The 60,948-nt window shown below is 44.5% G+C and overlaps 2 protein-coding genes across 3 annotated transcripts; both read left to right on the forward strand.

Annotated features, from left to right (window-relative positions):
- Positions 1-16,990: 16,990 nt before the first annotated feature.
- OCM2 (oncomodulin 2) lies at positions 16,991-20,179 on the forward strand. The gene is made up of 4 exons (XM_028088410.1): positions 16,991-17,051; positions 17,834-17,966; positions 18,642-18,751; positions 20,154-20,179. The coding sequence occupies exons 1-4, from the start codon at positions 16,991-16,993 to the stop codon at positions 20,177-20,179; spliced, it is 330 nt and encodes a 109-aa protein (XP_027944211.1).
- Positions 20,180-29,859: 9,680 nt separating this feature from the next.
- CCZ1 (CCZ1 vacuolar protein trafficking and biogenesis associated) lies at positions 29,860-60,638 on the forward strand. Of its 2 annotated transcripts, none has more exons than XM_028088444.2 (15): positions 29,860-30,054; positions 31,006-31,103; positions 31,203-31,296; positions 31,579-31,656; positions 32,017-32,064; positions 32,994-33,077; positions 34,182-34,357; positions 42,425-42,506; positions 44,306-44,367; positions 44,665-44,776; positions 51,021-51,054; positions 51,698-51,815; positions 58,639-58,797; positions 59,069-59,196; positions 60,290-60,638. In XM_028088444.2, exons 1-15 carry the CDS (start codon positions 29,941-29,943, stop codon positions 60,343-60,345), a joined length of 1,443 nt encoding a protein of 480 aa, XP_027944245.1. In that variant the 5' UTR covers positions 29,860-29,940; the 3' UTR covers positions 60,346-60,638. The 2 variants fall into 2 exon arrangements, with proteins under 2 accessions (XP_027944245.1, XP_087872840.1); XM_088016714.1 differs by lacking the exon at positions 60,290-60,638 and adding an exon at positions 59,600-60,278 and having other exon boundaries at positions 59,069-59,194.
- The last annotated feature ends 310 nt before the right edge of the window (positions 60,639-60,948 follow it).

The raw sequence follows: 60,948 nt of genomic DNA on the forward strand, positions 1-60,948 counted from the left end.
TGTCACTCGGGCCACTTGTGTGTGTGCTCTCTCTTTCCCTCAAATAAATAAAATCTTTAAAAATAAAGAAGTAGAGAGAATAATATAACTGCTGTGCATCCATCAACCACAAATACGTTTCTAGTCATGTTCTATTATTGCTACCCATCCTCTTTTTTGCGGGACAATAAAGTAAAATCCAAGACAAAATGTCATTTCACCTGTAAATGCTTCGGTATGTACACAATGTTCTTTTAATAATACCCAATATCCTTAGAAGTTCTTGAGTACAAATCCGGAAAGCCCAGTGTTAGAAAATTTTAGCCCTAGAATTTTGCATAAATACATATAATATTCAGGAATAGCCTTTAAATTGCCCTGTAGTTTGGGAATGTTTTAAAATGTTTATCTACAGGGGCGCCTGGGTGGCTCCGTCGTTAAGCGTCTGCCTTCGGCTCAGGTCATGATCCCGGGGTCCTGGGATCGAGCCCCGCATCGGGCTCCCGGCTCGGCGGGGAGCCTGCTTCTCCCTCTCCCGCTCCCCCTGCTTGTGTTCCTGCTCCCGCTAACTCTCTCTCTGTCAAATAAATAAATAAAATCTTTTTAAAAAATTAAATAAATAAATAAAATGTTTATCTACATGGAGAGCAAAAAATAACTATACCATTATTAAAAGATCAGCACATCTAGATGTGTGTATTAATATTGTTTTCCAAAAATGAATAACAGAACTAAAGATTTCAGGATTGTCATTACCCACTTATTTGCATTTATAGCTAGACTCGCTTTCTCTAAATGCACAGGGTATGTGTTGCCCAAATGCCAAATTGTTCTCACGGGTTCCCAGGGCACTGCCGAGTATGTTTTGTTTCCTGAATTAATTTTCCTCTGTTAGCACCACTGTCTTTCATTCGGGGAGAAACTGAATTGTCAGTAAAGTCTCGACTCCCTTAAGAAGCAAAACGGGCAAGAAAATTCACTGTGTCCTGGTTTTCTAGATGCATGCTGCAAGATCACACCTGCGTGCTTAATAATTTAGCCTTTTGGGCAAAAGTTCTCGTTAGAATAGGTCAAAAACATGAATAATTCAGGCGTTTGCCAATCAAACTGCTCAGTTGTGCTGACACTGGCCAAAATACACCTTAAGCACTCACAAAGAGGCTCCAGGTGACCAGATCAGGTGACTGGGTCACGATGACACCAAATTTGGTTAATGGGAATCCCAGGTCAGATCCAGTTGATATCAAACTACAGACAGAGCCTGTCACATTCTGCAGGTCCTCAAAGTCTGCCGTGTGTCCTGCAAGTGACAATTCCTGTCAGGAAACCATGCTCTACACCTCTCTCCCTCCCTCTCCAACACACACCCAGATCACCCCAACACTCCTCAAACCTCTTCATTCTCCACAGATGGCCTTGCTTCCTCCTTAACTGAGAAAACAGAAACCATCAGAAGAGAGCTTTTTGCCCTCCGCCAGACCCCAGCATCTGCAACCCACACACCTGCCTTTGTACCTCACCTGTAAGATGAACTAGCTACATCCTCTCTAAGCCAGTCCCTCCAGGTGCACCTTGGACCCCATCCCCTCTTGCCCACGCAAGGACATCTCTCCACTCCCTGCCCCCTCCCCTCTCCGCCATCACTGATTTTTTCACACAAACATGCTGTCATTGATCCTATCTTTAAAAACCAATTCTCAATATGGATGGCAAATAAGCTGTCCTATTCAGATTGCTGTAACGGAATACCACAGACCGGGGGGCTTAAACAACAGAAACTTATTTCTCATAGTTCTGGAGGCTGGAAGTCCAAGATCAAGGCGCTGGCAGATCCGATGTCTGGTGAGAGCCCTCTTCCTGGGTCACAGCCAGTCCCTTGTCGCTGCGTCCCCACGAGGCGGAAGGGGGTAAGAGAGCTCTCTGGGGTCTCTTTTATAATGGCACTAATCCCGATCATGGGGGTTCCATCCTCATGACCTAAGGAATCACCCCTCAACAGCCCTGCCTCCAAATACCATCACATTTGGGGATTCGGTTTCAACATTTGAATTCGGGGGAAGATACAAACATTCAGTCCACAGCATAAGCACATGAAAAGACGCTTACCATCATTAGTCACTAGGGAAATGCAGATTAAAACTGCAACCAAGATACCACCGCACACCAATGAGAATGCCCCAAATTAAGAAGACCGGCCATGCCAAGCAATGGTGAGGGCATGGAGGGACTAAGACTCCCTGCTGAACTCTTCCTCTGAGTGAACAGGAATGTGTTGCCCAAGCGATAATAGGTTCTCTTGGGCTCTTAGGTTCCTTTTCTATATATTTCCTCCCCTGAATTTAATATTCTTGGAAAACAGGCTGGTGATGGCTATCCTATGACCCAGCTATTCCATTCCAGCCTCCTCCACTGAAGAACCAGGGTTCCCGAAGCACAGCCTGCCTCCCATCCTGTTAAACACCAGCAACAGCCAGGACAAGCACCCCCACCTCCTCAGTATGTTTCCTGACAGTGCTGGGGACCAGTCCCAGGGCTCCCACATCTGGGGACTTCTCGTCAAGAAGTCCCTGAGCGTTTTTCACTAAAAACCTGTCCTTGGAGTTTTTGCCATCCGACAGCTCTGTGGTTTATTTGATCAGTTTATTGATTTTTGACCAAGAGCAAAATATTATATATATATTATATATATGTATATGTATAATATATATATTAGGAGAGCCCCAAACTGCTCAGGCATGTATGAAATGTTAGAGGAGAAGAGAAACAAAATGCTTTCGAAGGCTGATTTTTTCATGAACAAGAAATGTGAGCATCTCCGTCTCCACTTACCGCTGGGCTGGAGGTAAGGTTTAATGAAGACTAAGTGAGTTAATTAAGGAGAAATCGCAACCAAACCCAACATAATGAGAGAGGGGGCCGTGTCTCTTGCTCTAGGGCACACGCTCTTCCTTCTGTGACGCAGGTGTTCGGGGGAGCTTCCTTGAATTGGTCAGACATCCCTCCTGAGAATCAGATCCCCAGGAAAACAATCCAATAAGACACACTTGAGGGAGACGGAGTTGTCATCCGGAGGTGCTAAAGACGTCAGAGGTCAGAGGCACGTTCCAATATAGGAGATTGTTCTAAAGCCTCAAGAGCCTCTTTCTGTCCTTTTGTAGACATGGTCTTGAATAGAATGATGATCAGAGGACACGGGAGCCCACCCTCACCCTGATTTTTCCAGCTGTCTGACCTTGGGGTGTTCACCTAAGTTCTTAGAACTTCAGCTTACTTGTTTACTTGACAAATTTTTAGGGAGTGCCTATGAGGTGCCTAGCACTAGGAATTAAAGTTATTAGTTAATTGATTGGCAAATTAATTAAATAGCTATCCGTGCAGTGTAGAAATAAGAAATATAAATATAAAATGCATACGTGCATCACAGAGGCCCTAAGGTCTCACCAGGTAGATCTTAGAAAATACATATTGGTCTCTGCCCCCGATTCCAGGGACAGACCTACAACCCTTGTAAAGTCCTAAGTGACAAGAGCCCTAGAAGCATTCTCTGTTCTAATATTTGTCTCAGACCCTGGTTCCTGACACTGAGCTCCTAAATCCCTTGGAATTTCCTGGGTGATAAGAATGTCTTTTGTTCTAACTAAGGTGACTGTGACTGGGCTCCTGGATGGGGCTTGCTCCACAGAAAGACCAAGCCATTGTTAGAAGCTTGGAATTTTCAGCACCCCACCCCTCCACCCCAATTCTCCGGAGAAGGGAGAGGAGCTGGAAATGGGTTCCTGAGCTATATCCTTTCATAATCAACTGGCGATCTAGGAAGTAAAAAGTTTCTCTGAGTTCTGTGAGCCGCTCTAGCAAATTAGTCAAACCCAAGGAGGGGGTCGTGGGAACCTCTGATTTAAGCCAGTGGGTCAGAAGCACAGGGGACAACTTGTGATTGGCACCCGAAGCGGGGGTGGGGTGGGAGGGTGGGGCAGCCTTGGGGACCGAGCCCTTAACCCATGGGCTCTGACGCTACGTCCAGGTAGACAGTGTCAAAATTGCGTTAAATTACAGGGCGCCCAGCTGGTGCTGCCCAGAATTGTTTGGGGCGGGGAACACCCCCACCGGGGTCAGAAGCATTGTGTGTCCTGGTGGGACAGCAAGGGCCACACGGGGGAACTGAGGTTTGTCCTATATGGTGGGGGCTCCACAGGCGGTACACTGAGCCTGTTGAAGCCGAGAGCAGAAGGCACTGATCGATCAGAAGGCTTCGCCACATCTTCGCGTCAGCCCTGCTCTTCCCAGGGCTGCACAAAGCCCACCAAGTCACAGTCAGCTAAAGGTTTATGTCCTAACACACTCATATGCATTTGCTATCAACTCCACTGAGTAATTAAAGCAAATTTCTAAGAGGAAGAAAAAGACACAGATGCTCTAATCTCGCGGATGCCTTTCAGGCATTAGAAGGGAAGGCAGAGAGAAAGAACTGTGCTTTCTCCAGCAACATTTGCATAAGAAATGGTATGGCTAATGCTTTGCTCTGAGTGCCCGTGGGAAGGCTGGGGTTTGGGGTGGGGGGGTACAGGGTGGGGTGAGGCCTGAAGCCCATTAGGAATCCAGAGATACCCAGAAGGCCAGCTGGGCCATCCCTGGAGCCAGGAGTGACTGATCCAAGTTCCAGACAGTTGGCAGATCTTGGACCGTTAGCATACAGACTCTCTGGTCCTTAGAGAAAGCTGGAGGAAGAAGAGAGGGGAACTAAAAAACCCAGGGAGCATTAACGTTCCCACAAGTGGGGTGCTGGGCCCTCTCAGATCCTCTCCCGAACCCTCGCTTCCTGCAAGGTCACAGGCAGCTGGGGTCTCCCCAGATCCTTGCAGCTCCGCATCCCACATCCCTCCCGCTGCTCACCACGGTCGCTCCCCACCCACCGCCCCCACCTGCGTTACCCGGAAACACACTTGGCATCCCCAACTGCTAAACCTCACAGACAGCCTCGGGACTCGTCTGCACCCCTCGGAGGCAGTCGACCCCGCCGATCTACCCTTCCTTCTCTAAATACGCTTACCTTTGCCGCTGACGTTTGCTGATCCAGGGTAAGAGCACTCACAGCATACATGTAAAGGGCCAGCAAGGCTAAGGAGCTGTGAAAAAGTACTTTGGCGCTACCCTCCCACCTTGACAGATGCGTTCTCATAGACCAAAACCAACCTACAGCTTCTTTGTTTCTTAGTATTTTTGGCAGGCTGATGTTCGCAGAATTCCTTACATTCTCTAATGATAGTGTGTCCATTGGCAGAGACCAGGACGGGCTGAGCACGTAAGACTTAACACTGGTTTGTAAGTGTATAGGCTATTGGGTGGCTTTTTTTTTTTCTTTTTAAAGAGAGAGAGATTGAGATTGAGAGAGAGAGAGAGAGCGAGCGAGCATGTGTGCAGGAAAGGCAGGGGCAGAGGGAGAGGGAGAGGGAGAATCTTAAGCAGACTCCATACCCAGTGCAGAGCCCAAGGTTGGACTCAATCTCAGTGACCTGAGCCCAAATCAAAAGCGGGATGGTTAACCGACTGAACCACCGAGGCGCCCCAGGATGGCTTTTTTGCATGAGTGAAATAGGCAGAATATCAAAGATGACTAAGTTTTATTTTACATGTCTGGTACTGTGTTGCTGGGTCGGTAACGTTTGAATGAGTAATAAAACAGAGACGGATATAATCCATACATTGTTATATGTCATAGCCGTACAATTTTTCTTCCCTTAATGTTAGCAAAACCAAATTATGTCATGTATGTAATTGATACATGTATATGTATATGTAATATGTATGTAATGTAATATGTGTAATATGTATAATGTATATTGTGTATGTATGTAATATGATAATGTAATATGTAATATGTATATGTAATATGATAATAAAATCATCATGTAATTAATGTTCTACTGTCAAGAATGATCTCAAAGACTAAAAAGGAGAATACGGTTATAGTCAAAGTATATGACATTCGAATATATTTTCATCAAAAATGTGTATGAAAGGTAAAAAAATTTAAAAATCAAAATTATCCTTATGCTTTCACAAGATTGTTTTTCTTCCAAAGATTCAAAATCGGCTACCAAAAATAAAAGGTAAAATATGAGTTATACTTAGGGAATGCCAAATGTTTTCACCAAAATTATTTAAATAAAACTAAAATGTTTAATGTTTTAAAATGCCTATGTAATTTTATTAAACTTCTATTTTTCTAAAACTAAGATGATTCATAATCCTAATATTCAATGTTCAACTATCTGCCAATGTAAAAAAATCAATACTGTGCTTCTCCCCCATTGTATATATGTACATGCCTACCTGTAAACAAAATTAGAATAACACGAGTCGTTTGATCTTGCAGATTTTCCTAAGCCACATGTGCAACTGTTGTAAATAAGCTAATTTGTGAATACCTCTGGAACTGCACGTTAAAACACCAAGAGAAGAGAAAAAACATATTGAGCACGACCGGGAAACAATACTTTGTTATAGGAGAATCTGTCATGTTCAATGTGCCTGAGAGAAAGGATTTGATTTGATGACTTAGATTTGATGTCTTCCCCTCCCCCGCCTTAAGGTTACCGTCATTCAAATTTTCTCCTGCTTCCCTGTTTCTGAGGTCAGGAGGGCACAGCCTCCACATCCTCACATACTGTCATTTTTCGTTCAGAGAACATGGAGCAAGAGATGTTAAGAAGCATTTCCCTGGGGCCTGAGCAGTGTCAGCCATGACCACGGATGCTCACTCAGGGGCCGCACGGGTTCTCAAGGGACAGGAGGGCCCCCTTGTCCTTCAGTACGTTTCAGTGTGTGCTTACGATATTGTCGTGCAAGGGGCTCCCTCCCTGCCTACCCGGAGGGCACGCAGCTCCCTGGGTGTGTCAGCCTGCTCCAGGCACCATCACAAAACACCCCACGGTGGGCGGCTTGAACAATGGACATTTATTCTCTCATGGTCTGGAGGCTCAAGTTCAAGGTCAAGGTGGCAGCAGGGTTGCTTTCTCCAGAGGCCTCTTCGGTGGCTTGCTATGGCTACCTTCTCCCTGTGTCCTGGTGTGGTCTTCCTTCTGTGCACACCCATTCCTGGTGTCCCTCTGTATGTCCCAACCTCCTTTTTTTTTTTTTTTTTTTAGATTTTATTTATTTATTTGACAGAGAGAGAGAGAGAGAGACAGATCATGAGATCATGAGCTGGGGGAGGGGCAGAGTGAGCGAGGAAGCAGACTCTCCGCTGAGCAGGGAGCCGGACATGGGGCTCGATCCCAGGACCCCGGGATCATGACCTGAGCTGAAGGCAGACGTTTAACCGACTAAGCCACCCCGGCGCCCCCCAATCTCCTCTTCTTACAAGGACACCAGTCAGATTGGATTGGGGCCCATCCTAATGGCTTCATTTTAACGTAATTACCTCTTTAAAGGCCCCATCTCCAAATACACACTCTGAGATTCTGGGGGTTAGAGTTTCAACATATGAATTGAGGGAGGGGCTTGCTCGGCCCATAATACCTGTTCTGCTTAGTACAGCCCTCTCCCTCCTTCTCTCTCTCTCTCTCTCTCTCTCTCTCTCTGGCGGCTCCTCTTTGTCTTTTGTTCAGGTTCACTGTTCTCTTCCAAGATGTCCTCAAGAGGGGCGCCTGGGTGGCTCAGTCGGTTAGGCGTCTGCCTTAGGCTCAGTTCATGATCTCAGGGTCCTGGGATCGAGCCCCGCATCAGGCTCCTTGCCTGGCGGGAGGCTTGCTTCTCGCTCTCCCACTCCCCCTGCTTGTGTTCCCTCTCTCGCTGTGTCTCTCTCTGTCAAATAAATAAATAAAATCTTTAAAAAAAAAAAAAGATGTCCTCAAGATTCAGGCCTGAGCCATCCAACATCCCCGCTTCCATCCCGGTGGGCGGAGCCATACCCATGGTTTCAATTGCCAGCTATTCAATAATGACTCAAAAATGTGCACATTGTGCCTACACCTCTCCTCTGAGCTCCAGATGCACACATCCACGTGGTTGTTTCCCTTCAGCATGGCCAAACCCTGGGCGCCCCGCCTCTGTGAGGAGCAAGGCCCGTCCTCCCGGACCTGTCCCTGAGCCATGACCAAACTCAATCCACTTACCCTCCTAATGCCTCTCAACTCCACCTACTCCTCTTCAACTAGCTCTCTCTCTAATATAAATAAATATTTAAAAAAAGGAAATACAAATCTAATTCAGTCCCTCCCTCCTCAGAATCTTTAATGGATCCCTTTTGCTCGGAATGTCAAGCCCTTAAGGAGGCCAACAAAGTCTCGCGAAGAATTCCTCATTTTGTAAGTATACATTCATTAGTGATCAGTGTGATTATGTTTTTCCACTTTTTTTTTTTTTAACAGTCCCATGTCTGGGCATTAGGGTATATGGGCTCTTGAGGGCCATCCCTAGAAATTCTGCCAACCACACCAACCCTTGATCGTGATGTTAGATGAAACTAACCGGGGCAATCGCTCAATTGCTCATTGTTTAAAACCCAACATCTAGCACAAAGCTTGGCCTGTAGAAGGCACTTAACAAATATTGGCTGAATAAATGAGTATCATAAGACATTTCTGGGAATGTAAAAGAAAAAATAACTAAGGATGGACTCACAGATTTTGCTACGGGGATGTTCATCCCTGCACTTCTTGTAACAGTAAAGATATGAAGAAACCTAGAGGCCTAGTAATTGGGGGTTGATGACATTAGAGCCATCCCACCCCTGTACAGGAGAATTATACATAACTGCTAAAAATCATGGTATATAGATTTATATTTACAGATGGGGAAAATGTTCACAATATACCAAGTGAAAGAGCAGGTTACTGAGGTCGCGGCTCCATTTCAATGTTTAAAATATTTTTCAAAATCAATATATCTTAGAGGATCACTGAAATATTAGCATTGTTGTTTCTAGTAGTGAGTTACACCCATTTCTCTTTACTCTTTTTCCTTCTTTCTTTTTTTTTTTGCTTCTCTGTATTTTCTACAAAAAGCAGGTATTATATTTTTAATAATACTTTCAAACTCACTTAACCTTCACACACACACACACACACACACACGGAGAAAGAGAGAGAGAGAAATACTGCATATAAACCAGGCTAGAGGCTTGTTCACTCATTTGCTGAATGTGTCCCAGCCTCGCCACGTCCTGTGTTAACACTTGTTAAATCGCAACTGTACATGGTAGTCTAGATACACGTTATGCTTAAGTCAAAATACCCTACTGTTAAAGTACGGTACCCTATCTTGCCCTTACACATTCTCTGAGGAAACAGGTCCAGCACAGGCACGACCCTGGATCTGAAGTGAGTCATCAAGGGGAACAGGTGGGTTTATGCCCAACTTTCCAAACAACCACCAGCTCCCTAGCTGGAAACGATGCTTCAAGGACCACCCTCCCCCAGGGCAGCAGGAGTTAAGGGGGTGGATCGAGGTGATGATTCACCCATGCCAGAGAGCCCATTGTGCTTTGTCTAGTGGCTTGAAAGCAAACTCGAGCCTCTTTTTTTTTTTTCCTAAGGGGAAGAAGGGCTTGTGGAAATCCAGAAGCCTGGGTGTCTTGGGAATTTTTCAGTTGACACCAGGGAAAATCCTGAGGATGAGTTCAGGCCCTGCCACTTAAGCAGCTAATGGGCCTGGAGTATCTCTTAACCTCCCTTTTCCTCATAGGGATAATAGTATTTCACAGATTGTTGCAATGACTAATGGCACAACATCATGTTGGTAAACCAGGCAGTGTTGAACAAACATAAGTTATGAGCCAGGCCGGCTTTGTGGGTATGACCTGTACTTGGAAGGGCCCCCTGCTTGATTTAAAGCTCTGCTGCCACCATACTGAAATTCTTAATTTGTGAACAAGGGAACTTGCATTTTAACTTTCCACTGGGTCCCACAGATTATGTAGCTGGTGTTGGTTATGAACCGTATTTCATGGCCATACCCATAGGAGGTCACAAGGGATGTATCCTGTCCAAGGTTTTGTAAAAACTCTAAATCCAGTGGAGGTCAATCCTTGTAGACACAGACTGTGTCCTGCCATACCTTTGTTACTCATGTTGTTGTAAAACCTGCAAGCTGTCCTTTTTGTTCAGCCCTAAGACGCTGTATAGATTTTAGTTAGCAAACAGCACTATCTTCTCACTAAGGAGCTTGTTCTAAGCTCCCATGTGAAACCTTATTTGACAAATTTTTGCCAAGTCTCTTTGAGTGGGAAAGGAAATCCTTCACTAGAGAAACATCTCATTTATAAGTAAACATACTCCAGTAACTCTAGGTGTCTCCCCATATCAACGTACAGATGCATCAGCTAGATGTTAAAATTCAGATTTTGGGGGGTTTTCTACCTTGTCAGTCAGGAGTTGCTTTCCCATGCTCCTTGCTTTTCCATCACTGACATTTAAGAATCTCTGCTCTTAATGTTCTCAAATAATTTGCTGTAGTCCTGTAAGACATTTGAGAATCTTTTGCAATTTAAAAAAATTTTTTTTAAGATTTTATTTTTAAGCAATCTCTCTTCCCAACGTGGGGCTTAAACTCACAACCCTAAGATCAAGAGTCACACACTCTTCCAACTGAGCCAACCAGGTGCCCCTGAGACTCTTTTTGAATAGATGGGGAACAACGAAGCATGGGGAATGGTTTTAATTGTACTAGTCATTGTTTCAGTAAGATTTCAGACTCCCACCAGGTCCAACTTATGACTAGTCATTGCCTCTCAGGTGAGGCCAGGCCCTCTCATCTCCACTGCTGGAGCCTCTGGTGCTAGTAAATGACAAGCCTTGGGGACTGAGGGTGAACATGACACACACAGTCCTTACTTTCCAGGAGTTTCCACCTGGGGGGAAGGAGACAGAAAATAAGCAAGCAAGCAAACAAACAAACAAACAAAACACACACACACACACACACAAAAAAACAAACAAAAAACCCAGATCATTTCACATCATGGTAAGTGCTTTGGAGAAAAAAATACAGAGGGATGAGATTGATAGAGCAGACAGGGAGGTCTCTCTGTGATGGAGCTGTAGGGGAGGAAGAAACTTTTCCTTTAATCTCTTGGGTTCTGTTACTGGGACCTGCTAATTAAACCAACAAAAAAGATAGAGTAACAGGAGAAAAGGTACAATTTTATTTTTTTTGCCTAGAGTTCACAGGAAAGAAGTGAAACTCAAAAGAGCAACTAGACTTAGGGGTTAATGTACCATTTTAACAAGGAGCAGTAAATTGTGGAGAAGTGGCTAGACCAAGGAAAGGGGATTTGGGCTCTTAGCGGGGGTAAGCCATGGGGAAGTGACTAGGAAATATATGGGGGACTAATGGAAGATAAGGGGTATTTTAGAAAGGTCTGATTATGCAGACTCCTCCCGGCATCAACTCTCCATCCCCAGAGATGGGTTGGTCTCCCTTCCTGGTACAGGGAGGGCACTTTCCTCTTGGGAAATTTATGCCCTACTTCTAGGAAGATAAGAAGAGAGCAGAGAACTCTTCTCACATTTTTTTGTTTCTCAATTTGGCTCAAAATAGTCCAAGTGGCAAATTTTGGGGTGGCAGAGTGTTATCCCCTTCAGGGCCAGAGTGGCTTCTCTCTTTTTTTTTTTTCCCAACAGAACTAAAGAAACAGCTTTATTCGTCTCTCAGGGACTGTCAGCCGGAGTGGCTTCTCTTTCTGAGCTATGAGGTCATTTCCCGCAGTCACAGGGCACAGCCACCTAATGGCTCCTGTTACGCATCTCTTTCTCAGCCCTGCTGTGAATGCAGGGGGCACCAAAGCTACGTGTCTGGGTCTCACCTGCTGAAAGTCCTGAGAGCCCTGTGATAATTCGGCCCAGAGGACAGAGAAAGAGGTGCAGCTGGCCAATGCCTGGTCCCATGGCCTCCACTCCCCCACACCACAGAGTGGGACCCTCCATCTTTCTGTGCTCAACCATTTTTTTAAAGTCAACTTTCTATAGAAGTAAAACACCCATCCAGAAAAGCACCCACTAAAGCTTCATAAAAATGTAAGCAGCACCCAGATCAAGAAATAAAACATTACCGGGCGCCTGGGTGGCTCTCAGTCGTTAGGCGTCTGCCTTCGGCTCAGGTCATGATCCCGGGGTCCTGGGATCGAGTCCCACATCAGGCTCCCTGCTCAGCGGGAGGCTTGCTTCTCCGTCTCCCACTCCCCCTGCTTGTGTTCCCTCTCTCGCTGTCAATCTGTTAAAAAAATAAATTAAAAAAATCTTAAAAAAAAAAAAGAAATAAAACATTACCAATACAGCAGGACCTCCTCACCCCCAGTCGCCACCCTCCCGTCAAGGGTAACCACTATGCCCTTCGATCACTTTAGATGAGCTTTACCTGGAATATCTTTGTTTTTAAAAGGCTGTGAGGCCTTTTAAATGACCACCATTTATTGCTTGCTCACTGTGTGCTTGGCTCAATGCCAGGCGCTTCCCCGGGATTAGCCATCAACAGTCCTACGGAACAGTTTGTATTATTATCTCCAGTCTGAAAGGGGAAAGGTGGGGCTCAGGAGAAGAGACCTGTTCAAGTTCACCTGTTCCACAAATGCGGCTACTGAATTTACAATGTAACAAGGAAAGTGGTAGTGAGAGGCTGAATATAAAAATGACAATGAGGGGGGCGCCTGGGTGGCACAGTCGGTTAAGCATCTGACTCTTAGTTTCAGCTCAGGTCGTGATCTCAGGGTCCTGAGATTGAGCCCCAAGTCAGGGTCCATGCTCAGCGCAGAGTCTGCTGGAGATTCTCTCTCCCTCTGCCCCGCCCACCCATGCTCGCTTGCTCTCTCTAAAATAAATAAGTAAATCTTAAAACAAACCAAAAAATGGGTAAAGGTCAGACAGAGCTCCGACCTGCTCTCTGTGCAACCAGCCCCAGAAGCCAGCCTGCTGTACATGAGTCAGGCTTCTGGGAGTCGGACCACTGTCCCTAGCAAGCCATCCAAGAAGCCAAACACCAGCCTCTGCAATGACTGGCCCAAAACAGCAGGGACTTAAATCGTAACCGACAGCTCCCTTCATTTTTATTCCTGCTTTCAGCGCAGGACCAGAGGAAGACGAATATGCTCCCTTGCTCAATCACAGAGCATGTTCAGCTTCTATTAGCCTGCCTCCAGCTTTCCCAGGTGGACAGTCCCCTATCAGGGCATATGTGAACCCTCTCTTCTTTCTACTATAATAAAGCTTTCCCGCTCCTCTGCCTGCCTTTGAGTCTCTGCCAAACACAGGTGATGGTGGCTCACTCCCTTGTCTGAGTTAATGGCCTTTGCCTGTTCTCATTTGGTTGGTCTTCATTCATGTCCACACTGTGGGTACAGAGTTGTGAAAACACAGACCTCCACCTGCCTTCATGGGTCTCACGGTCCAGTGAGCAGAGAGACACACTATTCAAGCAATCACAGCAAGTGGGCCCGTGCAGCTGTGATTTTGCTGTAAGGGAGAAGCATAGGGTTCAAACGTCATTGTTCATCCAGTGAAGTGGGGGTCTGGCTAGTCTGGGAGTCAGGGAAGTCTTCCTGGAAAAAGTGACACCTGAGCAGAGATGCAAAGCCTATGCATGAGACACCGACGTCAGGAGGAAGGAGAATATTCCAGGCAAAGGAAACAGTACAAGGAGACATGGCTGGAGAAAGGGTGGGTAAGTCAAGGGGCTGAGGGACTTTCCGGCTGGAAGGATGGTGTGAGATGAGGCTGGAGGAGTCCCAAGGGCACAGGGCCTTTAAGACCATGGGAAGGACTTTTGTCTTTACTGTGAGAACAAGTGGAAGCCAGTGACGGACTTGTAGGATGGCAGTGGGAGAAGACTGGAGCCATAGGCTTGCCGTTATGGGTTGATGACGACCAGGGCAGGCCAGTGGGTGAGGAGAGGGGTCAGACCCTCATAGCTGGAGAGACGTCACAGGGCTACGCAGCAAGGGACCGGCGTGGGCGCTCAGGATAGAGGAAGTCTGCGGGATTAAGGGGCGCACTGGGGATGTGGATTGAAACAGGTGATTGACTGGGGACCGCATCAGCTATCTGAAACAGAAGTGTCATCTGAGCATCCAGGGCCACTCACTGGCAGTAGCAAAATCCAAATACACAGCCCGGCCGGGTTCGCCAAGTTCTCGGCTACCCCCTGCCAGTCTTCCTCCCTGCAGACATGGCTAGCTGATCCCAGAGTCCACTCCTTCCCCTCCTGGAAGTCCCGACCAATCGAGTGGGCTGGATACACAAGATGACATCCTCTTGCAATCAATCCCAGGACAGGGGTGGGATTCAGTGCCAAAATAATGTAGACCACTGAATCAACATCTTGTGTGTGTGTGTGTGTGTGTGTGTGTGTGTGTGCGCGCGTGTGTGTGTGTGGTAAATACACATAACATAAAACTTAACATTTTAACCATCTTGAAGAGTACAGCTCTGTGGCTTTAAGTGCATTCACACTGTTGTGCAACCATCACCATCATCCAGAACACTTCTCACCTTCTCAAACCAAAACTCTGCCCCTGTTGAACACTAACGGAAAGAAAAGACTCAACAGGGTTTCTATGGCAACTTGATGTCGGCAACCTACATTCTTGCGCCTGGCTTTCAGAAACGGCTTTTTAAGGGCTGGGCAAGTTGGTGAGGGTTGGTAACCCTGTTTTCAAGCTCTTGTTGCTGTTTTTATTTATCCATCCATCAAATAATTACTGAGCACCTAACTAGGTTGGGGGCTATGCCAGGCATTGGGGCATATCCTGTGGGCAAGACAGGAATGGTGCCGGTCTGATAACCATTTGGTAACCAAGCAATGCTGTAGGTGTTCCTGAGAGAAACTTCTCATTGAGGACACCAGCAAAAGTACACCGCTGGGGTGGGGTGGAGGGAGGTAGGGGAATATATTTGGGGACAAACTAAAGATGACCATCCCAATGATATTACCCAGGGAAGAGTCTAAAGCTCCTGAATTGTCTACTTCGAAGCCACAGACTATTTCTGATTGCAACATGGGATTGGTTTTTGACTTTTAAAAGAACTTGAATGCAGCCTTGAAACATAAGGAAATCCTGTCACACGCCACCACATGGATGATCCTTGAGGATATTATGCTAAGTGAAATAAGTCAGTCACAAAAAGACAAATACTGCAAGATTCCACTTATAAGAGGTGTCTAAAGTTGTCTAACCACCAGAGACAGAAAGGAGAATAGTGGCTGCCAGGGGCTTGCGGGGGGGTGGGGGGTTCTTGTTCAATGGGCATAGAGTTCAGTTTTGCAAGATGAAAAGGTTCTGGAGATTTCTTGCACAACCATGTGCATATAGCTAACACTATGTATACTTCAAAATGGTTAAAATGGTAAATTTTGTTACATGGTTTTGTTTGTTTTTTGTTTTTTCTTAAGATTTTATTTATTTATTTGACAGAGACACAACGAGAGAGGGAACACAAGCAGGGAGAGTGGGAGAGGGAGAAGCAGGCTTCCCGCCGAGAGGGAGCCCGATGCGGGGCTCGATCCCAGGACCCTGGGACCATGACCCGAGCCGAAGGCAGATGCTTAACAACTGAGCCACCCAGGCGCCCCTATGTTACTTGGTTTTTTAACCACAATAAAAAAAAAAAAAAAAAAAAGTCTAGCACAGCGCTGGCTACATAAGGACTCAACAAATATTTGCTGAAAGCCAAAAACAGACAAAAAGGAAAAAAACCTTGAGGTCTCAAATCCTGGCCTCACGTTTTTCCTGCACATTTTAGATATGGGCTTTGGGAATGGTTGATTGCTTGCCTCCGTTTTGCCTTTTTAGTACGTGCGATTTAAGATATCACCGGGAAAATCCAAGTCAAGACTTTTTTGGAAAGTCGTCCAACCAGCACCACCCCTTTGATGGACGAGTCTATGTGTCCATCTGACACTGACTTTGAGTCTCTCAACTCTGGACCAAGGTCGGCCTCGCACTCCCACAGCTTCAGGGGGTAACAGCCAGCCTGCTTCAAACAGCCACTAACACCTGGGGGGCCCTTTTCAGTTTACAGAATGCCCCCATTTGTGTCCACCCCATTTTGGCCACCGTCTCCTCTTAACCAGCTTTCTGGTCTTCTCCACACCACTTGTGGGCTTCGTTCACAGAGCAGAACCCTTAGTTTAGGTTTGTTGAGGTTTGTCTTAAAAAACTGGCTCTTCCCACCCACATTCCCTTGTGATATAAATAGAAAAAAAAGAGGTTTAATTAGAAGGCAAGACATTCGAGCTATGTCTACTTGATCCTTGAAAAGGAAATCTAAGAGGTTCTTACTATCACTTTTTCAATCCTATATAAGGTAAGTCAGTAAGGTAGCAAAAGCACATCTGTTTTGTGCTCCTTCAACTCTTTTTCCTGATTCTTCCTGGGGGAAAACCTAAAACGGTAAGTAGCTGGTGGACCTACAAGACCCCAGACTCTTCTTTCCTACATGCATTCATGTTAGGTGGTGCATGCTGTGTTCAGATTTCTTTTTCCCCATGGACTTGACACCTGAAACGAGTCTGTTTGATCTCTGGTAGAGGGCCTTTCCATGTCTCTGATCCCCATCCTTCAGGATAGGGAGCATCTTTTCCATAGAAGGTCTCCAAGTAGCCCAAGCTGTATCCTTTCCCACGTGGAACTGACAACACTGCATTTCCAGTGTATGAAAATACCATTGCGTTTGTAACATGGTTTACTTCTGGATGTCTTGTAGAGGCCTGTGTAAGTGATCGATTGTGCAAATATCATTTTTATAAGAAAATGGAATCAAGTCATTCTTTAGGCTGTAGTTTTAAATTTTGTCTTTGAAGAATATTCAGGAGAAGGCACTGAGACAAAGGGGGCTGGAATCTTTTCAATTTATGGTTTTTATGTGGCTCTTCTGTCCCATCACTTAATATCATGCTTATCACATTTAAAAATTCCCCACAAATACAGTTTCAGCGGGCCTAGGAGGGCACGGTGCCCCTAGATGTGCATCTTCCTGCTTGCCATTGACCACATCTCGTTTATTGTGTGACTAGGTGGAAAATGAGCATCACAGATGTCCTTAGCGCCGATGACATTGCAGCAGCCCTGCAGGAGTGCCAAGGTAAAGGGCAGTGGGGCAGGGGTGGGTATTTCCCAGCTATTCACGCCTCCAGCAAAGCCGCAAAGATTAAAATGTGAACTTTGCTGAAAATTCGTGGGATCGGAGAGTAAAACCGTTATCAACGAAAGAACTACAATTGTAGAGCATAGGATTCCATTGCTGTAAGGGGAAAGAAACTTACTAAACATGAAAAAAGAAATGTGTGGATACCATGTAGCCTGTTTGAATGCAACGAGTGCATTTCCCCCCAGCGGGGGAATGTAGACCAGCACTACTGGAGTCTCGGACACACAGCCCGTAAACACAGTAGGGGGAGGCATAGAGGAGAAAGAGGGGAATAGACAAAAGCGGACAGGGAAGGTGGGGAGGGAGACAAGAGAGGCTATCACAAAGCCACCCAGTCTTGGCTGCGGCGACAGCTTGCACTAGTCACAGCCCTCTTTTTCTTTTCTTTTCTTTTTAAGAGAGAGAGAGAGAGAGAGAGAGAAAGGGAAGGAGGGACAGGGAGAGAGAGAATCTTAAGCAGGTTCCACGCCCAGCACAGAGACCAATGCAGGAATCGATCTCATGACCCCTGAGATCACGACCTGAGCTGAAATCAAGGGTCAGATGCTTAACCGACTGAGTCACCCAGGTGCCCCATCTTTTTTAAAAACTGAGAACAGAGCATCCCTGTAGCTCGATATCATGAGGGGTTTTGATAACTTATGCTTACAGCACCTTGGCCCAAATACAGAATGTGACCCAATGAGCCTCAGAATAATCCTCTCTCTGTCCTTCAGACCCAGATACTTTCGAACCCCAAAAATTCTTCCAGACGTCAGGCCTCTCCAAGATGTCGGCCAGCCAGGTGAAGGATGTTTTTCGGTTCATAGACAATGACCAGAGTGGATATCTGGATGAAGAAGAGCTTAAGTGAGTTTTGTCCTGAGCTTGCGTGGCACCCTTGACATTGCTAGGTGGGTTGGAAGCAGCGGAAGCCAGTTTGGTCAGTATTTCTTCAGTGGCCAGGATTGACACTGGTTGTTCTGCAGAGCCTCATGAAAGGGAAGACCATGAATCAGCGGGCCACGCATCTATCCTTGTGAAGCTCTAGACACAGGCACTGAAGACTGTAGGTGCAAAACTGCATTCATTGTAGGTTTTTTTCTTTGGCAAATGGACTTAACAAAATCTGAAAAAAAAATTTTATTTTTTTAAAATGTATTTATTTTATTCATTTGAGAGAGAGAGAGCACGAGCAGGGGGAGGCTCAGAGGAAGAGGGAGGAGCAGACTCCCCACTGAGCCAGGAGCCCCACACGGGACTTGATCCCAGGACTCCAGGATCATGACCTGAGCTGAAAGCAGACGCTTAACCAACTGAGCCACCCAGGCAGCTCCCTGAAAAAAAAAAAAAAAAAAAAAAAACAACCTTTAAAAACAAAATGCCCACCCATAGTTGCTACAAGGAAGGCAAGTTTGGCTTGTGAAGACCTTTGACAGAATATCGCAATGGCGGGGGACAGGTGGTTTGCTTCGAGAGAAAAAGGGTAAGCACAGAGACACGGGGTCTTTCAGAAAATTCCCATCAATCTTGATTGTCCTGCAGGTTTTTCCTCCAGAAGTTCGAGAGCAGTGCTAGAGAGCTGACAGAGTCAGAAACCAAGTCCTTGATGGCGGCTGCAGACAACGATGGCGATGGGAAAATTGGAGCTGATGGTATGTTCACACCTGTACCCAGCACAAAAGAATCTAACTCTGGAAGCAAGCTGGGGGACTTGGGCCATGAGAGCAGGCAGACGTGGTTAGTGAAAATCCCCCTTTCTTAACCTTGCTGAGCTTCAGCCTTCTCATCTGTAAAATGGACCCGCCGTGAGGATATCAACGATATGCCCTAGAAGCTGGTCCTGTGAGTCACTGTCTATGACCCAGAAAATACCCTTCACCTGACCAGGGGACTGGCTATGGCCTGGCTAATGATTTGCAAGACACCCTAATGCATCATGGCAATAATGTAAGGAATTTCTACCACTGGGATTTATAGGCCTTCTGAATAAGGGAAGGATTGACATTCTCAAGTTGTGTCTCCTATCAAAATGTCTACTGACTTGAGGAGGAAAGCCTCTTAGCTTTCAAGGGTTCAAACAAACACGTTTTCTTGGACATTAGCCCACCGAGTGGACAATATTAGAGTAGATCAAACACCCCGTATGGAGTCTTTTGGGTGCAGAGCCCAAATTCAAGTTTAATATAGCTGCATAGCTGTAGGATGATTTTCATCCCATTCAGTTATGCGGCTTACATGCTTTTTAGCTACACTGTGCATGCCAACTCAGAAGAATTTATGCATGATCTTTATGGTGGTACTAACGAAATTTAGAACGCCTATTTAGATTCTCCTTTTAAAAACCTACCCAGAATCATACCACTATAACTTGCTACACAGGAGTTAATGTAGCTTCTGTAGATAGCTCAGAAAAATAGTTGAGGTAAGAGAAGGCTGATTTATTTAAATCTAACCACAAAAAAAAGTTCCAGATAGGCAAAGTGTACCAATAAATATAAAGCAAAACCCCAGTTTTCCATTTCAATCAGTCACATCCACTCATTTTTATCATTACCGTTATCACCATCGTCTTTTAGTAATACAAACTCTTGGGGGTAAGGTTAGAGTTCATCAGAGAAAAGTGAGTTCCGACGCCCACCCTATGAATTATTTCCTACATCTGCACAATGTAGCTTCCGAAAAGAGGAAGAAAACCCCCCATCTCTGTCTTAAAGTAGCCAGACAGAGAGCCGAGCAATCCCAGATTGCAATAGGCTGTTATACCAAATCCATGCACTGTCAGAGACAAATTGCTGGGCTCACAAGTTCTAATACAAGGAGCTCTATTGCAAAGCGGAAGATGTCTGTTAGATTATGCAGGAAGATGGGACACTATAGACCATCTCCATCTGCGGTCCGTAACACTTTTTTTGGTCTCCTTTTGTGTCCTTAGAGGGGCCAAGCCCATCATCTGACAATCTGCTTCCTTTCCTCTTCAGAACCCCCCTGGCCACCACACGTCTGTAAAAATACCCAGCCATCCCCACTGATGCTTTCTCGCCTCTTCTGTTCTAGAATTCCAGGAAATGGTGCATTCTTAAAAGCCCCAGGCTGTGGAGATAGAGACAATCAGCCGGAAGGCCTCCAAAGCCCAGGGAATGGGAAACCCCCCTTTCTCCCCCTAATTTATTCATTCCCACACACACCCCCCGCCCCGAAGTGCTTCTGCAATTTGCTCCCTGTTTTTGAGAGGTAATAAGACAGTCATTCATGAATTTTCAGTGGTCAGTATGCCCTGATGACTCCTGTAAGGCCCTCGGCAGACAACGCCTTTAAAATTCATCCAATAAAGATACATTTCTCATCATCTGCTGATGTGTGGGTGTGGTGGTGTTGTTTTTCTCAGCAAGGTACAGGGATGAAAGCAATTTGGGGGCTGAAGGCTTTTAGAAAGACTTCCGGTCCTATTAAGCACTAGGCCAGCCACAGTGGGGTGTGCCAGCAAACAGAGAAAACAGGTTGGGAAAGAAAAAAAAAAAGTCACAAACAAATGGCACCGTCAGACTAGGATTTTCTCAGGGAATTTTCAGAGTCTGAAAGTAATATGAAGAGATTTATAAAGAGCATAAAATCACCTTTGCTTATGCGTTAATGACCATGAGAGATTTACAAGCCAACAGTACAGAACAGAAAAAAGTGGGAGTCTGCAGTGGTCCCAGAGCTAAGGAGACTTGCTCTGCCAGATGGGCACAAACACCCATTTTCAAGCTTGCTTTGAAAAAAATTTTTTTTTCTCTTAGAAAAACAAGCTATCTGAGACTTGCCTGCTCTGACCCAACCTCCTGCCACCGCCCCCTTCTCTCTCTGTCTTCACTTTCCTGGCTCTCCTTGAAATACCAACCTGAGCCAATTACACGGAGAATTGCCTTCACTTGGGAGGTGAGCCTCGGGGTCCTATTACAGAGTTTTCACAAGGGTGGGGGAATCTCAAGCCAGGAAACTCCCGCAAGGCTCATGTCCAGGTGGCAGGTTCAAGGTGTTGTCTCTGGCTGACCCCCAAGAGTTGAGGACTCCGGGGGGAAACTGAGGCATTTTCCTGGGAGCCTGCCGAAAGGCTCACACTTTTCACTCCACGCCCAGGCTGCTAAGGCCCTGGGCCCTCCTGGCTTGCTTCCTTCACACTTAAGTAGCTCAGTGACTTTCGAACCCCTGTTTTCTGAAGGGGCCGTGTTAGGGCAGCTCTTCAAAGCGTGGGGTGTATATGACAAGGGGGCCTCCAGAGATCAACATATTTATTTTAATAACCATGTATTTATTTTAATATGCATTCGGAAGAAATTCAACGAGCACAAACACGTGATTGCAATATCGTCGCGTTAGAATGAGGCCAAGGGGAACATCAGACATTTCAAAGTGCATCCATTTGAAGAACAATGTCAAGTAATATTTGAGATGGTGTTTGAAGGGACAAATTCCATAAAGGGCACTCCTCGTGCCTCAGTCTTCCTGGCAGGAATCAGACGAGGTCCTCCCCACCTCAGCTTCCCTCCCTTAGTGTGTGCAAATGTCTGCCAGGTGCATCTGTGAATCGCCCAAAATAAAGACAGCAAGAGCGCCTTTCTGACCAATACTGGCAAGCTTGGAGCCTTGATTCTTCAGACAATCCACGTGTTGCCGTCACCTCCACGCCACACACGGATACTCTGATCCTTCTGTTATTTCACATCTCCCCATTAGCTTTACCCAGCCAATGGTTCTTTATCCCTGCTACAGCTCTACATACCTCAAAGCGAGCCTGCCCCACTCTTTCCGGGGGGATCTGGCCACCATGCACCTCGGAGAAGCCAGGTGAATGATGATATTTTAAAATAAGGGTCATGAGCTTTTAATTGACTAAGCAATCATCCATCATCCATTGGAGCTGCAGAGGCAACATCGTCCTAGTCTAGGTGAAGATCATCAGTTTCTCTTATTTCTTTTCTGTCACTTAGGGCATCTGTCTAGGGATAATGACTGGAGGGGTTATATGGAGCACCCAGGGGACACTGTGTCATCGGGTCATACTGATGTCCTGTCTTGGGGAAGATGCTTGGAAGAAGATGGATGTCTACAAAAGGATAGATTGCCACAGATTTTCCACAGATAGGATTATGGTCAGTTATTCATGAATTTTATTCATTCTACCGTTTCAAAATGACAAGCCCAATCATATTTGCCCATGTCAGGTACATTGCTTTTATATTGTTCCAACCCAGTTTTAGGAATTTAATTTCAATTGAGTCGCTCTCAAAAGACAATAAGTAGCAATCAAAAGGAGCCATCTCTCTGTATTTACCACCCAAGAATTGTCAGGTGGTATGCTTACATGAAACAACCTTGTCTTTACTCATAGTAGATTTAAATTATGTTGTTTGGATGTTTGAGTGTGCTGGTGAGGGGGTGGGCAACACATAACTCCACCCCTAAATGCGGTAACAACAACTCTGGGCATTTGAATATAGTAGTTATTTTTCTGGTTATTTTTCTAAGTTTACGTTTTGCAGAGACATTAGCATTTCCAAATGTTTGGTAAGTATAATTTGAAAACAAAAAAAAAGTTTTCAAAAATTACCCGAGTTTAGTCATTATACAGACTTTGTACAAAGTAATTCATTTTTAAGTGCGTCTTATTCAGTATGTACCTAACCAAAGAGAGAAAGGGTTCATAACAAAATGTTAAACACCGGTTATCTCCAGCTGGAAGGATTACAGAACAGTGCGATAAGACGGAGGCCTTTGAAGAAACGGAGCATAGTAACTAGGGAAATGAAAAACAGATGTAGAATTTACCCAGTTTTTGTCACTAAGCCAAAGTAACAATTTTGATTTAAAAAAAACTTTCAGGCCAAAGATGTATCCCACACTCAAATGAATGAAAGCCCTGCATACTATTCTGTTCCTGAAATTTCTACTCATTTCGTTGGACTCATTTATATTTTTACATACTGAGGAAAAAAAATTTTTTTTAAAGATTTTACTTATTTATTTGAGAGAGAGAGAATGAGAGAGAGCACAAGAGGGAAGAGGGTCCAAGGGAGAAGCAGACCACCCCGCAGAGCAGGGAGCCCGATGCGGGACTCGATCCCGGGACTCCAGGATCATGACCTGAGCCGAAGGCAGTCGCTTAACCAACTGAGCCACCCAGGCGCCCCTGAGGAAAAATTTTAAATATAACATAGCCAGAGTCAAAACTGGAAACAAAATCCTGAAATTGTAACAATCTGGAAAAGGGATTGACAAGCACACAAACAACTTTACTTTTGTGCTTGCTTTCTCGATTTTTAGCTAATTTGCCAATGACCACCATCCTACCTCAAGAAGGGGATGTTCTCAGCAGTGGAATGATGTATTTCGGCTTTGACAAGAGGGCCTAGAGTGCATGATAGGTTACAGAAGTCTGTTTTTCCTACTTGCTTATAAAATAGGGCTGCGACAGTGGTTTTAATTTGAACTCTTTTTACTTAATTGTAATTTTGACTTACAGTTCGGTAGTTTATAATTTAATGGAATGTGATTTGAAAGCCAGTTTCCTGAATGCGCTTCATAGCTGAAGCTAATAATAAGAATTATTAAAATACTTCAAACATTATTGGGTATTTTGTAAAAAGATTTTATTTATTTATTTGACAGAGAGAGAGAACATAAGCAGGGGGAGCACAAGCAGAGGGAGAAGCAAGCTCCCCGCTGAGCAGGGAGCCCGATGCAGGGCTCGATCCCCAGACCCTGGGATCATGACCTGAGCCGAAGTCAGACGCTCAACCGACTGAACCACCCAGGCGCCCCTAATTATTGGGTATTTTGCCTCAGCATTCGCACATTACCAAATATTGACATTAATTTTTAAATACATGGTTTTCACCTGTTATTCCCAGCTCAAAAACAAAGCATAGGAAAAACAACAAAGATGGGAAGTTCTGTTCACGTTGACAAACTGCATAGTTAATTCTGTGGGACAATGCAGTTTAATTTTGTGTAATGAGTACTCAGGAATCCAATTTCAAGCAAAAACCTATCTTATATCGCTCCTGCTAACGTGAAGGTATGGTATTACTTTGCAAACACCTAAGACGACAGATGAAATTGGAATCACGAGGCTCGTTTCCACCTGGCCTGTTAACTTATTCACTGGGAAGACTACTAGTTTACATGAGGTTCTAACTGGTTTCAAAACGTCAGCGCTTTCGGGTAAGGAGTAGATTTTTGACGTTTTCCTAGGAGTTCTACAAGGAAGGGAAACGGATTCACATCCTTGAATTATTTTTAAGTGATGAAATATATTTCAACAACATAAAACACCTGCGTCCCTACCCCCTCACTTTATCAACTCTTGACACCGCTGGTGTGGTGGCTTTGTAATAGGTCAGCTTGCTTGGGCTGTAGGTCCCCAGTCTTAGGTGGGCCTGAGATTTGCGGGTGGGGGAGGTGGGAGTGAAGCAATAGGCATTCTATGTATGCTCCGGAACTCAGCATGGGGCGGTCACCTATCTGCTGGGTCCCCTCCTTGGTGTGGGGTCCTCCTTTAGCCCCCAGCTCCAGGTGTGTCTCTCCTGCTCTGACAAAGTACACCAGCTTTTCCTGGAGGAGCCCCCCCTCATCATCAGGGCTGGAGGCAGGGAGAGACTCAGGTATGTTCCAGTCTGTCCTCACTCACGCCCGTTCTTCCTTTCCCGCTTCCCTTCCCGACAGCAGACCTAAACTTCAGCAGAGATGAAGGCTGTAGCCTTACAGAGACTGTTCAGGTCTCTCACTAGCACCTAATACCTGCGGAAGAGACAGATACATCCAGGTATCTCCTGCTTTTCAAAAGTTCAAGTTGCGTCACTTCACTTTTACACAAAACCTACATTAGTGCCTGTTTACTAAACGAAAGGAATCAAAGTCGATTTCACTTTTACGAAAAAGGGGGGGAAACAGAAAAGAGCATTCAGCGTTGGTTTTGCGGCCTGAGCGGGAACAGTAAGAAGCAGGACAGACCTTATTTATCTTATAGCTGAAAGTTTATATCCTTTTACCAGCCTCTCTCTGTTTCCCCCACCCCCTAACCCCTGGCAACCACCATTCTACTCTGTTTCTATAAGGTTTGGTTTTGTTTTCTAAGATTCCATCTATAAGTGCTACCACACAGTATTAGTCTGGCTTATTTCACTTAGCATAATGCCCGGCAGGTTCATCCAGTGTTGTCTTGAATGGCAGGATTTCCTTTTTTCTCACCGTTGAATAATATTCTATCCTGCACATATAAGCCACATTTTGTTTATTCATTCCTCCATCGACAGACACCCAGGTTGTTTCCATACCTTGGCTATTGAGAATAATGCTCCAGTGAAGATGGAGGGCAGAAATCTCTTCTAGATAATGCTTTCGTTTCCCTTGGATACATTGCCAGAAGTGGGATTGCTGGATCATACGGTAGTTCTATTTTTAATTTTTCTGAGTACCCTCCATACTATTTTCCATAGTGGCTGCTCCAATTTACATTCCCATCAGTGCACAACGGTTCCCTCTTCACATTCTGGCCGGTACTTTTCTTTCATCCTTTCCTAAAACAGACCTAACAGGTGTAAGGTGATACCTCATTGTGGTTTTGATTTGCATTTCCCTGATGATTGATGTCGAGTGTCTTTTCATGTACCTATTGACCTTTTTCTTCAGACTAAATGTCTATTAGGGTCCTTTGTCCATTTTTAAATTGGGTTAGTTGGGTGTTGTTTTTTTTTCCTATTGAGTTGTATGAGTTCCTTGATATTTTTTATATTAACCCTTATCAGATGTGTGTTTTGCAAATATTTTCTCACATTCCAGAGGTGGACTTTCCATTTCATTGATGGTTTCCTTTGCTGTGCAGAAGCTTTTTATTTTATTTTTTTAAAGATTTTATTTATTTGAGATAGAGCAAGAGTGACAGAGAGAGCACAAGCAAGGGGAGTACAGGCAGAGGGAGAAGCAGGCTCCCACGGGGCTCAACCCCAGGACTCTGGGATCACGACCTGAGCCGAAGGCAGACGCTTAACCTACTGAGCCACTCAGGCGACCCTGTGCAGAAGCTTTTTAGTTTGATTTACTTTCAATTGCTTATTTTTGCTTTTGTTGCCTTTGCTTTTTGGTATCATATCTAAAAAATCATTGCGGAGACCAATGTCAGGGAGCTTACCCAGGTTTTCTTCTAGGAGTTTTACTTTTCAGTAAACTTCAGTAAAGACTTTTCAGTCTTTACATTCAAGTAAAGTTTTAATTTTGCATTCAAGTCTTTAATCCATATTGATTTTTGCGTATGGTGTAAAATAGAGATCTAGTTTAATTCTTTTGCATGGGGCTATTCTGCTTCCCCAATACCTCTTGCTGAACACAGAGCCCAACATGAAGATTGATCTCACGACCCTGAGATCGTGACCTGAGCAGAAATCAAGAGTCACTCAACCAACTGAGCCACCCAGGCACCCCTCATTTCCATTTTTATTTCTCCTTTGACCCATAGGTTCCTCAGGAGAATGTTGTTTAATCTCCACATATTTGTGAACTTCCCAGTTTTCTTCTGGTCGCTGATATGTAGTTTCATGTCATTTGTGGTCAGAAAAGATGCTTGATGGGATTTCAATCTTATTAAATTTTGTTAAGACTAGTTTCGTGTTCTAACATGATCTGTCATGGAAAATGTTTTGTGTGTGCTTGAGAAGAATGGGAATTCTGCTGTTACTGGATGGCATGTTCTGCAAATGTTTGTTGGGGCCATTTGGTCTAACTTGTGGTTTAAGTCAGGTATTTCCTTCTTGATATTCTGGTAGGAGGAGAGCTCTCTCTGCGCTGAGCCCAGGTGAATGGCCACTGGAGGGCGCTCCTATCCTATTTAAAACCTGCTTTTTGCTGCAGCGCTGTAGGGCTCACAGGTGCCTGCTGACTATCAGAGCCAGGTAATTCTGGGGTCCATCCCTTGGTTGGTGACTGAAATGTTGGCACACTACATGTGTGGACAAGCTTCTTCCAGGGAGATACTGGGGACTTGGTTTTATTCAAGTGAACCAGAGGGGAAAATCGGGTATAGTGCCAACCAGCTATTTTGGGCTCCTGGAAGGACTACAGCCAGCCCCTAAATGTGTGCTAGATTAGAAGCCAGACCCTCAGGCAGCAGCTTGTAAAGTATACAGTCAAATTCTTTCCAGGGAAAGATTGGCATTTTGCCTGTTCCCTTGGTACTGAGCTTTGAGGGGATCGCCATGGTGAGTGCTCACGTGCCCGTTAAGAACTACTTCTTTGCTGGGGGGCGCCTGGGTGGCTCAGATGGTTGAGCATCTGCCTTCGGCTCAGGTCATGATCTCCAGGTCCTGGGATTGAGCCCCATGTCGGGCTCCCAACTCAGCTGGGAGTCTGCCTCTCCCTCTGCCTCTGCCTCTCCCCCTGCTTGTGCTCTCTCTGTCTCTCTCTGAAATGAATAAATAAAATCTTTAAAAAAAAAAAAAACTACTTCTTTGCTATAGTCTTGTGGGTCTAATAAATGCAAGTCTCATTGACATTCAATGTTAGGTGTTTTGGAGATAGGGCTGTGGGTTGGAGTCTTAAAAGTCTTAAAAGATGTATAATCCAAACCCAGAGAGAGGCTAGGAGTTGAGGGTTCCCTCATTGTATGATGCTGTGCTCAGGTGGGGGTTGTGGTGAGGCGGTGTCTCCGCCCTTCCTATCCATTTCGATTAGGGTATTTCCTCACTTGACTGATGTGTAGGAGTCACTCAGCTTGCTTCTGGACTTCTCTCCGAAGGAACTGTGCTGTGCGTAGCTATATATTCAGTGTATTTGTGTGAGGAGGGAAGTTCAGGAGGCTCCTCTATTACCATCCCCAGCTTCACAGGGAAGCAACTACACATCCTCTCTACTCTGAAGTCTCCAAAAACATCTAAGTGTCTGTCATCATCACTCCTCCCACACTGCATCCATGCACACCCTCAAACTATGAGAGAGGGAGATGCATCAACATCTAAGCTTTCTTGCTTCCTTGGCTTTTGAAACTTAAAAAGCACTTGGATTTCTGGGTTTTTGTTTCATTTTGGTTTTGTATCATCTCTCTCCTGGGTGCAGAGGAGGCAAAGTATACAAGGAGGTAGAAGTGTGCCGGGGAGAAAGCTTGACTAATACTATAAGGTGCTCTTGCACCACCTTTGTATAGTACTTTGTACTTTACAAAGTGATTTCATTTGGATCATCTAGTGTAATTCTGCAGTAACGCTGTGAGGCAGGTACTAACCTTATTTTGCCAAGGAGGAAACAGATTAAAGAAGTGATCAAAGGTCATTCAAATGATAAATGGCAAAAGCAGAACTAAAAATTCAGGTGTTCCAACTTCAGCCCTGGGCTCTTCTACTTTTCCGAGAAGTATTTACTCAGAGACAAAGGAGAGACTTCTTTAACCTGGAGTTTTCAAACGATGTCCCAAGGTCCTGGGCAGGTGCTTTAGGGTCCCCAGGGGAGATGGGAATGGTGGGTAGCACCTGGGAAAAGCCAGACGAAGATACTCTTAGACCTTAGTAGATCATAGATGGTAGCTCTGCATCTATTTTATGTATTACAACCCCACAGACTTTTGGGGGATAAAGAACAAGAGAGGAGAGGGGATTCTGCTATCTTAAAATATTTTTAAATTATTGCTTTAATACCAAAACACTGTATCTAGTGGAGAATTTCATGCACCAGAGCAAGTTAGTTGGGAAAGTCAAGAGCAAGTAATGATAACCATTTGTTGAATAATGATGAAGTGCCGGACACTATATGTACAATTCATAGTCTCATTTAATTCTTGAAGCACAATTCCTACTAGGTAAGCATTTACTCTTAGTCATTTTACAAATACGAACCAGAGGCGGGAGAAAGGCTAGGTAATCGGTCCAAGGTTTGACACCTTGTGAGTGATAGGGCTAGGATCCGTCTCACGTCCAACTTCCAATGCATCTCCTCCCTAAACATGAAGGTCTATTCTGCCAGTTTAAATAAGAGGTCCTGTTCCTAAACTTCGTCTGTGACAAATGAGTCAACCTAAGCCAAGGTCGTCTTGAGTTTGGCCAAGCGGGCGGCTGCAAGGGTTTGAACTCCCAATAAGAGAAGCCAGAAGTAACGAGCTGTTCCAGCCATGTCACAATCCACAGAGCTCAAAAGCCAAGTGACTCCCCAAAACTAAGAAAGGGCGATGCCCTGCTCGCCAAGGTCCGGGATTGGGCACTCCGCGGGGAATGCCACACTCTGGTCGGGCTTTGACCACACACGCCTCGCCGAGCCCAGCGCCTTCGCATCTGCGCGCAATCTTCCTCCCCGGAGCCACTGGGATAGGGGTAAGGCACAAACCCCATCGGTTTGGTTTGATCCAGCGGTCACCTGAGGTCTCTCAAACAGGGATCAAGAAAACCCATACACGCCAGGAGGGACCCTGTAGATGATGGAAGCGGGGCAAATCGCCCAGCTGAACGCTCATCACGCAGAGCCTTCCTTTGCGCCTCCACTCTCCCTTCCAAAAAAAAAAAAAAAAGAAAGAAAAAGAAACTATGCCCGTTCTATTTTTCTTTAAATACGCAGCCCTCGCTTCAGCCAGGACAGATATCTGGGAGCAACCAAAAAGTTTCTCTTTCACCTACACTCTCAAATAAGCAGCACCTGCCAGAGAAACAAACGGGAAGGAACCCTTACCGGGCGCTCGCCAGAAGGGGACGCTGGGCTGCGGGTTCTTTTTCCGGGCCGGCGGCGACCACTTCCGGGGCGACCGCGAGCGAGGCGGAAGTGCGGTCTCCTCAGGGCAGCTGTCCCTGGGCCGGCAGAGGGAGGCTCCCGAGGCGGGGGCCGGGCCGGGATGGCGGCAGCGGCGGCCGGGGCTGGGGCCGGGACGGCCCAGGAGAAGCAGTTCCCGCCGGCGCTGCTGAGCTTCTTCATCTACAACCCGCGCTTCGGGCCGCGCGAGGGCGAGGTACGCGGAGCGGGGCCGCGCGCGGTGTCAGCCGGCGGTCGGAGGAGGGCCCGAGGGCGGGGGGCGGCCGCGCCGGCCGGCTACCGGCCTGGGGAGCCGTGGGGGGCGCGCCCGGGAGGGGACACCGCGCAGCACCTGTCACTCCCCTCTTCGGGCGGCATCGACCGAGGCTTTGTGCCAGGTGTGCTTCCGGGCCAGGGAATAAGCGGGGGCCAGACAACGCCGGCAGGGTCTCTCTCGGGTCCTGGATCAAAGCCTGGGTATTGAATGAAGGCTCAGCAGGCTCATTATCACTCCGCACGGGTTGAGTCTTTTTGCGCCAATCCCGGGTGACTAAGGTTGACCTTATGTTTTTGTTCCTGGAAGTCCCCGACTAGAGGCGTGGATCGAGAGTGGTGGGCTGTAACCCTAAAATAACGCAGGCTTGGAGGACCCTAGGAAAGTTTTTTTCCGAGCTGATAGATAAATTCCAGGGATGGGTTTTTGTTTCATAGGTGAGGACGGTGATTTCCTAAAAGGATGTCCGGTTCTGTTGGCAGCAGATCACGGTCCTTTTAAAAGCTGTCAGTCCAAATGCGCGTGAACCTGCTGAGTTTTACTCGCGGGGAGGCGTACGTGTCCGCACGTGCGCACACGCTGATTTCTTACAAATGTTGGTCTTTTGCAAATTAGCATGAGGGAAGAAACCCTAAGATCGAGTTTTCAGAATAATTGTCTAGTGAGCCTCCAGATGACGTGTGGCTTACGGAATATCACAATTGCCTTCCAGGCTGGTGAGCGTTGTTTACAGACTGAGGGGAAGCTAATTCTTGATTTTCTGAAAAGGGGTTTTGTTTTGTTTTGTTTTGCCGCTAGCATGGGTGACGTGGGAGGTTGATGTTAACATTTTCAACAGCCGAGATGAAAAAAAAACTGCTTATATTAATGTGATTCTGTTTCTTCATACTTTAGGAGGAAAATAAAATTTTGTTTTACCATCCAAATGAAGTAGAAAAGAATGAGAAAATTAGAAATGTTGGATTATGTGAAGCTATTGTACAGTTTACAAGGTAACGCCTTTCAATGCGCTTTTGCAGAGCTCAGTGAATTCTTACAACTCGTACAACTTGGAGAACCGTCCCCAACATATTCTTTTTTAACCTTTTTAGGACCTTTAGTCCATCAAAACCTGCAAAGTCTTTACATACACAGAAGAACAGACAGTTCTTCAATGAACCAGAAGAGAATTTCTGGATGGTCATGGTATTTACATACACAGTACATCTTTCTGAATTTGTGTAGTGAAGTTATGGGTGATCTTTACTGCTAGGACTTTAGGAAAGTCCTCTAGCTTTTGCAAAGTAAAATCACAATAAAGTTGGTTGCAATTTTAAAATCGAACTCCTATTCAGTGTATTTGTTCTTGGGGCTGTTTCAAGAAGTGTTTTTGGTGTTGTGACATGTTCATATTTTTTCATTTGAGGGAAAATTAAAAACTTATATAATTGGGTCATTGTGTAATTTCACTCTATCAAAATTGTGTAGGTTGTTCGGAATCCTATAATTGAAAAGCAAAGTAAAGATGGAAAACCAATTGTTGAATACCAAGAGGAGGAGTTGTTGGTAATGTGTCATTTTTCATTTCATATTCCTAGAAAATGTTGACTGACTTGGTCAAATTTAAGCTATGTCGCTTTTGCAGAAGATTCTCAGGATATGCGTAGTGAAATTTTATGTCTGTTAGCACAATTGTATAAAAATGCATATCTTGTCTCTGTAATGGCTTCTAATCATCTGTTAAAAGTCCTCATAAAATTGGGCTTACTGGTTCATAACTGAATTTAAATACATCTGATTGTCAGCCCACAAAAGTTGCGGGTCCAAGCTTACAAGCGTTATATTGTGTTGCCAAGAGTATTGTATATTTGCTATGCCATGGACTTTTCCCCCCTTGAATTGAAATCTGTGTTTTTGTGTTTGCAGGACAAGGTTTATAGTTCAGTGCTACAACAGTGCTACAGCATGTACAAGGTAAGCATGACTTTCTTTCTGAATTTAGTCTAACCAGTTACCCCTGTTTACAGGAATTGTTTAAAAATCTTAATTCTTTCGATGACTGCATGGTGAGTACGTATCTGTTTTAGGGGAAAAATAATGGAGCCTTTGAAACAGCACTGAGGTTTATGTATACACTTAATTCACTGAGGACTGAGTTTTTCTCTCTTCCCAGCCTTGTACTAGGAACGTATCCCTGTTGGTAAAAAAGAGAGTCCATGTGCTTGAGGAAAGAAAAGGCATACTGCAGATATTTGTATGATTTAAGGAGTCTGGCGATATTACTTATGTGAAGTGAAACTTAGGTATGAGTTGAGATTTAAAAAAAAAAATGCAGGGCACCTGAGTAGCTCCGTCGGTTAAGCGTCCGACTCTTGATCTCAGCTCAGGTCTTGATCTCAGGGTCATGAGTTCAAGCCCAGTGTTGGTGTCTATGCTGAGCGAGAAGCCTACTTAAAAACATATGCCCCGGGGAGCCTGGGTGGCTCAGTTGTTAAGCGTCTGCCTTTGGCTCAGGTCATGGTCCCAGGGTCCTGGGCTCGAGCCCCGCATCAGGCTGCCTGCTCCCCGGGAAGCCTGCTTCTCCCTCTCCCACTCCCCCTGCTTGTGTTCCCTCTCTCGCTGTGTCTCTCTCTGTCAAATAAATAAATAAAATCTTAAAAAAAAAAAAAAAATGCCCCAAGGGATTAGGTGGTTACGTAGAAATCTCAATTAACAAAGTGTTGAATTTTTGTGATTTATTTTATAATTCAGGCTTTCTCATGTAAATATTTTGTATATTTAAAAATAAGAGGGAATTAAATAAGGTGAATTAGTTAATCTAAAAGGAAAAGAAGAGTCTGTTATACTGGCAAATTGAAGGGTGTAAGAAATTGACTTTTTTAAAAAATCTTTTACATTATTAGCTTTTTAATGGGACATTTCTGAGAGCCATGGAAGATGGAGGTGTCAAGCTCCTAAAAGAAAGATTAGAGAAATTCTTCCATCGGGTAAGTATTTTGAATTTTGTTTATAATTTTAGTAGTCTTCAAAGAGACTTTTAGAAATATACATACAAGTTTGTTTCTTATTTACAAAAAGCTTAGGATTTGAAAGTGACAAAGAAACTAAGATACATTGTGGCAAAACCGGAACAGGGAGAAAACTTCCTTCCCTTCTGAATCTTTTTGTAACCTTTTGTGCAGGATCAGAGCATCCTGCCATTTGTGTGCACCCCCTACCCCCTACATGTTTTGGAGACACCTTTTGGCTTCATTCTCATGCTACCTGTGTCTGTGTGGGCTTACTCAAAAGCGAACTTACTGCATGGTGATTGGTTAATTAGCCGAATTTAAACTCTTTCCCTGAGTCCTACATTTTTATGGATTGATTATTGTTCACTAAACAGAGTATTGTTTAATCTGTATTGACGCAAGGTAAAATTTTTTGCCATGATAGACTTTATTACTTCGTGATTTTTTCCCAAACGATAAATGAATGTGCTAATATAGTTGTCACTCTGTTATACTGTAAGTTAAATTTTATATAGCTTAGCTCTGGTAGAATTCAGGTTAGCTTTTGGAGAAATAACTCTCTATTTTTTTCCCGAAACTACCTTTGATCTGTTTTTGAATTATTTCATTTTTATGAATTACTTTTGTTTCCTGTTTGTTCCTGCACTTTAATGACCGTAATTATTTACTCTCATGGTGTCTCCTAATTCCTGTTCTTCTTGCCTTCATTACTCTCCTGTCTATCAGCAACTGACTGCCTGTCCTTTCAGTGTTATTTTAATAGAAGATGGTACTGTCTGTCCATGATATCACTGTATAGATCCCTAATGAGATTAATATAATTTGAGGAGCACTCATATAAGGAATTAAATAACTCAAAGAGATAAGACAATCTTGAATAATGATTAATGACTTATGTTTGAACTTTATATTTTGAAATTGGAACCAATTTCACATCCAGTTAGATGTGGCTCATCTGCTTACTGGTCCTACCAGTATGCTAGTATGTAATCGTGCCATAAATTGACTAATTATTCTCAGCTGTCAGTGTTATAATTCGGTGTACTCACAGTAAGTTTAATGCCTTGTTTTTTCCCACAGTACTTGCAAACGTTGCATTTGCAATCGTGTGATCTCCTTGACATTTTTGGTGGAATCAGCTTCTTCCCACTGGATAAAATGACTTATTTGAAAATCCAGTCCTTTATTAATAGAATGGAGGAAAGCCTGAGTATAGTCAAATACACTGCCTTTCTCTATAACGATCAACTAATCTGGTATGTACACCCTAAGGCTTGTCATATAAAAGAAGAAAATCTTTTAGGATAATAAAAACAGCAACGACTGGATTGAGAGCAGGCTATCAAACTGGAATGAAGAGCAAGGGGGCAAGGTAGGAAGCATCTTTATAGGTAACTGTCAAAATAAAGCAGTGATTATTTAAACTAAAAGTAGGGTAATTTGGGTTAAAATGATCAAGCAGGGGAGTTTAAAACTGGATCCATGAAAGGTGGAGAAAATGTTCTTGTCGAGTTAAGTTTAGGAATCCTATTTTTATTTTGGTGTTCTTCCGAAAACCTCTTTAAAGAAACAGTATAGTATGTGGACAGCCTACTTTTCATACTTTGTTTTAAAGCTAGGTTTTTAAAAATAACCGAGAAGTTACACGTACTATAAAACCAGGAACTTACCCACTGGCAACCAAAGGTGCATCCTGTAGTAAAAACAAAAACATAATTTCTTTGAAAGTGTTGATACTCAAGAAGAAAAGATAAACTGTAGCTAAATGCTTTCAGCTACCTAAGAGAGCTCCAGAAAAGGAAAAGCCTTATGGATAGGCAGGTGACCGTGACCGTATAGAGGCTGTGGCTCTCAGAGAGACCTGGAGCCAGCTGATGATCTGTCTGAGATGGGCCACTGGGGTTCAGGAGCTGTTCCGGGGGCTTACCGTGTTCAGTTTTCATGTTTACATGGACTGTATCCCACTTTCTGCACTTAAGGATGTGGCCGTATTTGAGCCTGAAAACTTGAGTTCAGCTAACAGAAAGGGCAGTCGTGGTTTCTGGAAATCCACCCTCTCCCTGCTAAGATCTTGTAGCATCATTTTAGGAAGAGAAAGAGGCTAATCCAAAGAAATTTGAATCTGTTTGTGGAACACATTGATGAGTTTTCATGTAGAATTCATTTTCTCTTGTGAAAACATGAAGTCCAGATGAAAAGGCGTCTCCTTTTTTGTTTAACAAATTGTTTAGCAGGACACTTAATGCTCTATTAGCTGGCCCTGTTCTAGTTGCTTTTTATGGTAGTCATGCTGTGGTAGTAAAATGAAATTCTTAGCGCTGCAGTGAGAGGTTGAAGGGGAGTTACCCAGGGTTGGAGGGTGTCTGACGAGGTCTGACGAGGAAGTGGCCCTCCAGGGGCCGAAATTCCAGGGAGGTGCTGGAAAGGCTGCACCCAGCAAGGAGATGGAGGGATGGAGTAGAATCCCATAGCAGTCCATGGTCTCAGGTGCCCTGTCAGAGGAAGGTGGCTCAGATTCCGATTGTCTGACACAGCATAACCCCTGACATAGGCGTGAACTCTGGGGGTGAGAAAGGGTACGGGCCTAGAGCAAGAGGGTCCCCCTCAAAGTCAGCAGCTCCTGCTGGGAGGCCGTGGAGCCAGCATGACCGGTGGCCTAGGGGTCTGGAAGCAGAGCTCCCAGGGCTGCTTGTTGCCCAACTCCTGGGGATCCTCTTGGCATCTTTGTCTCTGTGAAGGACATCGCCTGGAGTTAAGCAGTGTCCAGCTCTGGTGGCTTCATAGGACTGCTCTGGGGTCCCACCCCAATACGCCGATGGGGCAAGGGTGGCCCCAGGCAGTCATCGTAAGAAGGAGCTTCAAGAAAAACAACACGTTGTGGGAGGCAACTGTTAGTTACAAAGCTGGTGTGTTTAAATACCAGTGAAGTATTTTATAGTTCATGAACAGAATATATATATATTTGTTCTTACTGCTTACTGTTGTATTTGTGTGTGTGTGTGCATGCGTGTATTTAGTTTTGAATGCTTTGTTTTGTCAAGTGGAGCCCAATTTTTTTTTTAATCATTCTTATTTTTTTCATCTTGATAAGTGTACTCTTTAATCCTATCTCCTCTTCCCCCACCTTCCCACCCTGCTCCCCTCTGGTAACTATCTGTTTGTTCTCTGTCGTTGAGAGTCTGTTTCTTGGTTTGTCTCTCTTTTTTTTTCCTTTGCTCATTTGTTGCTTAAATTCCACATATGAGTGAAGTCATATGGTATTTGTCTTTCTCTGACTTATTTCACTTAGCATTATAGTCTCTAGCTCTATCCATATTGTTGCAAATGATAAGATTTCATTCTTTTTTATGGCTAATATTCCATTGTATTTAATGTGCCACATCTTCTTTATCCATTTACCGATTTATGGACACTTGGGCTGCTTCCATAATTTGACTATTGTAAATAATGCTGCTATAAACATGGGGAAGGGTGCATGTATCCCTTTGAATTAGTGTTTTTGTATATTTTAGGTAAATACCCAAGAGTGCAGTTGCTGGCTCGTAGGGTGGTTCTATACTCAGTTTTTTGAGGAAGCGCCATACTGTTTTGCACAGTGGCTGCGTCACCACCAGCTTGCATTCCCACCAGCAGTGCAAGAGGGTTCCCCTTTCTCCACATCCGTACCAACACCTATTGTTTCTTGTGTTGTTGATTTTAGCCATTCTTAGAGGTGCCTCACTGTAAGTTTGATTTGTGTTTCCCTGATGGGTGATGTTGAGCATCTTTTCATGTGTCTGTTGGCCATCTGGATGTCTTCCTTGGAGAAATGTCTGTTCGTGTTTTCTGCCCATTTTTTAATGGGATTATTTGGTTTTTGGGTATTGAGTTGTATCAGTTCTTTGTATATTTTAGATAGTAATCCTTTATCGGATTTGTGCATATCTTCTCCCATTCCATAGGTCGCCTGTCAGTTGTGTTGACTGTTTCGTTCACTCTGCAGAAGCTTATTTTGATGTAGTCCCAGTAGTTATTTTTTATTTTATTTCCCTTGCCTCGGGAGACATACCTTGAAAAATGTTGCTACAGCTGATGTCAGAGACACTACTGCCTGTGCTCTCTTCAAGGATTTTTTGTGGTTTCAGGTTTCGCATTTAGGTCTTTAATCCATTTGGAGTTTTTTTTTTTTGTGCAGTGTAAGAAAGTGGTCCAGTTGCATTCTTTTGCATGCTGCCATCCAGTTTTCCCAACACCATTAGTTGGAGAGATTGTCTTTTCCGTGTTCGATACTCATTTCTCCTTTGTTGAAGGTTAATTGACCCTATAATTGTAGGTTTATTTCTGGGTTTTCTGTTCTGTTCCACTCCTCTATGTATCTGTTTTATGCCAGTACCGTATTGTTTTAATCATTACTGCATTATAATATAACTTGAAATCTGGAGTTGTGATGCCTCCGGTTTTGTGTTTTCAAGACCGCTTTGGCTATTTGAGGTCTTCTGTGGTTCCATACAGATTCTGGGATTGTTTGTTCAAGTTCTGTGAAAAATACTGTTGGTGTATTAATAAGGGGTTTTGTTAAATGTGTAGATTTTTTTGGGTCGTATAGACATTTTAACAGTATTTGTTCTTCCAGTCCATGAGCATGGAATGTCTATTTGTGTTGTCTTGAATTTCTTTCATCAGTGGTTTATAGTTTTCAGAGTACAGGTGTTTCACCTCCGTGGTTACGTTTATTCCTAGATATTTTATTGTTTTCAGTGCAGTTGTAAATAAGATTCTTTTCTTAATTTCACTTTCTGCTGCTTCATTATTAGTGTATGGGAATGGAACAGATTCCTGTACATTGATTTTTGTGAATTTACTGAATTCCTTTATCAGTTCTAATAGTTTTTTGGTGGCCTTTAGGGTTTTCCATATATACAGTGTCATGTCATCTGGAAATCATGAGAGTTTTACTTGTTCCTTACCAGTGTGGATGCTTTTTTCTTTCTTTTTTTTGTCTGACTGCTCTCGCTAGGACTTCCAGTACTATGTTGAATAACAGTGGTGAGAGTGGACATGCTTTGTCTTGTTCCTGACCGCAGGGAAAAGCTCTCAGTTTTTCCCCATTGGGTATGATGTTGGCTGTGGGTTTTTCATATATGACCTTTATTATGTCGAGATATGTTCCCTCTAGGCCTACTTTGCAGAGGGTTTTTATCATGATGGGTGTTGTACTTCGTTGAATGCTTTTTCTGCACCTATTGAAATGATCATATGGTTTTTATCCTTTCTTATTGTTCTGATGTATCACATTGATTGTTTTGCAAATATTGAACCACCCTTGCATTTCAAGAATAAATCCCACTTGATCATGGTGAATGATTTTTTTAATGTATTGTTGGATTGGTTTGCTACTTATTATATTGTTTTGAAATTATCTGATTGAAGGTAGAGACATCTGTCTGTCCCAGGACATGGCCAGAACCTGGTACATTGTAGATGCTTGGTAAATGGTTGTGAGCTCAAAGCAAATGGTTAGTAGAAATATCTTCTAGTTCTGTTTGGACTTGGTTGCATTTAATGGATGGATTTGGTATTGCAGTGGCCATGATAGGATTAGACATTACTGCTGTTTGGTAGGAGGATGTCAGTCAACTTTCTTGTCCAGAGTTCTTGCCCTTTTTTTTGAGAGAATTTTCTTTTTAGTGAATTGATTTTCTTTCCAGAGGGTAATGCTTTTATGAATAAATGGTTTAGCTATTTCTAAGTTAATCAAAGTTGACCATACCCTTGGATCTTGACTAGATTATTTTATACTTAATACATGACAATAACATCTGTATTGTAGACACAACTGAACCTGATATGAAGGTTTCTACATTGCATTCAAATGGATCAGTTGAGATTTAAGCTGAAGAAAAGTTTTTGGGTTTTTTGTTTGTTTGTTTTTTTTTTTAAGAAAACACTTTAGGGGCACTGATTGGTTAAGCATCTGCCTTTGGCTCAGGTCATGATCCTGGCGTGCTGGGATCGAGCCCCACATTGGGCTCCCTGCTCCACAGGGAGCCTGCTTCTCCCTCTCCCTCTAGCCTGCTACTCCTTCTGCTTGTGCTCTCTCTGTCAAAAAATAAAAATTAAAAAAATTAAAAACTTTATAAGTATAAAGAAGAAAATTCATATTAAACCATATTTGAGAGACTTTGAGAGAACACCTACACTTCTGAGCATGAGTAGGCTGTCGCCTGTTTGATGTGAACCACTGATGCAGTCCTGAATCATTTGGACCTGTTAGTGCAGGAATTTTTTGCTTTGTGTATTTATTTATCTATTTGTTTATTTGCACTAAGGAAGGAACTTTTTGAGTTTTTTAACTTTTTTTTAATAAGAACTTCCCCCCAATAGTAACATCTTCCATAATTATAATGCATTATTGCCTCGTTTATTTTTTTGTAGGGGAGCAGAAGTAGGGATGGGGGTGGCAGACACTGGAGAGAGGGCTGCTGTGGTCTAAGGCCTCGCTGAAGGCCAAGTGGGAATCGCCTACTTGGGGTTTTGTGCTCTGGACACCTGGCTGCAACTTAGTATTTTTCTTTTTAAGTTTTCTATCCAGAGGACCAATGCCACGGTATTTAATGCCTAGCATTAAATCTGAAGCGAAATAATAAAACAAAGCCCTAGTCACAGTACACATGGTGAGCAGTTAAGTAGTGTTGTCTGCCGTCTCCTCTTCCAGGGTTTTTTCAACTTTGTGTCTTATGGTCTAGAATAGTGGCGTTCAATAAGAAAATAGTGCAGGGGCGCCTGGGTGGTTCAGTCAGTTAAGCATCTGACTCTTGATTTCGGTCCAGGTCATGAACTCAGGGTTGTGGGATCAAGCCCCACACTGGGCTCCACACACTAGGGGGAGTCTGCTTGGGATTCTCTCTCTCCCTCTGTCCATCTCCCTGTCTGCTGGCTTGCTTTCTCTCAAGTCTTTTTTTTTTTTTTTTAATATTTTATTTATTTACCTGAGAAAGAGAGCGCGCTTGAGAGAGCACAAGCAGAGGGAGAGGAAAAAGCAGACTCCCTGCTGAGCAGGGAGCCCTATGCAGGGGCTCAATCCCAGGACCCTGAGATCATGAGCCAAAGGCAGATGCTTAACCAACTGAGTCACCCAGGTACCCCTAAATAAAATCTAAAAAACCGGGGGGGCGCCTGGGTGGCTCAGTCGTTAAGCGTCTGCTTTCGGCTCAGGTCATGATCCCCGGCTCCTGGGATCAAGCCCCCCATCGGGCTCCCTGCTCAGCGGGAAGCCAGCTCCTCCCTCTACTAATTCCCCCTGCTGTGTTCCCTCTCTCGCTGTGTCTCTGTGTCAAATAAATAAAATCGTTAAAAAATTTTAAAAAAATTAAAAAAATATATAGTGCAAGCCACATACATAATTTTAAGATTCCTAGTAGCTACGTTCAAATGAAAAGAAACTGGTAAGATTAACATTTTAGCCCCATATATCTAAAATTATTTATTTCAACCTGTAAAAGCTTAAATTATTAATGAGCTATTATAAATTTATTTCAACACGTAAACAACGTAAATTATTAATGACCTATTCTTTTTGTGCTAAATCTTAGCAGTCCAGTGTGTGTTTTACACTCATTGCAACAAACCACATCTCAAGTGTTCAGTAGCCATATGTGCCCAGTAGCTGCTCTTTTTTTTTTTTTTTTAAGATTTTGTTTATTTATTTGAGAGAGGGAAAGCGAGCAAGTGAGCAAGAGAGAGAGAGAGCGCCAGCGGAGGGAGAGGGAGAAGCAGGCTCCCCGCTGAGCAGGGAGCCTGACGCAGGGCTTGATCCCAGGACCCCAGGATCATGACCTGAGCCAAAGGCAGATGCTTAACGGACTGAGCCCCCCAGGCGCCCCCCACTAGCTGCTCTTATTGGGAAGTGCAGCTGCAGAAGAAATTGCCCAGCCCGTAGTCATTTATGTAGTGTCTTCTACCTGTCATCGACAACCCCTCCCTACTGGTACTTCTTTCTTATGTCTTAAAAGGAAAATAACATCCGGAACCTGTTTTGTTTTCCTCCTTCTGTCTTCTTACCTCAGTTATTTCTGTAAAAGAAGAAAAACGGGTGACTTTTCATGTGTTTGATTTGGAGATTCCATCTGCCCAGTTGGCTGCATAATACTTTGAGAGTTAGAGTTGGCATAGGACAAACAAAACAAACCTGCTTAAGGGGCTAGGGCTCCCTCCCTGATAGTTTTAGTTGTGGACAAGACCTTATGAAGATGGCCCTGGAAAGGAGAGAGGCGGCAGAGGAAGAGGAAGAAATGAGACAGCTTTGAAAGAGTCTCAGGAAGGGAGCAGCATGTATTTGCCAAGGAAAGCCAAATTTCTCTAACAGATGGTTTCACTGGGAAAAGAAGAGAGCCTCTGGAATACGGTATAGAGGCTTGATTTATAATAAAGTTGGATTTCATCACAGGATTTTTTTTTCCGCTTGTCTTGAATAGAAAAAAATCAGACACAGACTCATGGTCTGTTTATATCCCTACCTAGAAAACTGATCTCAATGATGGACTCTGAAAAACAAACTGAGGGTTCTAGAGGGGAGGGGGGTAGGGGGATGGGTTAGCCTGGTGATGGGTATTGAGGAGGGCACGTTCTGCATGGAGCATTGGGTGTTATGAACAAACAATGAATCATGGAACACTGCACCAAAAACTAATGATGTAATATATGGTGATTAACATAACAATAAAAAAATAAAAAAAAAACTGATCTCAAATAGGGTCTGCTGCCTGCCAGTGTCTCAGCACTGTTTCCACATGCTACTTACTCTTGCCTCGTTTCAGATTAGACTTGCCTGAAGGTTTGTTGCTTTCTCTTCCTTCTCTCTGCCTCCACCGAAGTCCTAGAATTAAGATCCACATACGTTTCTGAGACTGAGTAGGAGCAAGTTCCCCATCAACAGCAGGCCAGTGGTTCCCGGGAGGCTGGGTGCAAGCAGGTGGCATTTCTCTACAGCCAGGAAAGCGAAGAGAAGTCTGCCACCTGAAGTGGAGTGCTGTGGTTGTCAGTGCTCCCTGAAGCGGTGGAATTCAAGCAGGGAGTCAAGTCAAATCAAATCAGACCAGTGACTTCTTGTTTAAAATGGCATGTAGAATGCAGGATGACACAGTAGTCGCGCCTTTGCCAGCTCAGGATAAAGTGCTAGTGGCAGACTAGTTTAATTCCTTCCCTTCTGGAACTTCCCAGTCAAGGAAGGGGTTTCTGGGTATAGTGTAAACAAGAAAAAAAGAGGAGCTTTATTATGATCAGAGCCACAGGAAGACAGAAGACCAATTCCAGGCTTTTAACACCATGCTTTTCTGATATTTCAGGAGTGGGTTAGAACAAGATGACATGAGAATTTTATACAAATACCTCACCACGTCTCTGTTTCCAAGGCATATCGAACCTGAGGTACGGCCGGGCAGTGGTCTTCCTCCCTCCCACCCCCGTCTCTGTCTCTCTCTCTGCACATGTCTGTTGTATGTATACATACACACACCCCCCCCCCCCGGCCTGGGGGGCTGGGGGGGTAGGGGGGACAGGGGAGGAGAATGGAGTAATGCGGTGGTCGGTGGGGCACCTCTGATCTATACATTACATTGCTAGTGTGATATCCCTCAGCACAGAAAATCATGTGTGTCAGCTCTTTGTTATGTCCAAGTACAGTAGCAAAGGTCTGTTTTTAAGAGGAGCAACTCATTGAGTAGCGGTGAAACAGGTTTTAGGTAGGGTTCTGGGAACTTGAAAACACCTGGGATCTTTGACAGAAGAAAGGTGAATCCTGTGGTCTTGTCACCTACAAGCATGAGGTGTCATTCTGTAGATATTCTATTGCCTGCCTGGCTTTTCCACTGTGATACTTACTTTCCCAGTTTTCTGCAGAGATCTGTAAGTAATACTGCAGCCTTCTCCCCAAAGTGTCCTTTTGCAGCTCTCATTAGGTTGAGGATGAAAAATATTCATCGCCCACGAATCATTTTGGCTGAGATGCGTACACACGCTCGCTCGCTCCCTCCCCCATTTAAGGCTATAACTTGAAACAACAGGAGGAAAAACCTTTTTGATAAGAAATTGAAAGTCCGGTTTTGAGAAGGACCTGGTCCTGCATGTAGTTCCTTTCTAGGCAGTTTGAGTGCAGTGGCTCATGTTTCTTAGGTACGTACCATGTCCCAGACACTGTCTGAGTGCCCAGCAAACATGCATTATCTCTTGGCATCCTGACAACCATCCTGAGTAGGATACCTTATCCCCACCTTACAGATAGGATACTCAGGCTAGGGGGCTTCAGTGACATACCCGGGATCACCTAGCCAGGAAGTGGCAGGGCCATGACTTGATCTCAGGATCTGCCTGATGCTAAAGCACCTGTTGACGTACACACCCTCAGGAGGCTTTTCCATGTGTGACAGTGCAGCTGCCCCAGCAGAAAACCCTGCTACTTTATTACCTGCCCAAAGACCGGGGCTTACAAAATTGGAAACCACAGTATTCAACACGGCAATGTGAGTGTGGACGCCTGAGGCCTTTTTTTCTCAGCACAGGCTGCCTACCTGAGAGTCAGATACCCATTTTTACTATTGGATTTAGAATGTTTTTCAACCTTTTTTGTGTGTGTGTGACTATATGCTAAAATTTAACGTAGACTAAAAGAATGTCAGAGGTTTTTAGAAGAATGAGAAGTTTCAGCTAACATGACTATTGGATTTGTTTTTGTTTTTCCTTTTCCTGTGCGAATTGAAATAGTACATCTTCGGCACAGAGTCTCAGGAGTGTGCTACAAATATAAATCATGAGGAGGCATGATGTCCTGGTGGAAGGCTTTGATGTCAGACAGGCATGGGGTTAACGCCTGGCCCTGCCGCATAGGAGCCGTGTGTGCTGGGGAACTTACACTAACTTGAGTTTCCACAATGAGAAAATAGGAAGAGTGTGCTGCTGCTAGGGTCCTACGAGGTGGTCGTTGCCTAGCTTACATTAACCACGTGGGAACTCTCGGTTACTGCTGTAAAAGGAACTAAATCAGTCTGTGGAGTATAGGGTATCAATGCATCCTTTATGTAGCTCTTGTAATCCCCCCTCCCTTTTATTAGTGGGGAGGAATGTGAGTGAATGATACAGAAAAATGGCATGGAGCCAACTAGTAGGTATGAATGCGGTTTTCAAAGCTTCAAAAGGAGAAAATCTAATAAGTCATTTCTCAATGTTTACAGTTGGCGGGAAGGGATTCTCCAGTAAGGGCGGAGATGCCAGGAAATCTTCAGCATTACGGAAGGTAGAACTTCTGTTCTTCGATATATAGTATTGGATTTTATTATTTTTTTTTTTTGGTAAAGGTAAAATCATCAACCCTGAATTACTTTTGTGCTGTTTATTGGCAGTCATCAGCAAAGGAAATGCTGTTGTTTCCAGTGAATTAAAACTTTATCATACTCTGAAATTTGGTGTTTTCCAAGTAATGTCTAGCTTCCAAAAATATATATATATATTAAGTGGTAATATATTCTGTCTTATATATTCCTGTTTATCATTTACCTAATTGAATTGAGTCATTTCTGTGCTTACTTTTCAGATTTCTTACTGGACCCTTGAACCTTAATGATCCAGAAGCAAAATGCAGATTCCCCAAAATTTTTGTAAATACAGATGACACTTACGAAGCACTGCATTTAATTGTTTATAAGGTAACAACTGCTTTTCCCTCCAGCAGTACAGATTAATGTGAAAGTAAATCTCCCTTGCAGTACACTTGTACACGAGTGAGTGTGCCTACACACCTCTTAAATATTTCTCAGAACAGATGTTGAAAGTTCTACTTGTTGCAAAACTCAAAATGGCTTCTCCTCTGAAACAGTGGGTTTATTTTCAGCTCCTTTTCAGTGCTTTTCTTATTAGAAAAGTGTAAGTAAGATTAGTGTAAGAATCACTGTCTGACACTGAGGCTGTGACTCAGAAGCTTTTGAAGCCCCATGTGCTCACACATCAGAGGCAGAGATGGTGGTGCCTCATCGTTAGATGCCTTCCGGTGCGGGGCTGGCCACACTTCAGTGAAGTCTGCTTTCTCAGATTGGAAAGCACGGGCTTGCTGATTCTATAATGGTAGTCCAGTCATAGCTCAGATATGTTAGGTTGGGTTTTCTACAGGTGGTTTTGGGTTCAAGAAAGAAGGCTAATAAGCATGTGTGTTTATCTTCTTCCCCACCTGAGAATATAATTATGTTTTAATTTGTAAAGGCCTAGAAATGGTGGTGTGAGAGCATAGGGTGGAAGTGAACATCAGAATGGAGGGATCCTTCTCTCCCTGGAAGGCAGGAAGGGGGTGTAAGTGGGTGCTGATGAAGTCCGGCCAAGGACGTGAGTAGAGGAGGTGCACTAAGGCAAGAGCCCGCGTGCCCCCACAGAAACCCAGGGAAGCTCCTGGTTTGGAGATAACACCTAAGGAGTCAGGAGTGGGAAGTGAGCTTGGAGGGGAGTAAGTGAAGTGTTGTATATAAACTAGCCAGCCAGCCCTTTTCCCATCCTTAAACACACACGGGCAACCAAGCACGTATCCCTGGGTGAAAGTCAAAGGTCCTTTTTTTTTTTTTTCCCCCTGGGATCATGACCTGAGCCAAAGGCAGACACTTCCAGGCACCCCTCAAGGGTCCTTTTAAAGAAAAACAGTCTGGGGGATGCCTGGGTGGCTCATTCGTTAAGCGTCTGCCTTCAGCTCGGGTCGTGATCCCAGAGTCCTGGCATCGAGCCCCACATCGGGCTCCCTACTCAGCGGGAAGCCTGCTTCTCCCTCTCCCACTCCCCCTGCTTGTGTTCCCTCTCTCGCTGTGTCTCTCTCTGTCAAATAAATAAAACCTTAAAAAAAAAAAAATCTGGGGAGCCCTATGTGGCTAGTGTGGATGTGAACACCTGAGAACAAGCGGTGATTTGGGTGCCTGTGTAACTGCTGCCCTCGTCCTGCCCCAGAGCAGAGCCTCCCTCCCTGGTCAGCCGCGCACTCCCTCATCCTTTAGCGTGCTTGGAAAAACAAAGCTGTAGATCTTGAAAGAAACAAAAATGACTTTGGAAACAGAACGTGTAAAAATTAACATCTGCAGAGATTGGGGAAGTGTATCTATAAAACTGAAACAGGACCTGAAAGAGTCAGGGCTAGAGTAAACTTAGGTTATTTGAAAACATAATTCTTAAAATTATTTATTGGGGCAAGATACACATAGCATAAAATTTGCCATTTTAACCCATTTTTAAGTACATTCACAGTATTGGACAGACGTCACCACTGTCTGTTTCCAGAACTTGTCTTCACCCCAAATTCTGTACCCATTAAACAATAACCCTTCAGCCCCTGTCCCCTGAAAATATAATTTTTGACAGGAGAACTTCATTAGAAGCGTTAAAGATAAGTTGCCCTGCCTCAAATATAAGATAAAATGATCAGAGATGAAAATATGGAGAAAATCATTGAACACTACATCAAAAACTAGATGTACTATATGTTGGCTAATTGAATTTAAATTAAAATAATTTTTTAAAAAGAAAAAAATTTTTTAAATAAAATAGGGAGAGAAGATGGGAGAGAGGGATTTCCACATCTGATTCATAAAAAGTTGAAGAAGAAATTAGTCAAGTGTATCATGCGGACATGTCTAGCTGAAGAAGAACACATTTCCCAGATTGGAAAGGCCCACTGACTATCCCACACAGTGAATCAAAAAGACCCACTCCAATGCACACAGTGGGCAGTTTCAGAAATATAAAGAGAAGATCCCAGAAGCTTCCAGAAGGAAAATCAAGTCACCCATAAATAAAACTGGCATTAGCAGCCGTTTCCTTACCGGCAACAGATGTCAGGTAACAAGGGAAGGAAGACTTTCAAAGTTCTGAGAGAGTTTTTTAGTGTAGAATTCTTTGCCGAGCTAAACGATCTCCTCACAGGTGAGATCAAAGAAAGGTGTATTAGTAGTGAAAGGTCTCGGGGCGCCTGGGTGGCTCAGTTGGTTAAGCGACTGCCTTCGGCTCAGGTCATGATCCCAGGGTCCTGGGATCGAGCCCCACATCGGGCTCCCTGCTCGGCGGGAAGCCTGCTTCTCCCTCTGCCTCTCCCCCTGCTTGTGTTCCCTCTCTTGCTGTCTCTCTCTCTCTGTCAATTAAATAAATAAAATCTTTAAAAAAAAAAAAAATAGTGAAAGGTCTCAGAAAGGTTACCCCATGCAGCCATTCTTCGGGTTTGCATGGCATTGTATATCAGAATCAGTGAAGAAACCAAGAATGAGAATACCTCCGAACCCACCACAGTGGCCGTGCCGCAGCAGGACAGTAAGGAGGCGGCTTGAGGTGATAGAGCTCTGAGTCTGTGACGAAGGTAGCACCTCTCAGGGACTTCCGCGGTGGAACAGAGGAAGGGGGGCTCTGTTCTGGGCGCAGGGGCTCCAGAACAAAAGATGTCGCCTTCATAAAATAGTATGGCTGCGAGATTTGATTGAATGTTGGGGGTGCCGAGGAATGGCACAGGAGGAGAGATTTCCAGGGAAGGTGTACAAACAGACATGTCTGAAAATGAACCATAACTGGGGTAGGGCAAAGCCCACTTTTCTAGCAAGTTAAAATCATTCTCGTCTGAATGACAGGGGGTAATGACTTTGAAGCCTAGTGGAAGAAATATCCAGGTACCCTCTATTGTTTATTGGATTTCCTTTTTTGAGTCAATCAATAGGTAGAATTTTTTTGTTTTTAAGATTTATTTGAGAGAGCGAGAATGAGAGAGAGAGTACACGAGAGGGGGGAGGGTCAGAGGGAGAAGCAGGCTCCCCGCTGAGCAGGGAGCCCGATGCGGGACTCGATCCCGGGACTCCAGGATCATGACCCAAGCCGAAGGCAGTCGCTTAACGAACTGAGCCACCCAGGCGCCCCAATAGGTAGAATTTTAAATGGGATGATGGTATCACAGTTACTTTAAAATGTTCTTTTCAAAACCATTTTATTGAGATATAATTCACATACGGTATAATTAGCCCATTTAATGTATTCAGTGGTTTCTCGCTGCAAAGTGCAGGAGTGCCCAAGATCACCCTCGCTCCTAACAGTGCTAGCTTAGGGGCCCCCAAGACCACCATCAGGCCTGGGAATTCACTAGAGGTGCTCACTGGACTCAGAGAAGCCAGCACGCTCCCAGTTACAGTTTATTACAGCAAAGGGGTGCAGACGGAAGAGGTGCACGGGGCAGGATCTGGGAGTCACCAGGCCCAAGCCTCCAGGTGTCCCCTCCCAGTGGAGCTGCACAGACAGCACGGGGCCTGTCTTCTAGCGGGGATGTGTGACGTGTGTGGAGACTTGTCATCCAGGGAAGCTCTCTCGAGCCTTGATTTCTGGAGTTTTTACTGGGTGTTGGCCGCGCTCAGCTGACCGCCGGCATCCCTGGCCTTAGGCCCCAGCTCTCCAGAGCTCTGCTGACGCCCCGTGGGCTCGGGGCGGAGGGGGTGTTGACCTGTGGTTTTTCTCTCCTCCTGAAATCGTGGTCTGGTTTTGGTATCAGGCTTCTACCGGCCGCAGGCTAAGTTGGGAAGTGTTTCCTCATCTCCTGTTTTTTGGAAGAGTTTATGAAGGATTGCTGTTAATTCTTTGAATAATTGGTCACAGTGAAGCCATCTACACCTGGGCTTTTCTTTGTTGGAAACCTTCCCATTATGAAAGAGTCTCCGTCCTTGCTCTAGGTCTTACTGTCTATTTCTTCTCTAGTCGGTTTCAGTTGTTTGCATCTTACTAGGAATTTGTTCTGCTTGTTATTCAGTATGTTCGTATGTAATTTTTCATAGTATTATAGCCTTAAAATCTTTTTTCCCCCATAAATCAGTAATGGTGTCTCCTCTTTAATCCCTCATTTTAGTGGTTTGTGTCTCCTCTCTTTTTGACTTGGTCTGGGCAGTCTAGCTAAAGGTTTTTCAAGTTTGCTCATCTTTTCAGAGAACGAGCTTCTGGTATTATTTTTTTTGTATTGATGTCCTGTTCTCTATTTCATTTATTTCTGCTCTGATCTTCATTATATTCTTCCTTCTCTTGCTTTAGGTTTAGTTTACTCTTTATTCCAAGGTCTGAGGATGGAAATTTAAGTTCTTGATTTGACATTTTCCTTGTTCTTAATACCGTATGTGTTGACGGCTCTGAAGTTGTAAAGACTGATGTTGTTAATACTCAGATGTAGTGGGTGTTCTTTAACATTCTCCATTTGCTGTCTGCCCTTCGGCCAGTTTCCCTCTGGAAATTTAAAGTATTGTTTTTTATAATTTTCTTCAATTATGGTGTTTAGACTGAGGAGAATCTGTGGAGCTCCTCATGCTGCCATTTTGAACGGGCTCCCAAGTCCTGGTCCTCCGTGGATACCTAACATCTGTGTCTGGAGTAACTAACGTGGCATCTGAGATGAGCATGTAGGTAGGGGAGGGGCGTAGGGTAGGACTGTGTGTCAGCTGACAGTCACTGGGGAAGTGATGGCCTGCAGGGTTCATCATGCCATTCTGTGTGCTTTTCTGTGTATTGGAAATTCTTCAGGTTTTTAAACAGGGACTTGAAAGGCACATTTAAAAAATATCAACCTGTAAGGAGTCACGCCTGCAGATGCCTGCAGGAACCCCGCAGATGGTAGACATAAGCGCATGGGGCTTCAGTATGGAGTCGTGCTGTGAAACACGGCGTCGCACGAGTTGGAAGGAGGCCAGGGGCCACTCACCTCCACGATGTAGCACCTCGGAAAGCAGAGCTGGTGGTCTCAGCTGTGCTGGTATCTCAGGAGAGGCTGGAAGTTGGAATGTTCGTAGGAAACTAGCTGACATCTAAGTCAAAATTACACAGAAAGAAACACATACTGGATGGAACGCGCCTGTGAGCCACCAGTATTTTAACCTGTTTATAAGCAGGTGATAATTACGATTCACTTACAAAATAGTGCAGGTGTCCTTAAGTATGACTGTGTGAAAAGAGAGTTACAGCTGCTAGGGGTTGAGAGGCAGATGTGGGGAGAGGTGCAGAGACGGAGGGCGGGGGTAGGTGTGCTCGTGTGAAAAGCAGCAATCCAGGAGCTGGTGCCTGAGGCTGGGGCGGGAGAACTGAGCCTTCTGGGGTGGTGCGGTGACCCGTGGGGAAGCTGGAGCGGCCCTAAACAGCGGGGAGGGAGGGGAAAGCTGATGAGGGGTCGTCCCTGTCGTGACGTGAGTAGGGATTCCGTGCGACATCTGAGGGCCACAGCGCTAGAGCCGTGGTATCTACACCGTTAAAAGTGGCTGCCTGCAGGAGCGGGCCTCAGGAGGAGCTCTGTGGCTTTCTCTCCTAAGGCCTTATGTTCTGCGTGACTGTTTCACCACTGTGCAGTGTTATACCATATACAGCGATACATTTAAACGTGTCTGGTTATTTGATTTATGGTCTCGGTTGCTGTAGCCAGTGTCCCAACTGCAACATTCACTATCATGAAAGGGGAGACAAGGGGACATTAATCTGCTGGGGGCTTTTTAACTGCGTTCATGGAAATTTTCAAACATACACAAAAATAAAGACTAGAATGAATCCAGGCGCCCATCCCACAGCTTAATTTAATTAAGATTAAATAAATAAAAATTAATGCTAATCTTTCACCTGTTTTCCCTGCACTTTTTTTTTGCTAGCACATGTTAGATCATGTCATTTCATTCATAAACGCTCCAATTTGCATCTCTAATAAGGGCATCTGTTTCCACCTAACCACCATGTTATTAGCACACCTGGCAAAATAAACGCTTTCCTTAATGTTGTCTGCTCTCCAGTCCATATCCAGATTTCTCCAGTTGACTAAAAAATAGCTTGACCAAGTGATTCAAGTCAAGATTCAAACAAGGCCACTGCATTGGGTCATCGAATTTCTTTTTTGTGCCGTTTTGTAATCTTTGGTTTGTTTTCTCTTCCCAGGCCATGAGTGCAGCTGTGTGCTTTATGATTGATGGTAGGTACACACCTGTATCTGACTTCAGCCCGAGTAGATAAGCCTTTTCGCTTTACGCTTTGCTGTGTTCTATCCCTAAAGAGTAAACATGTTGTCATAGAGGCTCTGTGAAGCACGGCTCCCCTCTGTGATCTCTGCCAGGGAACTAGCTCTTTCTTGTATTTTTAACGTTCTGGCCTACCTGCTTCCTAGCGGTGGGCCCTGGGCACCTTTCTGTGCCTCCCTGCCTGTTAAGTGATAATAAGAGTACCTTTATCAAAGGGGGTTTAGGGGGTTAAAAGGGGTCGTGTTTGTAAAAGACCAAAGAGCAGCTGGGCCCTGAGTGCTGTGTGCTGTACGTTAAATATTTGACCTTCTTCGGTCTACTGGGGGTAGCCAGCCAATTTACCAGCCCACGGGGTGTGCTTTAATTGATATTTACAATAAGATAGGTCTTCGACTCTTTTACACCTTAAATATAACTTTGACTCTTCTGTTTCTCTTCTCTTTGGGAGGGGAGGGAAAGCCAGTCATGCAACTGTCTTATTTTCCTGATCAGTAAAGTTTTCATTGGAATACTGTAATTAAGATCGTTAGATGAATATTGACCTTTTTGACACAAAGAATTCTAGAACTTACTGGTATTTTTTAAATTACTCGTTAGCCTCTGTACAGCCCACGTTGGATTTTTGCCGAAGACTGGACAGCGTTGTTGGGCCCCAGCTCACAGTGCTGGCATCTGACATTTGTGAGCAGTTTAACATCAACAAAAGAATGTCTGGGTTTGTACTTTGCTTCGTGTTTACCTTCTGGTATTTAACTGGTTTGGGAAGAAGAAAGGTAGTTTTTACTTAAGAATATGGATGGTAATATCATTTGTGTTTTTTCTGAATCCCGAGAACAAACGTGCAGTTCAGGCCTGTCTGAAAAGCTCCCTGGGGAACTGTTCCCTGAACTTTGCTGCTCCATGATGACGGTGGAGGCTGGGTCTTCTGTGAATACCTTCCCTCAGCTCTCCCCTGACTGTGGCGTAAACGAACGGGGTGGGGTGTGCTAGCTGTGCCTGTGGGCTGGACCTTGTGAGCACCACCTCACACTCCACTTCACCAGCCCACACTGTAAAATTCACACTGGCAGTGGTAATCAGCAGGGCTTGGGCCTCGTGTAGACAGAAATTACTTTGCCTTTTGTGCATACATGTATGGGGGAAAGTTAGCTATGATGTTGGCCTTTAGGGCCTTGGGCTAGAATCTGGTGCCTTGAAGGACTCTAGCTCGAGTAGTGTATCAGGAGACTCAGGTTAAAGTCATTTTGGTTCTAAGAACACTGGGAAGTCATTGAACCTCTTTCTACTCTCTTCTCAATGTAAAGTCATGTGTTACAAAGATTAAGCGAGCACGTGGGAAGTACTTTGAGAAACAAAAGCCCTCTTTATATGGACTTCCTGTATGTTTGAGAAGTTCCCAACGTGTATGAATTTATGTATAACCTGTGTTCGTAGTGAGCCTGTGCTGTGCCTCTATGGTCTTCCAGAAGCACCAGCCTGTGGAGAGGTCACGCACAGGGTCCAGGTGATAGTGCGTGTAGGCTTTGTATCTGCGTGTGGATCGTTACTGTCAACAGCTTACTTCGCGTTAGAAGAGATAAGGCCAAGAAATGAAGGTGCCTGACCACTTTCCCTCTTGAGGTTTAATTTTTTCCAATTCGATTTAATTAACATACAGTGTATTATTAGTTTCAGAGGTAGAATTTAGTGATTCATCAGTTGCGTGTAACACCCAGTGCTCATTCCATCAAGTGCCCATCTCCCAGTCACCCCATCCCTCCACCCACCTCCCCTCCAGCAGCCCTCAGTTTGTTTCCTAGAGTTCAGCATCTCTTATGGTTTGTCTCTTGAGGTTTAATTTTTTCACCATGAAACTGTCAGATTTTCTTTTCTGAAGGAAACATAAGTGAGTCCGATCTGTTGGGTATCATGCGAGTTATAAACTGCTGAGTGGAGAGAGAGAAAGCCTAGTTCCCCTCCTTTCCCAACCCCCCCCCCCCGGGAGATTGCTGGACGTGTCAAGTGTTCTGCCTGTGCTTTCCGTAGATGTGACGGATTTTAATGAACTCACCAGTGAATATCTGAGGAAGTCTTGCTTGTCAGGGACCTTCTATTCTGCAAAGGTCAACTTTCCTTGGGATTGTATGGAGGTCATGTCACCTATTTTTCATTTTTAACTTTGGTTTTACTGGTTTTTATAACATACAAGTTTGGGATTTATATAGTCCATTTTATTAGTCACTTCCTTTATATTTCTACCTTCGGTGTCATACTTGCAGCTTTCTACCCCCATATCATAAAAATGCGTTATTTTTATCTCTGGTACTTTTATGGTTTTATCTTCCCGTGTTTCGATCTTTAATTCACCTGGAATTTTCCAGGGCTAGAGGAAGGGCTCTGGGATTTTTTCCCCAAATCAATAGTTTGAAGGAGGAGAGGGCCATGGACATTAACAGTCTAATTTCATTAGAAAACAGTTTCCGATATTTTATTATGGAAATTTCCAAACACAGGAAGGTGGAAAAATGACGCTATGAACACACACACAGCCCCCCACTTAGATTCTACAGTTAACCCTTTGCTGTATACGGTCTAGCACGGCTCCGTCTATCTCAGGGGACAGTTTTTGTTAACAGAACTGCTGTGTAGTATCAGTGGCCCCTGAGAGACGCGCACCTGGAAAACTCAGTGGTAGAACACACAATTTAGGGCGATGCCCAAGAACAGAGACTCTAGAGGCGTAGTTGTTTTTGTCTTGAAAGTTGACCTTAGGGGGCGCCTGGGTGGCTCAGTCGTTAAGAGTCTGCTTCTCCCTCTGCCCCTCCCCCTGCTTGTGTTCCCTCTCTCGCTGTCTCTGTCAAATATATAAATAAAATCTTAAAAAAAAAAAAAGCTGACCTTAGGGTTGCTCTCAACGCATCTGAGATTTTATATGTTGTAAGGGGCTCTCGCTTGCCAGGCTGTTAAGTATCAGCTGACTAGAGGAAAATGCTCTGAATTCAGTACAAAAGATAATGTGCTTTTCTTCTGGAAATCCTGACCCAGATCAAACCATTTTACACGCTAGTCCTAGGACCTCCAAGACTCATCCCAGCTCCTCCCGGCATTGCTGAAGGGTGAGGGGTGCTGACGAGGCAGCCAGCTGTCCCCGTCCTGACCCCAGAGGTCAGCACCAGGTGCCCTGCTGTTCTGTCAGCCTCAGTCCTCGGGGGAGAGCAGCCATAGCCCTGGCTCAGGGCGTGAGGTTTCGTGTTGAATCCATACTCTTAAGCTGCAGTTCTTTTAATGTTCCTTAGAAAATTGAGGTCACCCCTTTAAAGAATGGCATGAAGTAGGTTTGTTTTGTATTTGGTTTCTATTACTTGTGTGACACCTTGATTTTTTTCTACTCAAGGACTTAGTTTAAGTATTTAAAAAAATTTTTTTGAGAGAGTAATTTATGTCCTTAATTTTAATTTTTGTTTTTTTAAAACATTTTTTTTCTGAGAGAGAGAGAGCAGGAGCAGGGGGGAGAGGGAGAAGCAGACTTTCCGTGGATCAGGGAGCCCAACACAGGGCTCGATCCCAGGACCCTGAGATCATGACCTGAGCCGAAGGCAGACGCTTAACCGACTGAGCCAGCCAGGCATTCCCTATGTCCTTAATTTTTAAATTCAGAAATACAAATATTGGAAATCTTCTCTCATTTAGCTTGTATGTTTTTAGACTCGTACACATAGGAAAACAGTGATATATACACAGTGTTCTTTACAGATGGGCTTTTTAAACCATGTCATGTTGTAAATCTGTAGCTTTTAAAAAATGTATGGCATGAACATCATTTTAAACCAAAAATATGGATCTGCCTCTTCTCTTTCAGGGTTTCATGGTACTTAATTGGCTAGATGAGCTCTGTTGAATCCTTGTTGCACTTGATGGGTGGTCTGGTTCTGGCTGCTAGCATTAAAACAGCTCTGTATTAAACTATCTGGTGCGTACGTGTACTCCCCCTGTTCGGAGATATCCCCGGCATGGAGTTCTGGGGCAGAGGGAATGCGCAGTGACAGTGGGTCACCTCCCACAGGGGCCACCAGCACTCATGCACTGTGCTGTGTCAGACGCCCCCTAGGTGACACGGAGGTTGGCATTTCTGTCTCCCACAAACCGCCTGTCCGTGTCCGTTGGCTCTTCCCACTCCAGTGCTTTATATCTTTGCTTTTATGTTTGTGCTTTTCAGTCATATTATGTATTTTTTTGAGTTTGGTTTTACTGTTTTTGATAACATGTCTGGGATTTATATGTAGTCCATTTCTTTGGGCATTTCCTTTAGATTTCTCTCTTCACTGGCCTACTTGCAGCCTTCTATCCCAATATCATTTTTAAAATGCCATTATCGTCTGTGGTACTTGTATGGTTTTATCTTCTGTGTCTCAGTCTAATTCACCTGGAATTTTTAAGGGCTAGAGGAAGGGCCCTAATTTAAGACTTTTTCCCCCAAATCGATCGTTTTCTGAATTCGAGACATTTGTTTCTGTTTCTTTCACATATTCCTACTCACTAGCCACTTTGAGTGCTAAAATTTGGAAAGTTGTGAGGAGGAGAAGGCGGTACAAAGTTACTGGAAGGAAAAGGAGACTCTTTCCTGTGAGCAATTCTTATAATCCTTTTTTATCAGTCATTTTAAATACATTTGTAAACCAGCCCACTTGCTTGGAAGGTTGACGGCGCTAGGATTCCTAGTGAGGAGCGCACCCATTGACGGCAGGTTGCTGACAATGAGACTCAGGACGGGATGCCAGGCAGGAGGGAAGCGAGAAGGGATGGGTTGGCCCGGCTGGTGTCCGGAGGAGGTGCAGGGGGAGCAGGAGTGGGGAAGCCTGCCTTCCAGGGCAGAGTTCACGTGCATATTCTAAGGGCTCAGCTGTGCCCCACGTCCTGATTACCCTAGACATGCAAAGGAACAGAGCTGTACTGTGTAACTCCTAAATTAAGACCAGTTTTCCTTTTTTACAATCTACACATCGGTCAATTCAGAATCTTTTTAGTTCAGTTTGTTAAGTGAGGAATAGCCATCCTCACCTAGAAACCACGTGTCTGGCAACCTGAGCCGTCTGGAACGAGGCCCAGAACAAGGAAAACCTCCAGATGGTCTCGGTGCTCCCAGCCAGCCATTGACGTCCACAGGGAAACTCCGCAAACAGTCAAGCACCTGCTGAACATCTGCTGATTTCCTCCACCGGTTCAGAGCCTCTCCTGGCGTGCTCTTGACGTTTGGGTGGGTTTTCACATACCTGGTCCTTAAACACTGAAGTCTCTGGCAGCTCAGTAAAACTGAAGCTGTTTACTCATGGGAGACCTCCCTGTGACTCTGCCAATCACAGATCCTTGGGTTTTCAGCCGATTGTAGAAGAGAGAGGCAAAGGGATGTGAAGAAAGGGTTGACAGAGAACAGAAACTCCTCTCTAAAAACAACCACTTAAATGACAGGCCCCACCTTTCCATGTTCTTTGAGGATATTGTTACTGTGCTATGGTATTTTTATTTATTTATTTTTTTAAAGATTTTATTTATTTATTTGACAGAGCACGCACAAGTAGGCAGAACAGCAGGCAGAGGGAGAGGAAGAAGCAGGCTCTCCGCTGAGCAGGGAGCCCGATGCAGGGCTCGATCCCAGGACCCTGGGATCATGACCTGAGCCGAAGGCAGGCGCTTAACCGCCTGAGCCACCCAGGTGCCCTGTGCTATGGTATTTTTAAACCAAACTTTGCAACAGATAGTCAAGAGGAATTCTGCACTTCCCTGTGTTTAGTGTATCTTCTATTGACGTAGGTAACTGTATTTAGCATGTTCTTTTTTTGAGAAGGCAAGAAATTTGCATTTCTGTGTTTAGGGGAAAAAAACGCTTTGGTGTTTAAAAGGAGTCTGTTTTCGCTCTTTGGAAAAGATACCGGGTGAATATGGCGGCTACTCCTTCGAAACTAGCACAGCGTTTGTTAGATGTTACTTTCAATAGAACTAATAAGCCTGTAGGATGAATGTTATCCTTGCTGTTTTTATTGTGAGCTGGTCTCTCGCTTTTCTTTTATTAAGAGGACAAGTTAATAGTGAAAGAGCAAGTAGCAATTTTTCTATTCCTGTTTTTATGTTATCCTTGTGGAAGGCGGAGTAGAAAGAGGCCACATTGGTCCCTGTTGTAACTGCTGCATAGCATTTGCTCATGTAAATTTCCTTCGTGGGTACAAAAGAAATAATTTAGATCTTCTTAGAAGAGTATTTTACATATTCTAAGTGAGGGAAAGAGGGAGGCCACAGAGAATGTTTTGGGGTGAAACGGAACGGCCAGGACTGGAAGCCTGATTGCAGCTGGGTAGAAGTTTGCCTGGACAGCAAAATTCCCAACTGTTTCCAAACGTCTTTGAAATATTCCATCTTCCCAGTGTTTCTTGAAGTTATACTTGCTTTTCTTAGTTTTAGGGGCCTACTTAAAAACGTATTCTGGTTTTGTTACGAATTCTCTTCTCATTTTCCTGGACACTAAGCCATCCACATTCTTTCTTTGCCTAGATGTAAAGTATTACAGTAGTAACCCACTTTTCTGGAGGTCGGATTTCCGGCACACTCAGCCCACCAGAACATGGCTGCTAACCCGGAAGTAAGCAGAGAAGGCTTCTGAGTCCCCCACAGCCCAGAGTGTACCCGAAGTAAGGGTGCAGTGAGCAGGGAGGGCGGGAGGCCCCGGGAGCTGTGTCCTTGCTGTCGGAGCCGTTGCCTCAGGAGCCCAGACTCGGACCTGGGAGGCAGTGTGGTAGCCTTGGCCAGTCTTTTCAAATAGTAAAAGATGTATTCCAATTAAAATATTCCTTATGCTTCAGCAGAAAAGCCTAAGACACCTTAGAACAGTCTCCCTCTAGGGTGGTGAAAGCTCTGTTACAGGAGTGAGCTTCAGTTCTGTGGTGGATTACATACAGGGAGCGCATTCATTCCCCAGCACCGTGGGATAAAGGAGCCGTTACTCTCCTAAAACGGGTCAGCAGACAGCTTCTGCAAAGGGCCACATCATACGCATTTCAGATTTTGTGGGCTGTATAGGTTGCAAATACTCAACTGTCCTTGAAGCGTGAAAGTGGCCACAGACGGTACATGAACGTATGGGTGTGGCTGTGTACCGCTAAAGCGTTATTTAGGAAAAAGGCCACATTTGGCCCCAGGGCCTCTAATTGTTTGCTGACCCCTCTGCTAGAAGACAGGTGGCCTGTGTGTAGTTTGCATTTGTTTTTAAAAATTCAAAACGCGGAGAATATGGAGAAAATCATCACAAAAATGGTTATAATACTGGTTTTTCAAAAAAAGATAAACTTCACCTTTCTGGAAAATTCCATCATATTGATTACTTCACGGTTATCAAAGAAGTTACTAGTGAACAAAGAGCCTATTACATCTTAACTGAGATTCTTGATTTGAAGGCCCAGCCATCGAAAATACAAGGCCTTAGCCACATGGATTTAAGGTTTTAACAATGTGCTATTGTTTGGCTAATTATTCTTTGAGAATGTTACCATTTTAATGACATGTTTTCACAGGTCTGAAAAAGAACCCCAGTTTAAGTTTATCTACTTCAACCATATGAATTTAGCCGAGAAAAGTACAATTCACATGAGGAAAACACCTAGTGTGTCGCTTACATCCGTGCATCCGGATTTAATGAAGATTCTGGGTGACATCAACAGTGATTTTACTAGGTAATTCTAACAACTTCTCAACTTAGGTGCCCCCTTTCTGAGGAGAGAAGAGGCGTTGAAGGAATCCTCTTCAAAGGAGTGGCCCTGAGCCGCCTCAGAGGGCCACCCTTCCGAGGAGATCAGGGGCCCCGAAGTCACTGGTCACTTGCACGTGACTCCCCACACTTTTCAAGTGACTGGTTTCCAGTTTCTGGTCTTAGAGTGTGTGTGTCTTTCACGCTGTAGCTAACCCTGTAACAAACTGCTGCGTTCTGGAACTCGTGTCTTGCAGAGTGGATGAAGATGAAGAAGTCATTGTGAAGGCAATGAGCGATTACTGGGTTGTCGGGAAGAAGTCTGACCAGCGGGAGCTGTATGTTATTCTGAATCAAAAAAACGCAAACCTGATTGAAGTCAATGGTAAATAGGCTTTGGTACTTGAGCAGAACTGGAGTGCTGTCCGTTCCGTGTGCCGGGAAACCTGCTAGGGAGTGAGTCACGACTGTGGGGATGTTGAGCAGATGCCTGTTGCTTAAAGGAAACCATGGTCTGATCCATTCTGTGTTCTTCTGTAGCACAGTTCCTTGAAAAAGTACATGAAAAACTTCCCTGTGTTACAGGAGACTTGGCAGTGGCTGAAGGAAAATTTTCTATAATGCTAAAAGGAAAAAAAAATTCCCATGGCTTTATTCACCGTGTATAAAAATGTCCACTTTTATTCCCGGTGATAAAGAGACATCCCGAGGCAGAGCTGTCAGGTTCACTGCACAAGTTACAGCCCCCTGTCTGTGGCTGAGCAGACCAGGGGCGCGGGACCTCCCTCCCGCCTTCCCGTTGGTCTGGTCCCGAGTGCACTGTGGTTCCAGCGATCGCCTCGGCTGATCCTGACAGCTGCTTGTGCTGGAGGAGGGGGTGGTGTCCCCTTCACCGCATCGGGCTCTCTCGCTGCTCTGCTTGAGCGGGACGGTTGGGGCAGTGCTCTACATAGGATAAAAGTCAGGTGTGTGGTTTTGTTTTCTGCACAAATCTGCTAGGACACGGTACATTTTTCTCTTACTAGTACTTGTAGCAAGAGGTGTGTGCATTAGAAACAGCAGTGAATGCACCCGGCGCAGGGGGAATGGAGTCATGATGGTGCCACCCCTGCGGAGCACTTGAACCACAGCCCAGGTGGCAGCTAGTGTTTTACCCGTTTACTCAGCGTTTTAGAAGTTGTACTCCAGTCCCCCAGCCCGTGGGTGTGTCCGGTGCTTGCGCCTCCCCAGGCCCAGAGGAGTGCTGTGTGGCACAGCACTGAGGTCTCGGGGCACTCAAAGCTTTTGTTGTCCTTTGTCTTAATGAACATTTCTGACCTAGGCCTCGGAGCTTAAAGGTCAGTAAATGCAGACATTTATTCCCAGCTGTATTCCAGAAGAGTTTGAAGTACTAACATATATCCGATAACCTTTTAAGTGAAAACCTCAGTTTCTCACCCCCATTTTCTGCTTTTTTTTTTTTTTTTTTTTTTTTGCAGAAGAGGTAAAGAAACTTTGTGCAACGCAGTTCAATAACATATTCTTCTTGGATTGACCCATAATGGCTCGCCGAAACATCTTTTAAAAAACAACTCAGCAGGCATTTTGTTTACCACTGCAGGTTCTCGGTCATATTATTGACTGAATTAATGACAATAGTAAAGCAATACTTGCTTTGAAGAATCAAATTTCTACTCAGTCTGATGATCCGCTGGGGTTTTTAGATTTTAAATATTTATGTGGAAATAATTAAAGGTAGTCGGCTACATCTCTTTCATTCCATTCTTTTGACATTATGTGAATATTTTATTGGAAAATAAGACAAATAAATTGTTAAGGTTTTTAAAATTCTGGTTTGGCTTTGAGTCTCTCACCTGTTGCTTGTGGAACGCTCTGCTCAGAGGGCCCCTGGCTCGTCCTTGGGGATGTTCTAGCAGCTAGAGCTTCTCGGAGTTCGGGTCCCTTCCCCGGTCACTAGATCTGCGGTAGCGAACCCAGAGCATTTGGCCAAAGTAATTGCTGGACTTGGTTTTTCTCTTGAGTATGAATGTGATTTTTAGACCACGTATAATACAGAGGACTGAATGGAAGTGCCCCAGTGTGGTCTAAACGGCAAGCATTTTTCATTTGTCATGTAGAACCCCGAGTGGCCACAGCC

Source organism: Eumetopias jubatus, unplaced genomic scaffold (genome assembly GCF_037043125.1).
Source record: "Eumetopias jubatus isolate StellerSeaLion01/CBP00866 unplaced genomic scaffold, mEumJub1_p1.0 scaffold_12, whole genome shotgun sequence".
Lineage (NCBI taxonomy): Eukaryota > Metazoa > Chordata > Mammalia > Carnivora > Otariidae > Eumetopias > Eumetopias jubatus.

Excerpts from the sequence above, each read along its gene's own strand:
- OCM2 (XM_028088410.1), top strand. The coding sequence starts at position 16,991 with ATGAGCATCACAGATGTCCTTAGCGCCGATGACATTGCAGCAGCCCTG. Across the intron at positions 17,052-17,833 it reads AGCCCTGCAGGAGTGCCAAG|ACCCAGATACTTTCGAACCC; the intron begins GTAAAGGGCAGT and ends TCTGTCCTTCAG. Across the intron at positions 17,967-18,641 it reads CTGGATGAAGAAGAGCTTAA|GTTTTTCCTCCAGAAGTTCG; the intron begins GTGAGTTTTGTC and ends ATTGTCCTGCAG.
- CCZ1 (XM_088016714.1), top strand. The coding sequence starts at position 29,941 with ATGGCGGCAGCGGCGGCCGGGGCTGGGGCCGGGACGGCCCAGGAGAAG. Across the intron at positions 44,368-44,664 it reads AATCTTCAGCATTACGGAAG|ATTTCTTACTGGACCCTTGA; the intron begins GTAGAACTTCTG and ends CTTACTTTTCAG. Across the intron at positions 44,777-51,020 it reads TGCATTTAATTGTTTATAAG|GCCATGAGTGCAGCTGTGTG; the intron begins GTAACAACTGCT and ends TTCTCTTCCCAG.